Source organism: Vigna radiata, unplaced genomic scaffold (genome assembly GCF_000741045.1).
Source record: "Vigna radiata var. radiata cultivar VC1973A unplaced genomic scaffold, Vradiata_ver6 scaffold_100, whole genome shotgun sequence".
Lineage (NCBI taxonomy): Eukaryota > Viridiplantae > Streptophyta > Magnoliopsida > Fabales > Fabaceae > Vigna > Vigna radiata.
Window position 1 is genome coordinate 647,603 of NW_014544133.1, and position 72,089 is coordinate 719,691.

Sequence of the window (72,089 nt, forward strand, 5' to 3'; positions counted from 1 at the left end):
CGTTGCACTGTGGGATCATTTAAGGCCAATGAGAAGATGCCACGTGGTAAATCCCTTTCCATCCAAAGTTAGGGTTTCATAATTGCAGAATGGGAAAGGGTGTTATCCACGACCGATGGCAGTGATGGAGATTACAGTGGTGGCAGAGAAAGATCCGGAATTGAGGAACTGAATAACAGTGATGGAATATAAACTGCAGGCAAGTGAAGATGTACAAAACTTTCCAAGAAGCTTCCAGAGAAAACCACACACTCTTTAAAATGCACCAACAAAAAAAAAAAAAACGCAGAACTCAAAAACATCCCAAAAAATTCCAAAAGTAGGACGTTGGCAAAACTGATTCTATTTTTATTATTTTTCGAAGGTTAGAAAATGACGTTCAGGAATATGTCGTGAAACTCTTTTCTAAAATTAAAAGAAAGATTAGTCATTTACCTCCTTTGGGAAAAACAAATCTTAAATTCACTTCATGGTTATGAATGCATTTAACTTCTTTCAGTTGCAATTGCAATTCACACAAAATTTATCACTTAAATGTCTCATTTTTTCCGAGCGCATTCAATACTTCCTGGAATAATTAAGCTTTGTTTGAAACCAAATTGTTAAAAGGAGGTTAAGGTTTGTATGTCTCTCTACTCCTTTCGGTTTGGATTGTTAAATAATTGCCCTATACAATGGCTCCATTGCTATAATACTGAATCACAAAACTGATTAAAATTGTTGTATAGTCAGTATTATAGTTATATTTAGTCTTTTCTGACTAAATTATAGTTTGTTTTATCACTATACAAAAAAGAAACTATTAAATTATAATCAATTTTAGAGACATACCATGAAATGGACTGTAATGTAATAGTGAATTAAATTTTTTTAATAGGTTAAAATGTAATGCTATGGATTATGATAAAATGTTTTGTGTCATTCACTTTCTTTCAAATATTTCAGCTATGTTAATCCATTCTTTAATTGGCACTCTAATGTAACTCTTTGTTTATTTCAGGTGTAGTCATTACATTTCATGTATCATATGGCTGTTTGGTAAATTTTAGACCATTTGGTATGTACAATCAAGAATGATCATGACAATCATATGAAAAACGTTAAGTCATAATCTATCAACTATATACAATTAACACCAATTAGATCCTAATTAGGCTATTAGTAATTTAAAATTCATCTCAAATTTATGAGGTAAAGAGATGAATGATTACATTTATTACACATTAATTATTGAATTAGTCAAATCTTTTACTCACTTTGGCATCTATTAAGACAAGATCGTTTAAATAATAGAATATTTAAGCAATTCAGATTTTGAAGTTTAACAAAAACATCAAACAAAATATCATTGTATATGAAAAGTTATTTTTAAAAAATCATCTAAAAGAAAAATATGTTTTTAACATCTATTTTAGACGAAATTAAGGTTATGAACAAAGTTTTCTAGATAGAATTGTTTGATAAACTAAATTTGTGGACAATGTTTAAGAAAAGAAAACATCTCTCTTTAAATAATATCATCTTACTCTCATACATAAATTGATTGGATAGAATTGAAAATCTTGTTTCAATGATTATGTAAGCTGTCTCTAATTTTTAAATAAATAAAATGAGATTATAATCTCTAAAAAACAACTAAAAGGCTTAGAATAAAAAATTTTAAAAATTAATATAATATTAAAGGTTAAAACCACTTAGGCGTCCCTGTTTTCGTAAGGTCTTCTTATTTTGGTTCCGTTCTTATAAAACTTCTCAATTGGGTCCTTAAAAGTGCCAATATCGTTGAAATTAACCCCTACCGTTAAATTTTGTTAACGGAGTTAGAATTGTGCACAGGTGGTGCACTGATGTGTTAAATGATTTTGTAGGAGGTGAAACTTGGTACTCTTAGAGTAAATCCAGACTGACGTGTTAAATAATTATGGTTTGTCAGATACTGCATCTTCTTAAATTCACAACCACCAAACTCTTCCCCATTTAACGATGATACATTCTCCATGATTCTCCAATCAACTCCTGGATTTTATGATAATTGGGTATATACCGATTCAAAACCACAACCACCACAATTGCAATTACATTTTCTCATCTCTTATCCTTCTCTCTCTATCTCCATATATAAACAAAGCACAACCCTGATCCCCTTCCTCATCACCGCCACCAAAACCACCGTCCTCTCTCAACTTCCCTCCAATTCCCTTTTGGGTTTTTCAATTCGGTTCATTAGGTCTTCAAATCTATCAACTTTTCCTCCTATTAACGCGAAACGAGAGAAAGGGGAGAAGGAGTAGAAAGAGAAGACGGATCGATTTTGATTTCGGATTTTGGGGGTGTGTGGGGTTAAAACCTGGGGTTGTAGCTCTGTTTGATGGACTTTGGATTTTGCTCATCTGTGTATTTTTGTGGTGTTTTGGGGACAAGTGCGAGGTTGCCTTCATATGCTTTGAAGAGGGTTGACAAGGTCATTGAAAAGGAGTTGCCTTTTTTCAAGCTCGATGTTTTTTTTTTAATGTTGTTTTTCTTTTCCTTGTTTGTAGTTGTTTCATGATTTTTTTTTAAGTATTTTGAGTTTGGTGGTGTAATGGGAAGAACGCATGCAGAGAGGGCTTTTCTGTTATGATGTCACAGCCTGTGAGACCCTGGTGGAGGAGAAAAGGACCCTGGTGCTGTGATTTCTGGGTTTCCTTTTGCAGGCTTTATTCATAAGGAAAAAGATGAAGTTTACGTTTGAGAATGAAATTTGTGATTAGGGTTTTAGGGTTCTTCCTAATGAGGTTTCACAGTTTATGATGAAGATGAAGACGAAGATAATGACGATGAGGATGGTAGGTTTTGTTTTGGATTTGGTTATTTTTGTTCGGTTGTTGTAGAATGAAAAATATTGTTAATGTTCACATTGAACTCGAAGCGAAAAAATTCAGAGATACATGCGAACNTTTNTGTTTTNGGGTTGGTCTGAGGAAGAAGATGAACTCGCAGCGATGAACTCCCACCCTAATCCCCTTTTTAATTTCAATTTATCAATTAATCACGCCACGTACCACTCAGTTTTTCTGCCACGTTTCCTATGATTTTTAATGGTTGACACGTCCTCCATCCAACTTTGCCTAAATTTAACACCGTTACTTAATTTTAACGGCAGGGGTTAATTTCAACGCAATTGGCACTTTTAAGGACCCAATTGGGAAGTTTTATAAGAACGGGACCAAAATGGGAAGACCTTACGAAAACAGGGACGCCTAAGTGGTTTTAACCAATATTAAATAATAAAACTTGTTTATAAAAGTTTTATTCATACTTTAAATTTTTAATATTAAAATAATTGAATCTTATTATTTAAAATACTCTATTTTATAAAAAAGATGTTAAACTCTCAAAAAAATGTTAAACTCTTACATATACTTTTTTTGAAAAAATATAACATAGACAAATATAATATAAACAAGTAGACATTTTGTAATAGTCAAGTTATAAATAATTATCTAAAACAAAATAATTATAAAAACCATTTACAATAAAATTATAAAAAATTGTAAATAACCTAAATAAATTAAACTTCATTACTAAGAACCACAGAAGAAATATATATATTAGAATATTAAAATTTCATTACAATATTTTAGTCAAACATCAATGACAAAACTAAGAGAAATTAAGACTCAATTACAGGGTCACCACAAAGTAACCCTTCCAAAAAGTGGCGTATGCCGCTGGTAGCGACGAGCCCACGGTATTCTTTAGTAAAAGGCGAAAGAATAATTCGCTCTGTGCTCATCGCACGGCTCCGTGATTGTTAATGTTTAAAACTCACATATTTATATCACAGTTTCTTATATTCCACTCAACACTACTCGATGTGGGCTTAATAAGAACCATAGAAACAAAGTGACTGATTTGGCAGAAACTCAAAGTCCACCTTTTCAGAACCCTTGAACCCTGCTTCGGCAGTTTCAGGAAATCTGTTCTAATTTTAAGTCTCTTAGTTCAATGGTTGTTTGGTCATATCCAGGAAGAGTTACAGAAATACATATAAAGTTGATTTCTTAAAAAATAAATCAATATATGAACATGTTGATGTAATATGTATTGTTAAAATTGTCTAATTAATGATTCACAAACTCGTTCAATATGTATTGTTAAACTCATTTAATCATTATATGATTACAATGATCTAATATGTATTATTAGATTCGTTTAAATAATATATGGACAAATTTATATAGTGTATATTGTCAGATTTATTTAATTATAAAATAAATAAAATCATCTAATGTGTATTAATAGATTTATCTAATATATGTATGAACAAACTCGTCTAAGGTAAAATTTAGATTTTCTTTACGTTACTGATGATTTTAATCCCACCTAAATATATTTTCCATGGTTACGAAAATCACCAACAAAAATAACATCAGTAATTAATTACTAACGATTTTTTGAAAGACTATTGCTATTTTCAAGGTTTCCAAAACCGCTGGTATTTGTAAGGGTTTTCACAGAACCACTGATAGCTACTGGGATTTCTAGAATCGTCAGCACTTGTAGAGTTTTTCACAAAACTGTCGATAGTTACTGGAGTTTCCAAAATCGCTAATAGTTATTAGGAATTTCCAAATAGATTTTCACAAAATCGGTGGAACTGGAAATATATATATTTTTTCTATTACAGAATTTATCTAATTACGATAAAAGAATGCTTTAATAATAAAAGACACCATCAAATAATTTTAAAATAAAATTAAATAGTATTATATAAAATATACTCTAAACATTGTTAATATTGTTAAATATAATTAATTTTGAACATAAAAAATAACTATTTAACAATACAAATCTAAAAAAAATATGTTCAAAAATAATTGCTAAAATTATCTGATCTTTCACGTTAACTTGGCCAATAGGTCCTAATTATTGCACATCAAATATTTTTCAGAGTTGAAAATAAATGCATCAGTTTTTCAAGATTTTCTTTTTATGATAATATTTTTTAGACAATATTTTAACATTATCTACATATCATTTTATGATTGGTCTATATCGGTGTTTATGATTATTATCATTGATTATGCAGTAATTTTGAACCAATCACATAATGATATATAAATGATATTAAAATGTTGTAAAAAAATGTTGTAAATCATTATTTTTTTTTTCTTACAACTCTTTTACTCTCATGAAAAAATAACACAATTGACGGTCTTCAAAATCCAAACAATGAAATGCAAGAAAACAATATTCAAGAACAAATTGAAGTTCTATTCCAATTCCAAAACAAACTATTACTTCAAAATCGGATAGTATAAGAAAGAAGATAGCATAAGCTCTGATGTTTCATTCTTTTACCTTGTCACCTTATTTCCAACAAGAATTTTGATGCGATCATGATTAGTAAAATAAAGCTCAATTTCGTTTGCCCATATATCGACGATATTTGTAAATGTCTTCCACCGTGTCACATTATAGACTAAATGGAAACTAGAAGGAAAAAAAGGAAAAAGACTTGTATAATAAATGTATCAAATATTTTATTTAATATTTTTTTATTATATTCACTTAATTAATATAATAATATTTTTTATTGTGTAATATTAAACATGCTTGACTATTTTTGTTATACTTCAAATTCGTTTAATATATATAGTTTAGACTCGTAATACTTTTTTACTAGTGTGTTATTAGACTCGTGTAATAAATGTACATTATATTTTAAAATAATTAGTATTTTTCGTTTCATTCTTAATAAATTTTAAACTTTACATTTTTAAATTAAAAATAGTGAAAAGTGAATTCAAAAAATATACAAAATTTATATTATTAAAAAACTTGATTTTTTTTATTACAAATATCTAATTTAAACTTTTAAAATGAATTATTAAATAAAATATTTTAGTTTAGTATATTACAAATATAATTATTTAAAATCTTACTCTAATTATATATATATATATATATATATATATATATATATATATAAAATTAAAGCTAGCTTTGTTATTGAATACATATCTGTTTAATTTTTACATACTAAAAATATGAAAAATATTTATGTTTGTTGAATATAATGAAAATTATGTATGAGATTAATCTCTCTTGTTGTATATACACATAGATCTTTTATTTATAATAGAAGAAATATGAGTTAAGTCCAAAATACAAATAAAAAACAATAACAAACTAACTAAAGATAAATATAAAATAAATACAATATATCTAACACTCCCCTTCAAGCTAGTGCATACAAATCATATGTATCAAACTTGTTCGTAATATAATTCATAAAGACTTAGTGAAAATATATGATTCTGTATTCGATTAGAAGACTTCCCTGAACAACAAATCAGGAGTGAAAATGACATAGAAGATGAAATATCAACCAGAAGATGAAAATACCAACTGAGAAGACTTCCCTGAACAACAAATCAGGAGGTTGCTCCATATACATCTCTTACAAATCGCCGTTAGTTAAGGAATCCATTGTTGACATCTAGTGGATAAAGATGTCATTATTGAAGAGTCACAACAGTTATAAATAAAATAACAAAAGTCATCTTTGTCACTGGAGAAAAAACATATATGGATGAGTCAAATGCAATGATGATAAAAAAAAAGGTTAGAAGAGATCGCGACAAAAGAAGTTATAGATGAACAAGAGAGAGAAAGCTTAAAAATCTAAGACTCTCCAATTAAGACACCTAAAAAGGAAAACAATCAATCTCGATGACGAAACTGAATGAGAAAAAAAGAAAAAAATAATTGTAAGAAAAATTTAATATAAAAAAAAAGATAAAAAAGATAAAGGTAATTTTTTTAAGAAAATTATTACGTTGCATTTTTTTTATATTACACTTGTAAGTAATTTGTATTTTTAATAATTACAAATTATTTTTTTAACAATATTGTTATAAGAAATAAAAATAAAATATATTTTTTTAAATTTTATTTTATTAAATGACCAAGTAATTACAAATAAATGATAGAATTAAAAATTAAAAAATAGTATAGAAAAACAAATTAATACTAGAAATATAATTTATTTTTATATATATTTTTATTAAACTCGTTGCTCATATTTTAATTTATTTTAGTCAATATAAAATATATATATATATATATATATATATATATATATATATAGTAGTATATTTTAAAATAATAAGTATGTTAATGTTTTTTTTTTTTTACATTAAAGTCACAAATTCTAACAATTTGAAATTTAAGTAAAAATTGTTGGTACCAGGGGAGTATGGTTTGAAGAGTATAGCGCAGCGGAATTAAACTTAGAGTAAGCGGAAACCGTGTTCGGTCACAAAAATAATTCCTTTATCAGTTTTAAATTTCTTGTAAAACTTTTATCGAACAGTTGGAGTGCTAAAAGATTAAGGAGTGTAGGGAAGAGAAAAATCACACAAATGATTTTTATACTGGTACGAATCAAAAGATTCTACGTCCAGTTGTTAATCACTATAAAAAGTGATTAACGATTTTCACTAAAAATATAGTTGTACAAATTACAAGATAATGAAATGAGTAATGGATAGAAAACACCTTCCTTTGACAAACGAAACGGAAGAGTGCAATGAGTAACTTCCTTCGACAAACAAACTGGAAGTGCTTCCTTCGACACACGAACCGGAAGCAAACACTCTGCCAACTCGAAGAGAACCGCTCCGACTTTCGACACACGAAACGTGAGTTTCTCCTATTCACGAGACCAGGCAAAGCACCTTACCAACTCGAAGAGAACCACTCCAACTATCGACACACGAAACGCGAGCTTCTCCTATTCACGAGACCAGGCAAGGGAACAGAACTAGCTTTTGAGAACTTCCTCAGAAAAACTGTATTCTACAAAAGACCTAAGTTCACAACGTTACTTCTGAACTTCACAGAAACCCAATATATAGGCAGTTGCTCTGAATATCAAAGGTCAAGTCCCAACTGCCACAAATAATCGATTATTGTAAGTGATAATCGATTATTCAAGTCCGTTATAGGTTTTTCAAAAAGTGATAACCGATTATATGAGGTGATAATCGATTATTCCTGAATGACTTGTGATAATCGATTATTGCTTCTTGATAATCGATTATTGCAGGTAAAAATGTAAGTTTTACAAAGTTTATAGGACTTTCCTACTACATTTAATTTCAACAAATTGCTTTTAAATAATTTTAGATTCTTCTTCAACTAAGTCTTCTTGCAGCATCATCAAAACAATTGTCTTCAAGATTTACCAATACTCCTTATTGGTAACAAAAATTAATTCAGTAAAACAAAATTTATAATACTAAAAAGTGTGATGTTTTTATTACTAAACCTTTAAAATGAATTATTAATTATTAAGTTAATTTTTTAATTTTTTTTTACAAATATAACTATTTAAAAACTTATTCGAAGTTATATATATATATATATATATATATATATATATGTGTGTGTGTGTGTGTGTGTGTGTGTGTGTGTGTGTGTGTGTGTGTGTGTGTGCGCGCGCAGTAGGGGTCTGGTATTATGTACAACAAGGACCCAGTAAAAGATAAACGAGAGCTAATGATATCGTGTCCGGCGAAAGGTAACGCGGAATAAGGATTCCGGCGCTACCCCGGCGGGTTCAGACGGTTGTCAGAAGCAGAACCAAAATATCAAGCAGGAAAAGGTAAACGTAGACCGACCGGTCTCGACCGAGATTCGGGCGTCAATAAAGAAACAGGACGATGGAGCCCCCCTAACCGTGAAAGAAGCAAAGAAAATTGTACGTTTCCTCCTGGTCGGGAACGATTTGTACAGGAGAGGATTCTCCTCCCCACTACTTAAATGTCTTGGTAAAGAGGAGGCTCAATACGTAATGGAGGAAATACATAATGGTGTGTGTGGTTTTCATACTGGAGGACGTACGCTTAAGGCCCGTCTCCTGCGGGCCGGCTATTATTGACCGACGATGGAAGCGGATTGCATGACCTTTGCAAAGAAATGCCTCAGTTGTCAAGCCCATGCAAACGACCATCACGCCCCGCCGCATAATTTGCACTCTATGATAGCCCCGTGGCCTTTTGCCCGGTGGGGGATGGATATAGTCGGACCGTTCCCGAGCGGGCCAGCACAAAAGAAGTTCCTCCTCGTAGCTGTGGATTACTTTACCAAATGGGTAGAGGCAGAACCATTAGCAATGATCACGGCCAGCCAGGTGCAGAAATTCTGCTGGAAATTGATCTATAGATTCGGACTTCCAAAGACAATCATAACTGACAACGGACGGTAGTTCGTCGACAAAAAATTTGAACACTTCCTCCAAAATTTGGGGATAAAACATTCCACCAGCTCGGTTGAACATCCCCAAACGAACGGGCAGGCCGAAGCCATGAACAAGACTATAGTCGCGGAGCTAAAGAGAAGATTGGGAGATAAAAAAGGTGCTTGGGTGGAAGAGCTGTCGGAGGTACTGTGGGCCTACCGGTGTACGCCACACGGGACGACGGGAGAGACCCCTTTTAATCTGACATATGGCACAGACGCGATGCTGCCAGTGGAGCTGGGAGAGCCGTCTCTGAGAAGAAACATAGAGGACCTCCATCTCAACGACAAAGAAATGCGGGTCGAGTTGGATACGCTAGAAGAAAGGCGGGACCGAGCGGTCCTACGGGCAGAAGCATGTAGACGGATGATTGAAAGGAGATATAACGCTAAGGTACGCCCTCGAAGTTTCCACGAAGGGGACTTAGTGTGGAGGAAGACGGGAGAAGCCCGGCGAATAGCCTCTCACGGCAAGCTAACAGCTAAATGGGAGGGCCCTTTCAAGGTCGTTGAAGTCCTCGGAAACGGCGCGTATAGACTCACCAAATTGGACGGACGACATCTCACAAACACATGGAATGCATCACATTTAAAATTATATTTTAGCTAAGTGCTTGATTTGTAATGTACGACTTCTATAAGATGAGGAATTTCCAGAACGAGCGTGCTCCTGTCAAATTTCGAAGTGACCACTTCATTAGGGTCTTCATTAGGGTTGGTGAATGGAAATTTCCTGTCAAAATTGGTTGGACGATGAACGGCTTAGCCTGTCGTCCGTAACATCCAAATTGGCGAACTGATACATCCTATCAACCGTCAAGAGGGTAAACGGTATCACCGGCCCCCTAAGTACTATTTCGAGTAGATATCAATAACTCATTTCCAGTGGTAACCGGAAGTGTGAAGTGCGTACCGAATAGTAAAAACGAAATCGAAACAAATTGCGAAGGAACATCAAACAACGAAAATAACATCGTCAATATTAACAAATCGCAAGTAATCGGAAGTGCGTACCGAACGATAGAAACAAAAACATGTATGGTTTCAAAGAAAACACCTAACCGACAGTCATTGACAAAAAACCAAAAACACAAAACGGGCGGGAGCGTAAACAACCTATTGATTGTTTAAAATCCGCCCGTTCTACAACAAAATAAACTTCAAAGATCTAAGGAAATTAAAGCCTTCCTAACTAAATAGCCGCCTCGGAACCCGCCGCCTCTGAACCTGTTGCTTCGTCCGCCTGAGCGCCTAGAGGACCAATGTACGTCAACACCCCGCCATAGACGTCCTTGTCAATGTCGAAACCCATCTCCAAGGGCTTCTCTATCTTGAGGATCACCTTCGCCTGGCGGAGAGCCTTGTAGAAGCCTTCTTCATGTTCGTTGATCACCGTGGCGTTAAGGGTGGCTATTTTGTCACGGGCGTCCTTCAGATCAGCCCGTAAGACCTGCATGTCTTTATGCAGAACAACAGTACTCTCTTGCAGCCTCGTCTCAACTTCTTTCTGTTTCGCGGCAGCGAACTTAAGATCCTCGCACTCAGTAGACAAGAGAGAATTGTCCGACCGGGCCTTCTCCAGCAAATCAGAAGCCGCCTTCAGTTCGGCCGCCATACGAGCCAGTTCCTGTTGCGCCTCACTTAGGCGCTCTTTTTCTTTCTCACGTTCTTCTTTCGACGCGTCCAAATTGGCTTGAAGGATGGCCATCTTTTCCTTTTCCTCCGACAACGCTTTCTTTGCCTCCTCAGATCTCGGAAGGCTCCCGGACTCCCTCAGGTACCCCACCATCGATGTGGTCCGGCTAGACATCTCAAAATTGGCGTCCGGCAAGGCTGGACCGGACATGGATTCCAGAATGGCTTTGTGAGCGGAACCCATGTGGAAATTCACTCGACGGCCCACATTGTACTCGGTACTGAATACGCCGCCCGGGAGAGGAGCACCCTCTCGACGATTCCTCTTGGAAGAAGATTTGTCCCCATCCTTCCTTGATTTTCTCCTCTTGCGAGAAGACGAGGGATCCACTGGAACTGAACGAGAAGCCACATCAGAGGGGGGAACCGTGATCGTTACAGGAGGATTGGAGGGGCCGGCTTTAGGAGGTTGAGACGTCCCGGCAAGAGATGTTTTATCTTGAACAGGAATCCCAAAGGGAATAGACCCCCCTGAAGGTATCCGAGGAGACGCGATCGTAACCCGTCCAGTAGGGGGCGGGCGTCTGGGAGGAGGGGCGGCGCCATCTTTAGGAGCAGCTGACACGCTGGATCCTCCTCTTTTGGCTAACAGGAAGTTGGATTGGCGGGGATTGGGAGCAGCCATAATGTTTGAAAGAATGTAACGAATTTAGTTAAGTAATCACTTTAATAAAATACAGAAAATTGAACCGATACTATACCGAGTGCTCTCCGGCTGCAGTCCTCGAAAGGAAGGCAGTCGACCAGGGCGCGGGCGGAGAGGCGGCGGGGGAGGGTGTCAAGAACGTCAACCACGCAAAGGTCGGCGATGTCTAAAACCTCTTTCGGAAAAGCCTTCATTCTAGTAGGACTCTCCGTCCAGTATAGGGGGAAGAGAGAAGGCCCTTCCTCGTCAAAAAAGTCACGATGGCTACCCTCGGGGATAACCACCTTAAAGAACTGCTCTTTGAAATTCTTGTAAGATTTGGCATACGTTTTGAATAACGTCCGGTCCGACACCGACGATAAGGAAACCCAATCCCCTTTAGGGGGTGGTCGGACGTCAAAGTAGTGTAAGAAGGCCGGAACCGTGGGTATTACACCGGCTGCCATGCACATCACGCCGAAAGCTTGGACGTTGGCCTAGGAATTAGGGTGAAGTTGGGTAGGTGCTACGTTCAAAGCGCGAAGCACACCCATCTGAAAATTAGTGAAAGGGACCCGAACATGAAGATGCTCGAACAGAGTGGTATAAACAAAGAAGAAGTCCTCTGGGCTCGACCCCTTCCCATGGCATACACGCTCATTTTCTTGGCTCGCAGCGGTCCGAATCAAGCGACCGTCTGCCTCATCCCTTACCAAGTAGGATCTCTCTATGAAATCCTGGAGGCCCACGCTGGAAAGGTTCGAAGACTGTGTCTTCGCGTCAAAACCCGCCCAGTCGTATCCTGGAACGGGCGGGAAACCGCCAAAAGGCACCAAAGGAATCGGATCAACCCTTATGCCGCCCCGCGTTAAAAATAGGGGGGTTCCGTGAAATATACGGTCAGCATCGGCTGCGGGCAACTCGGTGCCCGGAGGAATCACCGTCCGGCGAGGTTCTAGACACGCTAGAGGAAGGGCTTCACGAGGAGGAAGCTCCTCAGGGGTCGGAACTTCGTAGCTGGAATCTGAAGAGGATGAACTCCCGGACTGGCTGCCTTCACTATCACTTGCCACTCCACCGCCACCGCCACCGCGACCCGACGACTCCAGAGAAGACTCGATGGTAACAATAAAATCCCTTTTATTACCTGGGGGAAAACGAATTTGAAGGAGAAAAAACTGGAGAAGATGACAAATGGCTGGGGTAAACTCCCCTATTTATAGAAAAAATTTTGCAAACCGTCGCGCATCGCAACCGTCCAAAATCGACAGATCGACGCTCCAGATTAAGTGCCGTTACGATTTTCAAAACGTAACGGTTCACATCCACGCGACACGTGTCCCTTCCCGCCTAAATTCGTTTAGAGCGGCCTCCCCTTTCCCCTCCTTAGAACCACAACCGGTCGGATCACTGATAAACCCTACGGCAATTGCATTGCCTAGGTCTTGGGGGGCCTATGTGCAGTAGGGGTCCGGTATTATGTACAACAAGGACCCGGTAAAAGATAAACGAGAGCTAATGATATCGTGTCCGGCGAAAGGTAACGCGGAATAAGGATTTCGGCGCTACCCCGGCGGGTTCAGACGGCCGTCAGAAGCAGAACCAAAATATCAAGCAGGAAAAGGTAAACGTAGACCGACCGGTCTCGACCGAGAAGGGCTCTTAGCAAGCGGTAATTAAAGTGAGGTAAAACACAATTAGGAAGGTGGGCCTTATATTGGGCCGTGATTAAGGATTAGGTAATTAAGGACCCATGATGAATACTATAAATACAAGTCAAAGGTGAAAGGTAGTTGGTTACATTGAATGCTCATTTATTCTCATCAGAATATAATTTTGACCTTGTCTAATCTAATGACTTGAGCGTCGGAGTGCCTTTGGCAGGTAACCGACCGGTTTGGACAAAGACGCTCGGAGTATTCTAGGAGCGAAGAACAGCTTGGGAGAAGACAGCGTTGGAGGTAAAAGTTCAGCCGAAACAATATATATATATATATATATATATATATATATATATATATATATATATATATATTCATGATAATGTTTTATTAAACAATATCAATTTAATTTATACGAAAATTATTGAACAATAAAAATATTTATATAATAATTTAATAAAATAATTATAATTTTATACCTAATTCACGTTTTAGAGATTAATATGAGAATGTTAAATTTTAAAAAATAATTATTTTATTTAAAAACAAAAATAATAATTTATTGTATATTAAATGATAGAATTGAAATATATGTATATTTCACTGATTGATTAAATGAATAATAGAGTAAAATAATTCATTAGAGAGACAATATTTAATGTGATGGTGTAAACAATTTTTATTGTTAATATTATATATATATATATATATATATATAATATTTAAAATAATATTTTAAGAAATAAAAATAAAATATATCTTTCTAAATTTAATTTTATTAATGATCAAGTAATTTTAAATCATAAAAAGATAAAACAAAAAAAAAATAGTATAGAAAAATTAATATTTTATACATAAGTTATTCTTTAATAATTTATTAAATGATGAATTAATTAGAAGTTATAAAAGAATAAAATTAAAAATATATACAAATTGTTTTTAAAAATGAAATAGATAGATAAAAAACTAAAATGAATTCAATATGTGACAAAAAAAATATAAATAAAAAAACTAAAAGATAAAATAATTCGATAAAAAAAATTGGAATAATTTATGTGAGAATAAAATAAATATAAATATATAAAAATAAAAAATGTCAAATGATTAAAAGAACTAATTTTTAGAACACTTATAAAAAAGAATAAACATTAAAATAAATTTCTTAGTATTTTTTTTCTTATATTGTAATAGATAGAATATAATTGGTAGATTAAGTTGAACTGGCGAAAGGAAAAACTCATTGGAGTATATCACTCTTTTTGTCTTTAAATATGATACATTTTTACATTAGTTGATTGAATCTAAAATAATTAAGTACATTTTAAAAAATTGCTATCATTATCGAAGCGCAATAATTTATTATCATTTTAGTCCTTGATAAGTTATCATATATATTTCGATTAAGGGAATAGCTTTTCAAATAGAAATGTCTTATAATACAAATAAAGCCAATAATTGGTTTCTGATTAAACAATCTTATTAATTTTATCAAACCAATTAAATAAATTAAGAAAATATGTTATTGATTATTATACATGTTGTATTATGATTTAATCTGAGTTTATATAAGCAAATTTCATAAACCTTTTCTTCAAATTTGACACAAACCAACCATGAATGATCATCACTTTCAAAAGTCTTATTGATATAAATTTACTGAACCCACTAAGATCAAGAAAGAAAATTATTGAACTGAAAATAAATTGTTTTCTATCAATTTTTCACAACCAATAAAAAGGAAAATATTCAAGAGCACTTTTATATTAATGTTAGTAATAGATTGCCTTTTTAATCCACAATTAGTTTTTATGACAGACTATTCATTCTAAACCGTTGCGTTATTTTGTATAGATGGTTACTAACTAGGAGCCTATAGGAAACATAATCATTAAGAAAAGTAAATGCAAACAAAATGAAGGAAGGAGTGAGATGCTAATAAGGGTAAATTTAAATTGTTCATTTGCTTCAACTGATCACTTTACTTAAAACAGATAAGACAACAAAAAGAAAAGGTTTGAAGTAAATAAATGAAAGGCACAGATCTTCTGGCTTTGGTAATGGAGAAAATGGCCCTGTTGTCTGGTCCCAATCCATTGCAAGAAAAGCTGAAAAAACGCCCTTGTTGACACCTTAGACATCTGACTACCCAATCATGATCAATGCTGCACAAGTAGAAGAATGTTATAAACAAGGAACCTTAAACTGTGACTAAAGTAAATACAGACATGTTTGATTTCAGAAAAATGATTCTAGCACAAATCTTTGAAACAGCCACCTAGGTTTTATTTTGTAATTATTTGAATTATTTGAAAAAGCCAGAGAAAAATGTCTCAAACTAAACAGACCCTAAGTTGCTCTCATATACAAGGAATTGCTTGTTTTCAACATTATGATTCAACAATAAAATCATGTATGTAGACAACTTATTATGCACACACCTCAGGCTCGGTAGGTTTGACTTCTTCAGTTTTTATGTTGTCCTCACCTGCATAATAGCATTAGCTTTTTAGTAGTAGTTCCAAGTATGTTAGTATCAACCAAATAAAAGGAAACATGATCATGCTGTTAACTAGGAGTGACTCAGTTGAAGACACCACTCTCGAAACAATGACTTATGACCTTCATGATGATCTTACCAAGGGCATGCAGTTTTATTTTTCTTTCTGTTCATCCTAATTTGCTTTTTTTTTTTTTTTTCACAAAGTTTGAGAGGGGAACAGAGTGAGTGGAAGATACTGTTGCAATGATATTGTACAAGTGTACATCAACTACTTTTGTCTCAAAGACATCATTATTGAGCAACATACGGTACAATATTTATTGCTTTCTCTAGGCAAAAGTCAAATGCATCTTATATGAAGTTTTAATCATTTCCATACCTCCATCCTCTGGCAAATCAGAGGTCCAGAGTGTCAGGTTGTCTCTCAACAGCTGCATGATCAAGGTGCTGTCCTTGTATGACTCTTCACTCAGGGTGTCCAATTCCGCAATTGCCTCATCAAAAGCTTGTTTAGCCAAATGGCAGGCCCTGTAAGTTAATGACATTCAGACAAGAGCTAGCAACAAATGCAATTCAATGGATCCATGCAGATAAGAGAACCAATAACTTACCTTTCAGGAGAGTTCATTATCTCATAGTAAAAGACAGAAAAATTGAGGGCAAGTCCAAGACGAATTGGATGTGTTGATGGAAGATCTGTGTTTGCAGTGGCTGAAGCAGCCTAATAATTAAAACATTTTTGAAAATCAAATGAAAGTATAATGTATAATATAAACAATAATTAATTTATGAAGTAGTTCAATGCTGAAATACAGGACATAAAAAATGACCTCATATCCTTTCAGTGACTGCTCAGCTGCATCTTTTCTTTCTTGGTCAGTCTTGAACTCAGCAAGGTACCGGAAATAATCACCTTTCCTGGACCAAAAACAGAATAAGGAAATCAGGAATATCAAAGAAAAATATAAGGTAAACAAATAAATACAATGACTCATTCATAGCATCAGAGTCCCATCATTATCCAACATCTACTCAAGCTAAGGGTTCTCTACCAATTATGGACAAACATTACATCAGGAACAAAATATAGGTCATCAAATCATCATATTTATACAGATTCTACACTTCCCAGACTAGTCCTGATATCCATTTTTAGACTTTAATCAGATAAAACAATTATAAATAATCAAGGGAAGAAAATACAATAAAGAATTGGAGATAAAGATAATGACTCTAACTGGGAAAGGAATTGAATTAATCAAGTGCATACAAAGGAAGTGTAGCAGCATAACTCACATCTTATAGTAGAAAACACTAGCTTCTGCTGATCCAGAAGAAGGAACCAGGTGTTTGTCTATAATAGTCAGAATATCACCACAAATTTTGGAGAGTTCCTCCTCAACTTTTTGGCGGTAGCCCTTGATCAGTTTGACATTGTGCTCATTACCCTTAGCCTCTTCCTTCTGCTCAATTGAGGACATGATACGCCAGGAGGCCCTTCGTGCACCAATGACATTTTTGTATCCCACTGAGAGCAGGTTCCTTTCTTCCACAGTTAGATCAAGATCAAGTTTTGCAACTGTCTTCATACACTCAACCATTTCTGCATAATAAGTATTAAGATTCAGAAGGATATTATTACAGAAACTAGAACAGTGATCAAAATACCATCTCTATGTATTTAGAAAATTCAAAGTACAGATCACTGGCATGCACTATGCCTCTATGCAACAACAATTACGCTCACATATTGTAGGTTCTGAGCATAAATCAGACTTTGTCTATCCGGGCCCAAAATAAGACAATTAATTAAATAAAATTGGAAACAGATTAATCTTAACCTAATCATGCAAGAAGATGACACTCTAAAGGTAAAATAAACAAACTGATCCGTATGTGCCTCTTTTCATCAAAAGGATAGCCATGCAAATAGAGTTTATCATGTTGAGGTGGATAGATTCAAGTACAAATAGAAAAGGACAGCATTCTATTCTGAGATGAAAGGTCTTCTCTTATTGGCCCCATTACAACAGTTTGGTAACCCATTACAGTTTTGAAAATTAGGGCCCATTTGATTCCCTTCCCACCTTTTGATTTTAAAATCTATTTTCCAAAATGATTTCACACACCCATCAATGATTCATACAAAATTTTATTACTTTATGCAAATTATTTTCAAAATAAGTGTTTAAAAAAACAAAACAAATTGGGGAGAAGTTAGCTCTAGTTTTTCTTATGCATTCATCTCATTCAACCTCTCCTTCAATTCTACACTCTTTTGTATGCCTTAGACCACCCTCCACCAACTATCTGAGTAATCTTATTCAGTTGCATGTTGAAAACCAAAGACAATTTCTGAAAACAAAAACCAAGAACCAATGCCAGCCTCAAATCCACAAAAGATAGGTTTCACACAGGGAAAACGATCTAACCGAAAAGCAGGTCGATAAAATAACCGAAAACCCACATCTCAAAATCAAATCTTTCGACTCTCCATCCACATTCCCCACCCAACAGAACCACGAAACCGCTCCCCAAAACACAGATCCACACCAATGGCAGCATCAAATCACAAACCCCATCATGAAACCACAAAAAAATATAACGAATACAAATCAAAGTCAAAATAATAAGGAAAAACAAAATCTCGGATTAAAAGGAAAGGGCGGAAAGACCTTCGTATCTCTCGGCCTGCTCGGCAAGTTTGGCCAAGTAAACCTGTGTGTCTCTCTCTTTCTCGGCAGCCATGGTGGGAGAGAGAGATCAGAAAACTAGGAGAAGAACAAACACAGAAAAAGGGCGTAGAAGATGATGAAGATGAAGAATAAAGAGAAGAAGAAGAGGGAAATGTGGGGTGATGCAAGGAAAAAGAAAAAAGAAGATGAAGTGATTATATAGTGGTTTTGAATGGAGCATGTTGTGGGGGTCAAAGGGAGACCGAAATATCAACCGTTGGATCTCCTTGTTTGAAAGAGGAAGCGCGCAAATCGTGATCGAATCAGAGAATGTGCTTCTCTGTGATTTTTGCTTCTATCTACTTTCACTTTTCACTTCTAATTTTTCATTTTCTTTCGATCAATTTAATATAAATGTAATAAATTTCTTTGTTGTAATAAAATAGAATAACAATTTTTCTTTTTTTCATTTTTCATTCATGCTCAAATTAATTAAATTACTAAATTTTTATAATGACACGAGTATAAAATTAATCATGTGATAAATTTGTTTATTTGATAAATGTTATTAGTTTTTCTCTCTTACACTTTTTTTTTTTCTAACAGTCTTCTTTTAGTATTAATTGTAGCTTTTATTATTTCACTTCTAAATCAGAAAAAAAAAATCATTAAATGAAATAGTGAGATCATAAAAAGTGATGATTTAAATATAAATCTTATGAGAGTGAGGCTAATATTTTTGTTACTAAATTATTACACTAATAATTTCTTAAAAGTCCTGTTAAGTATTGTTTTATGATTATTAATAATGTCCAAGTTATTATATTTATATATAATATATAACTATTAAATTATTTTTCATTTGTTATTATGCTGTCTAAATTTTTTTGTTTTTTTTTTTGTTTTCATTACAAAAGGATCATGATTTTAAGTGACTTTAACATAGGCTTCCTCGTTTCATTTTACTTTTTAAGTTGTTTTTATAGGAGAAACTAAATATACGAAAAAGGAAAGCATCGATATTATATTTTTAAAATGTTAATTACTTAAATTTACTTTAAAATTAAAAGTCACACGGTTTTAAGTTAGATATTAAATATTTTTTATGTTATCATACATAAAATTAAGAAAAAGAGGAAGGGGATTTCATTTCTTTTAAGCATGTTTTGTAGATCATAATAATTGTAAATTGCTACTTAAAGATTAACACACGTTTTCCTATACTTCTGTATGTCAAATTAACATTATTTTCTAATATTAAAATACTTTTATTATTTTAAAATGTGTTATTTTTTATACTTTTTTATTTTTCTAAATTGAAAATAATTATTTTTTGTGTTATCTAATATTTGTTAATTGATTTTGTATTGACTGATGATAGATGAATTCTTAGTATTTATTTCATATTTTTTATAAATATCTTCTACTTGTATTATTTTTTGGAACAAAATGAAATTTTAAGAATTGGTAGAAGTAATTTTTTGACCTAATATTAACCAATTTTAAATTCTACTTAAAAAAAATATAAGAATTTGAAATTCTTTATACTATCTCAAAATTTATGTTTTTTCTTTATATCCTCTTTTTTGTTTTTATATACCTACATAACAAAATGCGGTATCTTAAATTTATATATATATATATATATATATATATATATATATATATATATATATATATATATATATATATATATATATATATATATATTTCTTCATATTCTCCTTTTTGTTTGCATATGCCTAATTAACAAAATGTTGCATTTTATATGCATTGTAACTCATTAGAATAATCATGTATATTCCAAAGGATAATGATATTTAGACAATATTTTTTTGATAACATTTAAACACTGATTACGTGTTAATATGTGATTGGTTAAAAATTACACTACAATAATGTTTATGATTATTCTTATTGATTGTGGATTAATTTTTGACCAATCACATATTAACACGTAATCAATGTTTAAATGTTGTCAAGAAAATATTGTCTAAATATTATTATCCTATTTCAAACTAAGTAAGTTGATCACACACATTTAAATTTAAATTAAATACATAATCAGTGCACAACATAAGTTTAATCTTGTTGGAGAAAATGTCTATTATAAACAATATCATATCCACGACAAATTTCATCTCCTGTTTAAAACTCACAAAAGTTGCATAAAAGTGTATGTTCTTACCATGAAAAGACAGGAAAAAAAAAACTCTATAAACTACTTGTAAATTATTCTTTTATCAATTTTTATTTCACTAAGGTAATCTTAAATTATGTTTTTTTTTGGGTTTGTGAAAACCTAAGCTTTAATAATCATTGTTGTTTTTTTTTTAAATTTGTTTGTAATAAATTAGACTTTGAATTTGATAGTCATTTACAAACATGTTATTAATATCCTTCTCAATACAGATTAAAACTATCATTTCTTACTTTTTACTCTATTATTTTTTTGAAAAAATACAAAAGTTCACAATATTTTATTCTTATATTCTATGTCAAATGAATGTAAAAATGTATCATGATATCATTACTCAAATAAGAATTCCATAATATGTAAATATACTTCCCTTCAGTTAATTAATATATAAATATTTTTATTATATTTATAAATAAGTGTGTTTAAGCTTTACGGATGATAAATGGGTTGATTGAGTTACTTTAAAAATTACAATTTTTTTTCCAACACTTTATATATATTTTTAATATATAATCAAAATTTAAAAAGTTTAAATTTATTTTAAAAATTTGTTTTTTTTTTCATTTTATATAATAAATTCTTATATTATATTACCTCATTACCTAAAGAAAAGAAAATAAATAATGATAGACAAAAACAAAACGAACGGAATATCATGCAAGCCTTTCTCAAAATTTCAAAAAATAAAAATAAGTTTGTTTGTATTTTAGAAAGGACTATTAAATTAAGAATGAAGTAATTTTTTTCTACGTACAGGTTAGGGTTAGTATCAACTCATCATAAGTTCAATTTGAGAGTAAGTTGAGTTCTTAGTGAATTGGATTTATTTTTGTCCTATACTAAAATTTGCAAATATTTTTTTAACTCAATCCAACTTGAACTCATGATAGACCAAGTTGATTCAGGAGTTTTAATTATTTTGACAACTCTATATTTGAATGATATGTAAATCTATTTCTTATTTTACCACCTTTTTTATAAACTTTTTTTTAACAAATATCAATTAATAGTATTTAATATCATGAGGTTCTTGGTAACATTAATAATTAAAGGTGAACTCATTCACATTAGATAAGATTATGCTTCAAAATAAAGTCACAAGTTCTTCAAAATATAACTATGGACTTAATATATTTGTTCAAAAGGATAAACTCACAATTAAAATACTTTTATACTAATTTTTTTTATGAGTTAAATATTAATAAAGTCAGGATAGTTTCACATAATAAATCTCCTTCAATACAATTGAAATCATCTTAGAATTAACTTTTCTTCTTAGTAATAACTAATTTGACAACTAAAACACACTAAAGTTTCCCTAAATGACCTTATGTTATCAAACATATCCAATATAATCACAAATATAATTTGTGGCAAGCAAATATAATTATTTAGTATAATATAAGCCCCTTATAGTAAAAAACAAAACTCTTAGAGTACCACCCAACACTAGGTAATCGTCGCCTAATGCCACAAAGTAAGGGGCTCATGATCACGCTAGCACATGATAGTAGCTAGGTGTCGCCCAACGATGAGACCCTAGATATTCGTTTTTGCCAAAATTTTATGGTAGCACCCAGTGGTGATTACTTGCTGCCTAGAGACTATGCAACGTAAGACTCGAAAATTTATACAATTCTAGATATAAATTAATAATTAAAATATTATGTATTAATAAAATAAGATTTGTTTATAAAAGTACCATGTGGTTTTATTAGTCAGAGCTTAGTATGGTGAGGTAAAGGTCTCGTGTATATGTTCTATGTGGTGTGAAAAATAATTTGTTTGAGTTAAAAATGTGAAATAAGCGAAATAAGATAACTTAAATAGATATTAAATGGTTACTAATTAGCTTATTGAGTTTGACCTAGTGATATGTGTTGTGTGATGCTTGTGTGTGGTGTGCTAGACCTGGTATCAAACCTAGAAAAGTGTTGTTTTACGAGTTCGATAAAAGGTTATGTAGGAGTTGTGAGGGATGAGTGGAAATCACCGAGAGAGATTGTTCTTGGAAGCAAGAGTTGGGAACATGGTATGCGAATTGAGAGTTACTGGGAAAGGGAAATGGAACCAAGTATGGAGAGTTAACTTCTTGATTGATTGTGTAATGGATTCTTTTTGAAAATTTTGGGTTTTCCCTTGGCTTGCAATTAACGAATAGGAATGGTAATGTTCGAGTTTGTTATGTATTTAAAATTTGAGTTTATTCTTATGAAAATTAGCTTATCCTTACATTTTGTATGTTCTCATGTTTTATTTTCTTCTACGATGGTTATATATTTTATGTGTACATAGTAGATGTTGTGACTTTGACAAGTGTACCAAATCGTTCAAGTAATAAAATCGGTAAGAACAGATATCGTTTCCCAAGAGACTCGTTTCATTAGACAATCGTATAATTTCTAACTAACCTAGACTAAATAATGCTTCCATAAAATGAGTTTTGGTGCAATTAAAGTAACTATAAAACATAAATGATAAAAGTGATCTTAAGTTCTCAAAAACTTTGAAATGGAATGATTAGAAATTATATGGAATGATATTGTTGGGGGTATGATTTCACCTACTTCACTCTTAGTATATAAAATCACTTCCTCCTTATTAATATGTCAATGTCAATCTACTAATTTACTCAAATCCCAATCTCCTAGTAGAAAGAGCCTAGACTTCCTCATTAAGCTTCAATCCCTTAGAAAACCTAACAATTATTTTCGCATTAAGAAATGGGATTTTAAGACAACCAAAGGTCCTAGTTCTATCCCTAGATACTATTTCCTTTAGGTCTTTAATCCAAGTCCAAATTTACCCAACATTTCCCAATATCAAGCAAATCATAAAATCATGTCATGAGTAGCAACTTCATAACAAGCATTAAGAGAAGAAATCAAACACTAACAATCAATGAAAGAGACATATATTCATTCAAAACATAGTAGTTTACATAAGAGTTCAATGGCTACATTAATCCCCCAACAACAATGAAACTAGCTCTCCATGAATGGAGAGCTCAAGCTTACAACAATGGTGGAAATGGAAGAAGGAAGAAGACCCAAGGATGAAGAAGGACTGTTCCCACATCTCCTAGCTCTCCTCTAAGAGCTCCAAATGAGAGGAATTGTGTTTGGGCAATAAAAGATCAAGAGCTCTTCGCGTTTTAGGCCTAAAAAGACCTATTTTTGCCACATCAGCGTTGCTACCGCTCAGCTACACTCCAACGACAACCTTCCAGAGAGTAGGGCACTCAATGTCACCCTAGCGGTAGCCTTCCAGAGAGCAGGGCGCTCTGCTGCACCCTAGCTACAACATTCCATAAAAGAATGGGGCTCAGCTGCACCCTAGCGGCAACATTTATCTTTGCTCAATATTTCCTTTTTTACATTCATTCTTGCTTATGTGGTTCTTCCATTCTTCAGATTGGCCAACAAACTTCATGTACATGATCTAACAACCAAAAAGTGGGGATTAATGATGAAATTTAAATCAATTCAACTCAAGATGTAGCTACTTAGAAACTTAACAAATTGAGGCATACAAAAGGTACAAAGCTAAGAAAGAGTTGACATTTTCTCTCAATTCAATACTGAAATTGTGACATCCCAAAAATTTTATGATAATATAATTTTGAATGATTAAACATTATAATATGGCAGGGCAGTTTAAATATGTTTACAGAGTTATAAACCAGATAGGAACTTTTATAATGAAGTGATAGGATGTAAACATAATTATAAGCTTTACAGTCATCTAAAATATACCATAAATTTAAACTTTATTTACATAAGAGTCTTTCAAAATATAGAGTACAACTAAAGAAAGTCCTAAGAACTAGGGGTTGCGTCATCTTCTTCCAGAGCCTGCTCCAGAGGTACCTCTTCGACATCTGCTCACATCCAAGTGGATGGTCATCGCAAAAGAAAGACATACACAGATAACACAAAAAAGCAAGGGTAAGCTAGGTATAAAAAGCATGTTATCAATCGAGTATTTCAAGCATGCGAGGACCATAACACAATACAAACTATGACCAAATGCATTTTGTTGGTACCAATGACCGACCAAGTGATTTGACCATCCAGACTAGTATGAAATGTCAAGTTCCAGGGGTTTGTGCACTTGGGTGGTGTAGTAACTGGAAAACCATCAGTTGCCACCCGAGGTTAGTCCATTATAACTCGCCCAAGAACCTATGGGCTAGGACCTCCTGCTATTCTCACCACATGACTCATCACTCTCTACTTCAGCATGAATGATCATTAGAATGTCAGGATAAACCCCATAAGGACACTTCGACCATTCATACAGTCAATCACAACAAACCATAGGGCACCACCATGTAACCTTCCTTGAGGATCATGGAATTACGTCCATCAACCATACTTTCACTTTAAAACTTAACTCAAGACATGAACAAGCAAATACCATAATATTATCACATTGAATCCTTATGAAACCATATACATATAACCTTTCACTTTTACATTGCATACAAAAACATATGTATAATATTAATTATACTTCAAAAGACCATAAACAACCCAATACCCCTTAAACTCATACTTAGAAAAGGAAAACAACTTTGAAACCATCACCAACAGTTTCGGAAGGGTCAAAAACCCCTAGAACGAACTAAAGAACGTCCAAAAATGATACCTGAAATCCCAAAAACCACCCAAAACTGTCCTAGATGATTTTTCAACGACAAATAATCGATTATTTACTAGAACTTTGAAGAAAATATGACATTCTGACTAGAATAATCGATTATCAAGTGAGATAATCGATTATTCTTATCAGTTTTTGACAACAACCTGATTTTTCTGATTTTAGTGCATCTGAGACACTTTGATGAGTTTCTAAACTCCCAACTTGATCTATATGGTGAATTAAACTTGCCTAATTGATTTGGACACCTCCTAACCTCATTATCTAGTGGTTATGCATTGATTTGTATTAAAAAACTTAACTTTCATTAACTTAAGGACTCAATTCTAGATTTACCTATTAGAAACTGTTTTTACTCATTTTGATAATTCTATCAAGTCCCAATTTACTTACCTAATGTATCTAAACAGACCAAAACCACCAAAAACACCAAAATCAACAACCTAGTGACCCAATTTCAATTCTACCACTTGCAACATGTTTTAGACCAGTTTTAAAGTTCCTAACGAGTCACATTTGATTTGTTTACATCGCCTAAACCGCCCAATTGGACTCAGAACACTCACAGCCCAAAACCCCTACCTTGCTTCCTCTCAAAAGACCTAAAACCCTCTCCATACGCTTACTTTTCAATCAGTTCAACTCTACAACAGATTTCCTACCTCAAACAGCTCCATCATATCCAATCAAAGAAATTAACATATTCAAATACAGTCCATGGCATTACATCACAGTTTCACAGATTTCTCTCTCTAGCACATGCAATTTCAAGTTACCAAAAATAGATCATGTCTCAAGAAGCACATCAATTCAAATTTTAACATATATACACTTCATACAACAAATTCAGAAAAAGGCCTAGCTTTCCTTACTTGGAAATCCTAAAGTGCAGCTCAAAGATTTGCCTCAATAGTTTCCTCACACTTCAAGAACTCATCCAAACCTTGGAGACCACAAAGTAGTGATCAACAATAGGACTTAAGTTGAAATTGATAAGGAATTGATGGAGAAGAACAAGTAACACATGCAATCAACAAATTGCATGTTCTAGAGTTCTAAGACATGAAAAAGAGAGGAGAAAACTACTCACCCCTTCAAACCTAGAAAGTGATCGGTGGAATTTGAAGCTCTCAATCCCAGGAACCTTTATATGCTTCCGGATTGTTGAGTAGATTGCTTAATGGGGATGAATCTAGAGAAAGTGTAGAGGTTTTTGGAAGAACAATATGTTAGAGAGAGATATTCTAAAGAAATGAAGTGGGCACGTTCTCAAAATCTCTAGTGGAGCTGCTAATAGGTTTTAATTTTCTAAACCTTAATTTTATCACTTTAATATTATTAAAAATCTTAAAATTTTAAATTCTAGGTTATTACAGAAATCATGGTAAAATATGTCATTATCAGTGGATATAATAAGTGATAGTAATAGTGGCATTAGAATTGGATTGGAGAAATGAAAGATTAAGATAAGAATATTATAGTGATGATGGATTCTAGTTTTGAAAATTTTTATTAAGTTCCTAAATTTATATTTTGAAGTATTCATGAATTTATTTTAAATGTATTTTTAAGTATCTCATTATTTAATCTAAGAATTGTAAATGTGAATTTATTTTGAAACTAAAGATCATATGATAATTAAGTATTAGTAAATGTTGTGTAAATTTTTTGGGTTGTTACACTTTGGTATCGTAGTAGTATTTGTGTTGATGATTTGATCCTTTTAATGATAATTGTTTAAAAATCCTTATAAGTTCAATATTAGTATTTCGTTATAATTTTTTTTTCTAGTTACAAAGTTTAAATTCCTACCATGTGCATGAAGGCATGACTTTTTAACTGATTTTTTTTTTCTCTTTTTCTTACGCATTATTGCAATAAAATTAAATGTATGTAAAATAAGAAAGAATAAACTTAGTGAAGTTTTAAGTTTCTTTATAAGTTTGGGTCTTTTAAAGTAAATTTTTATTAATTTTTTTATTTTTATTAAGCATTCTAAATTTTTATATTTTAAAATTGAGTTTATATCATTTGTTTTTTTTTTAATTGAGTGATATTAAGAAATATGTGTTTTTGTAATTATTAAAAATAAAAATGACTTTTATTACTTTCATAAAAAATATATTTGATAAAATAGGACTCTTAACCTCATCTATATCAATAATGATGATAATGATAATCTCGTGATACTATACATGGTGATGTAAGAACTATTGATTAACATGACAATTTCGTTATCCAATATGTTTCTAATTAAATTAATAAAAATCACTTTTACAATATCATTTTACATTGATTAAAAATCTTATATTTTTTAAAACGTCAAGACAATTAAACAAAAATAATAATAAGACAATATAAAAGTCACTTCACTTTTTTTAAAAAAAATTAATGAGTAAAGACTCATTTAAGAAATTTAAAAAGTGTTTAATACTCATGAAATATTTTTTTGATAAAAACTAAACTCAAAAATTTCAAAATTTATTATATATTTAAAACTAAGATAAAAACAAATTATTTCTTTTGAAGTGGATCAAACCATTTATGATCCCGCATTCCATAGCAAAATTAAATTAATTTAATTATGTTAATATATTATTTAATTTAAATTCTCTATATATAATAAAAATAATGGTATTATGACGTATTTTTTCTTCATTTGATCGGCTAAATGGTAATAAAAATATAAATTTTTATATTTTTTTAAGAAAAAATAGAGTAAAAAATAAAATAGTTAATATCAAATAAATATAAAAAATTTAGAATAATTACTCTTCTTATTTCTAACTTTCACCTCAGCATTTGCTTAAACCCCACACAGCACAGATCAAATGCTTCTTCTCCGGCGAACCGCCACGCTAACATTCTCAAACCCCCGCTCCCTCCAACCCCTCCGCCGCCATCACCACCACCCCATTTCTCCGGTGAACCCAGAGCACCTACTCCGAGTCTGCACCGTCCTCTACCAGCAACAGAACTCTCCCGAGTCACGACTCACCTCCAGACTCACGTCGTGCGAGTTCCAACTCACCCACGAGTTCTTCCTTCAAGTATGCAACAAATTTCCCTATTCATGGCGTCCCGTTTACAGGTTCTTCCTCTACACAGAGTCCCAGCCTTCCTTCAAGCACAGCACCGTTTCCTTCAACAAGATGCTCGACGTGGTAGGCAAGTCTCGCAACATCGACCTTTTCTGGGATCTTCTCAAAGACATGGCACGTCGTGGTTTCGTCAGCGACAGGACCTTCGTGATCGCGTTGAAGACTCTGGGGGGTGCAAGGGAGCTGAAGAAGTGTGTGGAGTTTTTCCACTTGATGAATTCCAATGGGCGTGAGTACAACTTGGGGACTTTGAACAAGGTGGTTGAGGCAATGTGTAAGTGCAAGCTTGTTGAGGAGGCAAAGTTTGTTGTTTTCAAGTTGAGGGAGTTGGTTAGGCCTGATGGGGTGACTTACAAGTGGTTGGTTGGAGGGTACTGTGATAAGGGTGATTTGGTTGAGGCTTCCAAAGTTTGGAACTTGATGGAGGATGAGGGGTTTGAGCCTGATGTGGATGCTGTTGAGAAAATGATGGAGACCTTTTTTAAGGTTAATCAGTATGGTGAGGCTTTGAGGCTCTTTGATACAATGAGGTTCAAGAGGATGGATGAACTTGGGGTTTCAACTTATGGGCTAGTGATTAGGTGGTTGTGTAAGAAGGGGATGATGGCACAGGCGCACGAGGTGTTTGAGGAAATGCGCGAGAGGGGTGTTCGAGTTGATAACACGATTCTGGGGCATATTGTGTATGGACTTATGACTAGGCGTAGGGTTAGAGAGGCATATCAAGTTTTTGAGGGGATTGAGGCGCCGGATTTGAGCGTGTATCATGGGTTGATAAAGGGGCTTTTGAGGTTGAGAAGGGCGAGTGAGGCGACGCAGGTGTTTAGGGAAATGGTAAGAAGAGCTTGTGAGCCGACTATGCACACATACATAATGCTCCTGCAAGGGCATTTGGGGAGGAGGGGGAGGAAGGGGTCTGATCCGCTTGTTAATTTTGACACTATTTTTGTTGGGGGTATGGTGAAGGCAGGGAAGTCGAAGGAAGCTACTAAGTATGTGGAGAGGGTGATTAACAGAGGAATGGAAGTGCCAAGGTTTGATTATAACAAGTTTTTGTACTACTTTTCAAACGAGGAAGGTGTGTGTATGTTTGAGGATGTGGGGAAGAAGTTGAGAGAGGTGGGACTGTTTGATTTGGCAGACATACTTGAGAGCTATGGGCAGAAGATGGCTACCAGAGACAGGAGAAGAAACAGAAGTCCAATTGCCCCAGATACTCAAGGAGTGATATCAGATACTGATAATCAGGCTGTGTAAATCTATAGACTATGTAAATTTATGTAAAAAGACCAAAGTTTATTGTAAATGAAGCAGGAGAATGATGAAATGACCACATTTTTAAGATTTGCAATAGTGGTGAAGTCTGTCCTGCAAGGAGCACACGATTCAGGTACATGCTGTTAAATATTGTATATCATTGGTTTTCCAGTTTAATTTAATAACTACCCCCCTCATGCATCCCATTATTTGTAGGTTTATATGAATACATAATTTAGAAATAATGGTTTAGGATGAGCATGTGCCATTTACTTGTTAATCAGGATTATTTGCTGTTAAATATGATTTTATTTATTTATGTTTTTTTAAAGAGAATAAGGGTAGAAAGGAATCTAGTTCATTCATGTTTCCAAGATAATCCAAACTCAAAAGATCACTGCAATAATGCAGGTCTATTGTTTTATGATTATGTCAGTCATGCTTTACTAATTCTAAGAAATGGACAACATAGACTTTGCTGGTTTTATAATTTTCTTTTTAAAATGATCAATAACAGGTTCTTTTATTCACCCTATTTCTCTTGGGGTTGACCTATTTTCCACTCAATTATATCTTGCTCTTTCGGTGAACTAATCATAGAATATCATTCTGCTTTGAGTTATGTTGAAGGGAGTGGAAGATTTTAGCAACCCACCCTCTCAAGTTGCAGTTGGTTAATCATTTGAAAGTTATTTAGTTTGGATTGGACAAATCCTAAAAACTTTTGAAAGTTTTTAGGACTTGAGTGGTTGTAAGAAACCATGTTTTCAATTTAATACATCAATATCTTCTTGTTTTCTTTTTCTTTGTAAAATTATAGAAAAGATTCAACAATCAAATTTGAATTCTATAAAAGAGTTTGACATCCAAAATTTTAAAATAATAAATGTTTTAATTTTCTTTTTTATTTATTATTTAACTTTCGTATATTTATTCAATGTAACATTTAAACTTATATTCTTAACATATGAAGCAGCAGGTAATTTTTTAAAGGCACAAAAACTGATTTAGTTGATAATTGATGTTTATATTTTGCAAGAATGAGTACGAATTTCACTCTCGTATAGGTTTTATGGGTAACAATCCACAAATGACTTTGTTAATCTGTTTTATAAGTTTTAGAGGTATGTATTGAGTTCTATAGAGACACAATTCGTCGAAACTTTTTACTGGTGTAAAATCTTTTCATAAGCACTCAATATTATTTAATGTGCAAAAGTGTTTTTGCTGATAAGCAAATTACTACGATAAACATCTAAATTAATCTCTTAATCTTAATTTACGTGAAAAAATTTATTTATTTTAAATTTTCTTAGCTCATTTGTTAACACTAAATATAAAAGTAAATGATTTCTGTAGAGGTAGAAACTGAGTACGAATTTATAGAATTAACAATTATGAATGCAGAAAACAAGAAGTAAAAGTGATTGGTGTTTATAGTTTCCACAAGTGTCAAATGATGATTATAAAATGTTAATTAGCAATTGTCCAACTAACATAGAGAAAGAGAATACGAAATGTAATGGACAGAAAAAAACTAAAATATGTTTAAACATGTAGAACACAACTCTAATAATTTTTGTACTTTACGATAAATACTTAAGAATTGCTCTTGCGTATCCCGTCAAAAGAAGAAGAAAAAAAAATGCTCTGCGTATGCTACAACCTCAAATTAATTTTAAACTTCCTGGCCATTCTTATTCTTACAAAAATCGTTGCGATTGTTTAACAAGAAGGCATTCACGTCCAATGATAAAAAAAAAAAAAATCATTAAGTAAAAAAATGCTAACAAGATATAAATGAATGAATTAATGCAAACACATTTGACAAAAAAAATGAATTGGAGAGTTAACTTCAACTTGAACCTTGACAATCTAGTGCTTCCACAATTCCCCGACCCAATTGCACAAAAATTTAGAAAAACGTCAGGGCTCCAAGCAGTATATACAACATGCACTACAGAACACTTCACTCCCTGAAATTGAAATAGCAAACATAATTGCATTTTAGTGTGCAGACAATGGCAGTTCCAAAAGTACATGTGCTTCTTGCAGAGTACAAGTTATCATGGATGTTTAGATTCCAACTATCCACACAATTAATGAAGCAACAAAATGAAGTTTGACAGATACATTCCACTAGTACTAGTATAAAAATATCCATATTAAGACCTATGTAGATTCCATGTCCTACACGATCAACACTAGAGTTTCACAGCATCCGATGATTTTCAATTTTATGTAGAATTAAATGATCACTAAGTGCAATAGAAGTTAAGAAGAATTACCAGAGCAAAACATCGAGTTCATCCACCAGGGTGAGACATAATTTGGCAAATCCAATCATTTTTTCAGGAATGGTTTCTGGCAAACAAGAAGCCGCTGGTCACTTCCGTTCTGAAGGTTAATTACCCTTGCTTCCCAACGTACTTGTGCAGCGAGTGTGCGAGCCATCTCAATAATTTGCATGTTATCAGAAAGAATGACCCATCCCTACCAAGCCATGTAATATGTCATGTCAATAAAGAATTCAAGATTGTGTTCCTAGTAAAATATTGTGCCTATGGGGTCCTAGTAAATCAAGTTACACATCTTCTGGCACAAAATAGTCATGACAAAAAAAGTAAGGGAGACAGTGATACCTCTGGACGCAGTATTCTGTCCATCTCCAAGAATAGGTTCACCATGCTGCATCTCAGTGAAATGAGATGAGAAAGAAGTCCACTTGCGTGAAGCATATCATACGTCCGGGGGTACGTTGGGAAAGGTTCACACCTAAAGATCAATCACCAGATCACATATTCGAAACCATTTATTTCATAAGACCACTTATTGTCAAACTCAAGTTAACTCAAACTCTTACAAGAAAGTTGAGTACGGAAATCAAGAACAATTTTTATCCCCTCACCTGTAAGAATGTTTTACTTGGACTCAGATGATCTGAAGAAATGAACTTCTATTTAAATGTTTACACTTTAGAACTTACGTGTTATAATTTAAATATGATTTGTTGCAGTTTGATCTTATTTAGTACAAATGTACCATCACACTTTATAGTGCTTGCTTGTTCGCTTTATTATAGAGTTAGAATGTTAAATTGTTGTTGCATTTAGAGTATTAGGTCATGTTTGATTTCATTAATTAATAGTCTTTTTTTTTTTAATATTATTGATTATATTTCAGCCGAGTTTGATTTTAGTGTAGAAATCCCTACTAGTTCATGTTGACTACTGAGTTTGACAACCTTCCTCTCCACAACTTGCCTAGACCAAGAACAAAAAGCAACTTACCAGTCATGCACAACACCAACAAAACCTTTATCCAGTATTAGAGGAAGTGAATTAGAAACTGTAGCAGGAACAACATTCATGACCCAAACTGATTTTTTCTCTTCCAGAAGGGCAGTGTTCAACCCCCCATATTTAGTACTCATATCCATTACATTACGAATCATGTTAAATGGAGGTAATGGATCTTCATCTCCCGGCCTCTTTGGATGATCAGAGAAAATTAGTGGTGTAAGCAAAGACCAATAGTTCTTGAGAGTTGATCTCCAGAATTCTAAGTCTTCAAAATAATCTTCAGATTGAACTCCTGCTACAGTAGAGACATGTCAATGAAAAGGCAAAGCAGTGGTACAGAAGGGTTGCAAGAAAATCATCTGAAAGTATTTACAAACAATACTTTCCATTAATTTTAAGCTCCTCTGAACTCAAATCAGATCCAACGGATCTGTTCTGTATTGCAATCCAGCGCTTGCTAGAGGTCCCACGTATGCATGGTTGAAGAGGCCGATAATATGACTGAACATCATCATATTCTTTGCATAATGGTATAGCATGCTTCTTTCTACAGTGTAAGGGAACATGTCACTAAAAGAATTATGGTAGCAGACTACTTCAAGAAACCCATGGAGCAAGCCTTTAGGAGAGATCATGGTAGTTGATATAAGTAATCATAAATAAACATTCTGCAGACAATATTCTCAACTATCTTTACCTAGATGCATAGCAATTAACGTCATCAGTTTTCTGCCAGATGAATAGCTCATCGTGCTGAGATAGAAGAGTCCAACAGAGTTGCTGGGCCAGTTCTTTCATTGGATTCAACATATTCCTCCTTTTCATTTTTGATGAACTTCCCTCTGACATGCTTGGGGTCGAGGTTAACACAAAGTATCCTCCAGGTTTAAGAACACGGTCAACTTCCATGAGGAAAATTCCAACTGTTGAAACACTTCAATGTTATTAGCTATGGTTTAGGACTAGCAGGCAACTAGGAAAGAAAGGGGCAGTAACTTCATTTTAAAACAAAATTCCACAGAGAAGTCTAATAGTTGTGAAGCAAAGACAACTCACTAATTCACATTAGCAATGACATAATGGAGTTACCTTTTCCATCCCAAATGATGCCACATTGAGCACAGTGAACTATGCCATATGATAATGAAGGAAATGGAAGTTCTCTTGCAACGAAGTTGCCAATCACAGCAGGAAGGCCCCTCTCAAGAACCAGCTGAACCTGGCTACCTGTTGCCTCATATGCAGCAACGCAAACTGTCATTATATTCAGTGATGCCAAATGAGCTGCAAAGCTACCAAATCCACAATTAATGTCTAGTATAGTGCGAACCTGCAATAAAGTGATCAGTACAGAGCAAATCCACAATATTTATCATGCAACAAAAAACATTAAAATTCGTAATGACAATCAAATAGGCTTTACTACACACTAAACCATTTCCCCCCACAACCAGTGATCTCCAAAGGAGAAGAGCTTGTAAGTGATGATAAATGGAAGACTTACACCAGCTTGAGGAAACTCATTGTCACTTCCCAAGCCAATCATCTCTGCAATTTGGCGAGAGTGATCTTTCACACCGTCATCCTCCGAGCGGAAAGCAATTTGGTTCTCTTCTAGAAGCATTAACCTACATAATTTATTGCAAAATTATAGAAACAGAAAAACCTTAATAATAATAATAATAATAATATATTAACAAACTACTTGCAAAAGTTGCAGTGCTTTTCTTTAAGCAGTCCATTGTTATAGCCTAAACACTACTTTAGCCCAAAGAGGTAGTAGTTAGCATAGCGAAAGAAGTACCTTTTGGTCATACTTCCAGATGAAAGAAACTGGTTTCTGCTTATCTTCACATTTCCACTCCATATAACATCCCTGCTAGTTGGCCACTGGAAGGGAATTTTATATTCCGTAGGAGGACGAACCAAACACCTTTCTGCTTCAACTAACAGTTCACAATGCCTATCAAACTCTTCTCCTTCTTTAAAACCTGCTCCCAAGTTGGCTGAAACATTGTAACAAGGCACAAAATTCTCTCTTTCCTTGCCACAGAGGTCAAATTCTCTTTGTCTGGAGTTACCCCTTGCCACAGACCTTAACTCTAAATAATCAACCGCCGCTTGCTCCTTAACCTTCCTATAATTTGTGTATAAAAGAGACACCGGAATATGAGGTGCCAAATCAACAACATTAGAAGAAGATGAACCTAGAACAAAAATCAGCAGAAGCAGGCTGATTAGGCACAAGAGTAACCAGTTCACCGGGGATCTATGGCCAATAATGATGGATAACTTATTGAACCACGAGCTTCTCATGTCCAAATCCTTTACCTTCCTTTGACAAACAGATTCAAAATCCACACCAAATGCCACCAACCCAGAATTTCAAGAGCAGCAAGCGAAGAGAAAAACCACAACCTATCATAACATAACACAGGATTCTATGAAACCCTCACCATCCCTTAACGCATTGAAACAATAGCTCACACTCCTTCCCCAATAACGCAGGAATGCCAATGGATTCATCAAAACCCCAATTATGGTGCAACAGGAGGTGCTCAAATATCTCAATCCAAATTCCCAATTCTGAATCAAACCCAATGCTTACACAACCAATCACATCAGCTGCAACACAAATTCAAACGATCAATGCGCCCAAAGAAAAACACTCTGAGAACAATTCATAAAAGAAAAAGAAAATTGAGAACTAACACCGATCAGATCAAAGCTGATAAATTAAGTGACATATAACAAAGGAAATGGACATTTAGGGTTTGGTTGGCCCCAAAGAATTGAGTTAGTTAAGAGAGTGAGATTCATAAAGCAATTTGAGAGAATTAAGTTGAACTTTGTTCTGAGGTCATGTTGGTCGTTTTAGCATTTATATAAATGGCAACAATCATTATAAAACAGATCGTTAAAATATGAAATAAGCATTCATCAATGTTTTGGGAAAACGAAAGAGAATAAGGAATAATTGCTCTTTAATCATTGTTTCTTCACTACGCACCTTGGGAATATATATATATATATATATATATATATATATATCATACATTTTTATAAAAAATTATATTTCTTTAATGAAAATTTTTATTTCGGTATTTTTAATTTTTGCGAAACTTAGAAATAAAATAAATTTTAGTGTTTTAATAAATATGTAGGACTTTTGTTTTAATTTTACTTTACAATTGTAATACCACGTATCTATTATAAAATATAACTAAATGTGTAAACATACAATCTAAAAGATTCGATTGTTTTTAATTTGATTTTTTTCTGTGATAAAAACAAAAATAATTATATAAGAACATGAAATTAAACATATGTGTAACAAATTGATGAGGTAGGAAAGATTCATTAACAAAAATCACAATCTTTTATAAGAATTGACTTTTATATAACCAAGATAATCTTCTATAAAACCAATTTCATTTAATAATCAAAGATTTTTATATTACTTTTAGTATATGTATATATAAACATCAAATGTTAAGTAATTTAATAAATTTTATAAGAGAACCCAAAAATATGAGACTATAAAAATAATTCAAAAATTTAAAAATATACCGAGAATCATTGTTGTCTAAGGAACTCATTCGTCCAACAAGGTTACAATTCTTGAATTAAACTTTCGTCCAATGAATATATATAAATAAAAAAAATTACAAATATTTTTAAATGTTTAAAATTATTCTATAATTTTGTTCCAAGCCTGATTTTCATGTCCTTTAAGTTTCGATGGATCCTCTTCAAGTCCTTCTTTTATTGGATCATGAGATACTCCTTTATCGTACCTTCTTTCTTGTAGAAAATTTCCATTTGAAGACTCCTTATCCTTAGGTTTGACAATGGTAGGAGTAGTTCTCTCATTCTCAAATTTTTCTTTATCCTTCCATGAGGTGAATGATTTCTTATAGGAGTTCCTTGTCTTGAGTTGTTGTTCCTTTGGACCTGATCAACCTTTCATCACCCTCCCTTTATTAGAGAGAATTCATCTACGAATTTTAGAAGATTCTGCACATAAACACAAACATAAGTCAAAGAACACAAATCTAAAAATAATCTCAAATAAAATTCTAGCTATAATGAGATTTAAATCTTGGAAGAGCTATATCTCCTATTATCAAAGGGTTGGAGGTTTGTCTCTAGGGTCAAATTCCTACCTACAAAAAGCACCACATAATTTTAAAGAAAGATGTTATGCTCAAAGAATATAAGCATGACTATGATTGCCCATGGCTTTGTTAGGAATGGATAAACAAGCTAGGTTATAGTTATATATTTCCAAGCTTGTGTCCTCCTTCTCAGTCATCCTTTTTTCTTTCCATTGTTGATGTCATTGCTCCTTGATGAAGAAGTCTTTTCTAGGAAATAAAATAAGAAGAGATTAGTTAGTATATTTTTCGCCCTCTCTTGTTTCTTTTTCTTCTTTCACTATCTTCTCTTTCTCCTCTCTCTCATTCCTTTCTTCTTCCTCCTTTTCTCTCTCTTTTTTCTCCTCTATCTTTTATTGTTCCTCTTTTTCTCTCTTTTCTTTTAGTGCCTTCTTTTCTTAATCTCTTTTTAGCTTTTGCTCTTGTCTTTCTTTTTTCAACATTTATGGTTTTTTCAATGTTTTTCTTTCCTCCTCTTTCAAGTGTAGAATGTAGTCCTTGAGGTTTTCTTTAGTCATGTAACTTGTAAGATTCATGAAAAATATTTACATGGGATAAAACAAATAATAGATAGTAATATGTATTTAAATTATTATTATTATTATATTAAAATGTTGAGGTAACTTGTTTAGTTAGAAGCTTTGTATTGAAGGGGAGGTCTTGGGTTCAAGTCTACCTATATTGTTTTAATTTATGTTTGTTTCTTTAGTTATGTGTAGAAATGTGGAAAGTAATATTAAACAGGATAAAAATGGTAAGTAGGGCAAAGTGATCTGGTAGCACAGAAAAAAATTCGTAAGAGGGAGAATATGCAAAGCAAGGGTGTTCTTTTGATCAAGTTGACATCTAAGCTTTCATTAAAGAGGGAGGAGGGACTACATTGTGATTGTATAAGGAGGAAGGAAAATATTTTCATGTGGAACTAATTAAATATTTTTCTTTGAATCATAATGGGTATGTAGTAAAGCATATTGTATGCTAGAATATATATATATATATATATATATATATATATATATATATATATATATATATATATATATATATATATAAAGTTTAAGCCTTAGATATTTGTTGTTCTAATTTTTCATCCTAAATGTACTGTATTATAATATATTAGTATGGGGAAAACGAGTAAGGTGTTGTGTTGTTGTGTTTGTGTTGCATAAGTGAAAAGATTATGATAATTTTTTAATTTGATTCCTTCTATAATATAAACATAGAAAATCATATAAGAATGCAAAATTTAGACAAAGATGGGAAGTCACAATCTAGCATATTGATGAGCCAAGAAAGATTTGCCACAAAGATGACAATCTTTAATAAGAACTAACTCCTATGTCAAGAAACAAGATAACCCACCAATTTCATTTAATGACCATCAAAGGTCTTTACATTTGTCTTTGGTGAAAGTATATATATACATCAAATGTTAAGCAACCTAAGAAAGCCTAAAGTCATGGGGCCTAAAACTAACTAAAAAATTAAAAAACAAACTCAAAATCTTCACTTAGCATGTGGAGCTTGCTTAACAACTCATTGCCAAGTGACTTCACTTGCCTAGCGAGAATTACAACTTTGAATTAAACTTTCGCCCAATGATCCAATTCGTCCAACAAATGTATAAAAATAAAAGAAAATTGCAAATAATTTTAAATGTTTAAAACTATTCTATATTTGTCATGATCTTCACGTCCTTTGAGTTGCAATGGATAATCTTTATAAGACCCAAGAAAAAATGTAGAACTTAGAATATGAATTTTATGTTATTTATTGATTTTTTCTTTATAAGTGCAACACATGTTATTATTTGATTATTGAATTTGTGATGTATGTGAGTACTAGTGTGATGTGTTGGCTTTTTAATAGAGATGTTGTCTATAATTGAATGGATCTGGATTCAAATATTAAGGGGAGAAGTTTTAAGGGGAAAACCTTGTGTTGTTAATTACATTTTTGCTTAAGGGCAAGAGGGTTTTTTCCCTTTATTAAGTAGGTGTAGAAATTAGAAAATAGTGGTGTAGGAAATAAGGCTATGTATTTTAAATGATAAAAATCTGAAGATAAAAGAGATAGAATGTGAATCTTAGAGTATCTAGAAGTTTTTGATTTGAAAATTTCTTACTCTAAAGTGAGGAAAGATATGATCATGATCTTAATGGTTTTCAAAGATTGAAAATAGATTTTAAGGATTTTTTATTGCATTGGGAAAATAAAAGAGGAGGGGTAGGAGAGATAGGGTTACATTCTACAAAACTCTACGAATCTACATGAAAGTGAGAGGAAAAGAGAGAGGTCCTGCGTGTGAGAGAGGAAATTAGGGCTTCAAGTGGGAGGGAGGAATCAACTATAGAAATGTGAGGGCAAGGGAGATTTGTTGTAATATTAGGTGTAGATAAAGCCTTAGTATTGGCCAATGTATGGGAAAATTTACCTAAGTATGTATTATATAATGAATGTGGGTATGTTCTTGTTTTCCTTGAATGATATGTGATATGCATGAGAATGTGATTTCTTGGACTATGGTATGATGTATACCATGATTGCGATGGGGTTCCCTTATCATGATAGGGTTCTGTTAAGGGTTATGATATTTACATGAGTGTGATGGCGGTTTTGGATAATGAAAGAACAAGTTTTTCTTGTGTATTATGAGACATGAATTAGGTTTAGGATTGTATGAATCTATGAGTGCATGATAGGGATTATACAGGTTGTGGTTTACAATGTTTTATGGGGAAATCTATTGATGGGATAAGTGAGTTCATATCCGAGGATTGAGTATATGGGAAATATGAAGGTTGAGGGATTGTCATATGTCGATGTGGGTTGTAAAGGGTTGTATATTGGTTATATGCAATATATTTGGTGATGTTGGGGTAAATCTGCATAATAATGGAGTTTGGGTAATTCTCTTGGCATGATGTAATTATCTAGGTATTTTTCTATGTAACTAGGATGCTTGAACATGTGTATTGTAGGTTAATTTGGTTTCCATGTGGTTCGAAGATGATGTATGTGTGTTATAAGCCTTTTGAATATTTCTCTTGTGGTTTGGTTTCAAGAATAATCGAATATCTTAAATGATAATTGATTATCTACGAGTCACTTTAGAGTTGGATTTATGTAATAATCGATTATCATGAATGATAACCAATTATTTACGCGTCGTTGATGAGTCCTGTCCCTAGAATAATTTATTATCTTGAGTGATAATCGATTATCCCCGCGTAGCTTGTAATTTGAAAATTTTAGGTTGTAAAACTTATTGGAATAATTGATTATCATGGGTGATAATCAATTATCCTAGTGTATTTTTTGGGAAGTTGTGTTTTGATGAAGAATGAACGAGGGCCAAGTTGGTTAGGCTACAAGACGTGTTGTTTAGCAAGAAAAGTGAGTTAGATGGTACAATTAGGGTGAATTTGACTCTTGATTGATGTTAGAGCATGGATAAGTGATGAATTATACTTAAGATGTGTGACTATTATAATTCTAGCGAGATATTTCATAATATGTTGCACAAAGTTTCCTTTAGTAAAAAATCTAAACATTGGAGAGAAGAATAAAAATAAAATGGTTCTAAATCAAACATTCTCTAATACAAGAAACGAAGGAGAAAAATTGAAAGCATAAGTAAAAGCAATTCAAAAACTTAAAGAATCAAATTGAAAAAATTATCAAATCATTCCTTATAAAGATGAATTACAAGATGCTTATCAAATTCAAATACCTTAACAACATTCATTCCAATAACTATATAAAGGATGCCATACTGATCGAGTAAAAGAAGAGAACAAAAACAACAACGTTATACGTTAAAAATAGTTATAAAGAAAATTAGAACTGAAAATTCTAAGCTCATAGAGTCAAATTTATAGAGAAAGAGTCTTGTGAGATACAACTAGGTTGTGTGATTAAACCATTGTAATATTCTTCACTTTGCGATGTTTAATCATATGAGTTGAAATTGTACTCTTTTTTCTTTAAGTGTTTTTCTCATTTTGTTTGAGAGTTTTTAATCTTAGAAGAAGGTTAATAAGGATACTTAAAGGTTGATATTTATGTGACCTAAGATGTTAATACTTATATAACTTGGAGAAGTATATATTTATTGAAATCAAGTATGTTGATTAATAAAACCTCTTAATTAATGTGTTTGAAAAAAAAAAAAAAACTAAGCATAGCCTAAAGAGTCAAGGGTGAACCAATTTATTTTATTTTTATCCACTTACTGTAAATAATTTATTCAATCTCCTGTTTTCTAAAGCCACCTACACCAACATTGGCATGTAATAGAGACCAAATGAGCCAAATCACAATTGAATTAATATTTGAATTTTTATATAATTAAATAAAAAGAGTTAAACATTAATGATTGATTAAAATATTTGACGTGAAAAACATACATATATAATCCATGATTCACCATACAAATAATTGTAAGTACTACTACATGCTTACGTACATAGTTGTAAGTGTTGTTGCACTTGTTAAATTGAATTTAGGTTAAATATGTCTTTTGGTCCTCATATTTATACTCAATTCTCAACTGAGTCTTCATATTTTTTTTTGTCCCAATTCAGTCCAAATATTTGTTAAATTGAAACAATTAGACCCTCTCCGTTAATTTTGAACTAACACCGTTTGCAAATGATTACGTGGATATAAACATTAATAAATTATTTATATTCATTCAATTACGTGGCAATTAAACCTTCTTCTTCCTTTCTTTCGTTAATCCGTTAAGGCCTTGAGTACAATAATTTCTGCTTTTAATCCACTCCAAAAACCTTTCCCTCTTTCCCTCTGCTTTCAAGCTCCTCACCAGAGAAACATAACAGAAAAAGGAAAACACCAGAACCACCCCATTACAACCTCCACCCCAACTCACGCATCACACTATCATCATCTTCAACTTGCTCTGCACAAAGCCACATAAACAAAATCCAATCACAAAGAAGAAAGACCAATTTCCAGCACCGAACACACACTTATCATTCCCAATCTCAATCCACAAAACATCAAACAATAGAAGAAACTAGTTAATAAGTCAATAAGTGGCATTCAAAAATGAGAAGAGGGGAAAACGGGTTTAGTTTCCCGACACAACATAGTCATCGTTTTCCAATTCCAGTAGAAGAAACATCAATCAACAGAGCTGCATTTAAAAAAAATGAGGAGAAGAGGACCCAATGCAAGTCGTGATCGAGGAAGAAGATAACCCCTCTGGTGGCCGGCTTTGTTAACGGTGGAGGACATCGATGCGATGTCCAGCGACGAACCTCGCCGCGACCCGTGGCGCTGGTGGTGCCCTGGTTCGAGGCAGCCAAGCTCACTCAAAGCGGCGATTGACGGAGGAGGAAGAGAAGACCCGACGCCAGGGCTGGTAACACTTTCGACGGTGGACGGTGGTGCGGGCAGCGTCTTCGGCGGCGATCGCTGGCGGCTGGTCTCGCCAGTGAAAGGGAGCACGCGTTCCAGTGAGTTCATCTTCCTCTCGCGCGAACAGAGAGAGAGAGGGCGAGGACACCACAGCCGGCGGTGGTTCCGGTGGAATGCGGTGTCGCCGGTGACACCGAGGCTGAAGAAGGTGTGGCGCGACGGTTGGATGCGAGGGAGTGGCGACGGCGAGCAGTTCCGTCGTGGTGGCTTCAGGGGATGACCGGCGATCTGAGAGTGGCGCCGGTGACGCTAGGGCTGGCCGGACGGTCATGGTGGCTGGCTGGGTCAGAGTGGCGGCGTGCGTGCAGTGGAGGTCAGCCCTCCTCCAGGTTTTGTCGAGGGAGAGTCTCTCTTGGGGCTGAGAGAAATGGTAGAAGGAAAAGGAGGGAGGGACTTGGCAGAACCCTGATTTCTGAAATTGGGTGGGATGCTTGGGCTGCCAGACCTGAGCTAGGGATTTAGGTAGTATACGTGTCACTTAAATCATTTTTTTTAAAATAAAAATTCCACATAAAGAAATCACTTAAAATAAATAATTAATATTCATTACAGATCAGCATAATCCTAACGGTGTTAGTGTCAAATTAACGGAAATGACTTTTTTGCTTCAAATTAACAAATATTAGGATGTAATTGAGACAAAAAAAACATGAGAACCTATTTGAGAATTGAGTACAAATATGAGGACAAAAAGACATATTTAACCTTGAATTTATGTCTAAAACTAATACATTATTATCAATTTCTTCTTCTATTACATATATGTTCAAAAGTTTTCCATTTTTGATGCAACAATAATAGTTGAAATTCTCTTATACTAATAAAAGATTTTTCATTTCAAGTTTTCTTAATTAAAAAAAAATATTTTCACAAATATATTAAAACAAATGACAGATTATATTTACACATCTCACACAATACATATTTTAATTTTAAACATATAAATTTACACGATGAACTACTAATGTAACAATATTAAATTTTGCAATTATGCTTTTCATTATTAAAAACCTACTATATCCATTAGTTTTCAAAATATTACAACATAATTTGAAATTTTAAACATTGATTTACCTTATTTTAAAACCTCCTTTAAAAACTAAATCCATGTTTTAAAAAAGTAAACATAACTTTAAAATTTGTTTCCTACTTTGAAATATTAAACTTTGTTACCTTATTGATCTCTACTTTAATAATTAAATTCTTACTTTCAAAATTAAATCATTTCTTAAAATATATATTAAAGAAATTATAATTTTAGTTCCTACTGGAAACTTACTTTAAAATGAATAATTCCTGGTTTTAAAATTTTAAATCCCAATTTTAAATTATAATTTCTACTCCAAAGCTAGACCCTATTTCACATTTTGAATCCACATTTTACAAAATTATAATTTTAATTTAAAATTATAATCCCTATTTTTAAATTTAACTTCGTACTTTACAATATTAAACTCATACTTTCTGGTTGGCCCCCAACAAGAGTAAAAGTAAACTATGAAAATTCTATAGAATACACATTCAAATATTAATAATTTTTTTAATATTTTTTATTTTCAAAATTCAAATTTAAAACTATACCTAAGATATAAGTTTAGTACTACTCCAACTAAAAACTTATGAATATCTTTTAAAATATTCAATATAGTGCGAAATTAGTTTGTAATATAGATTACTTCATTCGACATTAAATATGTATTGTTAACAAAATTATTTAATGAAGAGTGATACCAAATACTCTAATTAGTGCTTAAACAGTTTAAGTTTACAATTACTCTTAAAATAAAACGCTAATCCCTATATTTTTATCATTAATTAAAATATTTATTTAAGATTTGTCCATCTAAACTAATAAAATCATTTTACTTTTCTATTTTAATATAGTTTTAGGTGAATTACTTGTTACATCTTTTCCACTTTATTATTATACATCATTATCCTTTCTTTCTTATTATAAATAATTTTTCCTTTTTATACTAATTAAATTAAAGAAATAACATAAAGATAGTTGTACCACTTGGGCCAGACGGGTACCGGACCATGACGATTTGGACTCGCCACCTAAGGCTAGTTTTTATTGTTTTAAATTTATGGATTTGACGAAGAATCATCTGAAAAAGACATGAGCGGATTACTTAAGGCGGAATTAAGATAATAAGTGATTAGAGCCATTAGATCGAGATTGGATCGTGATTAAGATTACACTAATCTCATACCCATGACAAAAACTATAAATACAGATCAAATGTGTAAGGTAGGTGATTCACATTAATGACACATTTATTATTGTCCTAAATTTACTGTGCAGACTGTACACTGACTTGAGGGTCGAAGAATTTTTGACAGGTATCCGACAACCCTACTTATAAAAATGTTCACAGTGACTCGATTTCGCAACCAAAACAATAGTTATTTTGGAATATAAAAAATAGCAAATAAAAACATTATTAAAGAAATGCAGAATTAAAGAAGAACCTAAGAGAGTAATTAGGGGTATTATAGACAAAGCATGTCGGCACTTGGGTTGGGTGGTTGATTTGAGTGCACATGGTGATCTTATTGTCAGCGAAACGGACGGCTAATAAATGAGTGACTACGTGTTCCTGTTGGCCTATTTGGGGACAATTCACTCTTTTATGCCACACAATTCCACTACTTTTCATCTCTTTCGTTTTCATCTACTACAAAATACGACTCATATATTAAATGATGCTATATTTTTACATATCTATTTTGGGATTTAGATTTGAGATCAGGGTAGAAAAATTTGGAAATAAATAAGTTAAGAGTAGAAGGTGAAATTATTTGATTAAGGAAAAAAATGTAAAAAATATAAAGAAAGTAATTACAAAATTACAAAATTATTTTTATTAGTATAAATTATTTTACTTAATCATTAAATCATAATTTTATTATTAATAATAAAAATATTAATAATAATAATATTATTATTATTATTATTAATTTTTGCTATTAGTTGTTATAATTAATTTTGTTAATATTTAATATGTATTCACTTTTAAATTTAATCCTTTATTTATTTACATAACTGTTGAAACAAATGAGGAAGTGACAATGAGTTAGTATTGTAAAAATGGGTCGTGCAATCTCATCTATCCATTCTGGTTTAACATGGGTTGATTACTCAATGAGTCAATTTAACTCAGCTCATTTATTAACGAGTCGAAAAAACTTGAGTCTGATTTGGTTAAACGGGTTAGTTCACTATTTACCTAAGTACAAGTTTTTTTCTAATTCAAATCTAAATAAATTTCATTCCAAAATGATGTTAAATTTCAAAGACAATTTAAAGCAAAAAAAAATAATATAGTCCAAATACAATAAAAAATAATCTTAAACTCCAAATGTAATAAAAAGTCAAGCATAACAAACAAAATTAGGTAGATTGACGAGTCAACCTGACTCATTAGAGATTCAATCCGTGTAAGTCAGGTTCTTAATGGTCGGACTCAAAATTTCCCGTATTTTCAATTAAAAAGAATAACATTTTTTTTAAATTCAAATCTAAATAAATTTCAATCCAAATTGATGTTAAATTTCAAAGACAATTTATAATAAAAAATATAATACAATAAAAAATTATCTGAAACTCCAAATATAATAAAAAAGAAAGCATAAGAAACAAAATTAAGTGGATGACGAGTTAATCTGACTTCCAACGGGTTCAATTCGAGTAAATCGAGTTCTTATTGGAACCAAAAAAATTTGAAATAAAAACATAAAATAAAAATAAATATAATCAATCTTTCATAAAATAAAATTTATTTACACAAAACGAAATAGCAAAAAATTATATAATTTTTTGTATTATATATATATATATATATGTTCCTGCGGTGGTTGTCTCCGGATCTTCTCACACTGTTCCCTACTACTAGCCGTCCGGTCCTGCACTTCGTGTTCGATTGTCTGTCGTCCCAGGGCACGCCTTCAGTTGAATCCGGCCGGGTACCTGCTAAAGGCACTCCGACGCTCAAGTCAGTGTTCGATGTTTTAATATCAGAGATAGAGATAGAGAGAGAGTGAAATAAATGTGCATTAAATGTGTCTGTCTACCTCTTACCTTTAACTTATATTTATAGTTTTCTTCGTGGGCCGATGATTAGTGAAACCTTAATTACGACCCAATCATAGGCCCACCACGGTTGATTTGGTCTTACCTTAATCTTGCGTGTTTACCATACCTTAATCTACAACCTCTGCCGATCGTCCGCGCCGTCGATCTTAATGGGTGATTCTGGTGAAAAATTGATGCGTCTTGAGCTGATTCTTTCATCTGTTTGGGTTTAAGGTGTCGTTCGTCCCGGGTGCTGTCTTTGGACGTCCGGTACACAAGCCCCGTAAGCCCTCAGCAACTTTGTTGCTGTAGGGCTTTTGGAGGTAAGAAACAAGAAGAGGTTTGACGCCGGTCGTAACTTTCTCCCGGTACCCAGTGTCCATGTGAATTCTTCAAGGTTTTTCTTACAAAGGGAGGTTGCGCCCGATGATGATTATCGGCCTGCGCGCTATGACGAGTAAGTCATGCAGACACGACAGGCCGCTGCTAATTTCCTCCCAGCGTCGTATCGTGTGCGGCAGCTCGAAGGTAACCGATGAGGTCTTCTCGGTTACCGTCCGCTTACCCGGGGTCTGCGGTTCTGCCGAGATGACGACCCTTTGTGGATCCTGATTGTTTGTCCTGTCGGACCTCTACGTATATATATATATATATATATATATATAATGTTTTTCTTCTAAAAATATTTCTACAAAATTTCTTGCATCTCACACCTTATATTAAGTTCGTCTTGATTGTTATAATTTAAATTAAATTTATTTTAAGGATTTTATTTTTTTAAAATGCAACTCACAAATTCATAATCTTTTTATCCCATGATTACTTAAAATTTCAATGGATTTAATTATGAGTGTTGTTAAAATAGAAATTAACTTTTAACAAAGAGTTAAAGATAATTATAATTTTTACTTGAGTCAATTTATAAAAGTTAGTTAAGTCAAAAAAATTAGTTCAATTGTTTGTTCACTGATATACGGGAAAAAGTGGATGTTCAAACAAGGATATCATGACATATCCATGTAACATTCATTTACAAGATGAGTCAAAATGGAAATCAAAATAAATAGAAAACTTATTAAATTTAGACGTATTTGACATCTTATAAAACAAATGCATTAATTGATTGGAAGATTACAATCCAAGAACTCTATTATACCATCTAATTGGATAATAAAGGCTTTGAAAGATCCAAGAAAGCAAAAATTTTAGAAAGATTTTGCCACACAAAAAATAAAGTAAAGTGATATGAACAAATAGTTGGAAACAAAAATGTTACAATGACATAAATGATTTGAAGCAATACATACACCAAACTTTAGTAAGTCCATTTTGGTCTTAGTAAGAAAAAGAGGGGAGATTAAATAATATTTTAAAACCATTTTATAAAACAAAGTTGAATGACTATTGTAAGAGATAGAGGAATGACAATAATTATTAACACGTATATGTTTAATATAGAATAATATATTAAAAAAGTCAATAATAATAATATAACATAGTCGGCTTAAAGTCCAAGCAAGTAAAACTTTGATTTTAGGTTTCTTAGAAAAAAAAAGGTTTTAATTTTTTTTGTCATTAAGTTATAAATTGGTGTTCAGTTTAGTCTTAATTTTTAAAAATGTAAACCTTTGGTCCCTAAGTTTTAAAAAATGTATCAAATCAGTCTCAGTCGTTAACAGTTGGGATTGATTTTTTGGTAGATATATGGGTGATCTGAAATATTTGCATGCTTACATGATACAAAGTTGTCCTTAGATGCTTTTAAACACATACTTCTCAGCAGCTTAGGGACTGATTTGATACATTTTTTATAACTTAGGGACCATTTACATTTTAAAAAACGGGACTAAACTCAACACCAGCTTATAACTTAAAAGGATTTAACCAAAAAAAAGCTATTAAAAAAAAGACTTAAAAAAATTTTGATACTAATATATTTCTATTAAATTAAGTGTAAAATTATGTTTAAGAACAAATTTAATTAAACTATTATGAGGACAGTTAAATTTTATTAGTATTAAAAATAATATTTAATAAGTTAATAACTTTTTTTCAATAAATATTTCTTTTTTACTCTCTATAACTTCTCATATAGTAATTATACTCCTTGACTCTTTTTTTTAAGATTAATTCAATATTTGAATTTGATATATTAGTCTGCAAAAGGAAGGAAAAAGGAAAAAATCTTTCTTATTATTTTTGAATAAAAGATGAGAGATATATACAAGACAAAATCTATAATTATGCTATTTTATTCCTATAACTACTCTAATATGTTACGATAATAATGTAACATTATTCTTGTAAATCAACTATTATGGATAATAATGACAATATATTCTCTCAATAATCTCGGGATATGATTTATTTTCTAACACTCTCCCTCAAGTTGGAGAGTGAATATCAAGAACTCCCAACTTCATGATAGAGAACGCTTCTTTTCCTAGTGGTTTGGTGAACACATCGACAAGTTGTTCAGCTGAAGGTACATATTTAGTTGCGACTAAGCCATCTTGAATCTTATCACGAATGAAGTGACAATCCATCTCTATGTGTCTAGTTCTTTCATGGAAAATCGGGTTAGCTGCAATGTGTAAGGCGGCTTTATTGTCACAATACAACAATGCCGGTTTAGGATGCAATATCTGTAAATCTTTCAACAATGATCGTGACCAAGTCAACTCACAACAAGTATCAGTCAATGCTCTATATTCAGCTTCTGCTGAGGATAAAGAAACCGTCTTCTGCCTCTTTGTTCACCAAGAGATAAGGGAAGATCCCAAAAAAACACAATAACTTGTGGTTGATTTTCGAGATACTTGGCAACCTCCCCAATCTAAATCACAGAAAGCACGCAAAGATAAATCATTTTGTGAAGGGAAAAACTGACCTTGACCTGGGTTATTTTTCAAATATCGTAGCACGTACATTGCAACTTTCATATGAGGCTTGCATGGAGCGTGCATGAATCTGCTCAGTATGCGTACCGCATAGGTGATATCCGGACGGGTAATTGTCAAATAAATTAAGCGACCAACAAATCGCCTGTTTATTGACGAGTCCTTTAATAATTCCCCTTCATCAGAAAGCTTTATATTTTGCTCCATGGGAAAATCCACGGGCTTAGCTCCAAGATACCCACGATCTTTAACAATTTCCAAAGCGTATTTTCTTTGTGATATGAAAATACCTTTCTTAGAACGAGAGACCTCAATAACTAGAAAAAATTTAAGATCACCCAAATCTTTTATCCGAAAACGATTGTGTAGAAATTGTTTAAGATTGGATATTACAATAGGGTCATTACCATTTATGAGAATGTCATCAATATAGATCAACAAAGTTGTAAAAGACTTGCCTTTTGTACATGTAAGCAATGAGGAATCTGCTTTTGATTTAATAAAAACAACACTTTGAATAGTTGTAGAGAATTTGGCAAACCATTGACGATAGGCTTGTTTTAATCCATATAAGGACTTGTTGAGGCGACACACAAGATTCTCCCCCTGTCGTTGAAAACCAGGAGGAAGGGACATATAGATTTCTTCAAAAAGATCACCATGAAGAAAAGCATTATGGACATCAAGCTAATGAAGAGACCAATGTTGAGCAGCAGCCAAAGCTAATAAACAATGTACTGTAACCATTTTACCAGTAGGTGAAAAAGTTTCATGATAATCGATACCTTCTAGTTGGGTATATCCCTTTGCAACTAGACGCACCTTATATCGTTCAAGAGAACCATCAGATCTGCACTTGATTTTGTACACCCAACGACAACCAATAGCCTGCTTTCCAAGAGGAAGAGTGGTGATGGACCAAGTATTATTGGCCTCTAAAGCAACCAACTCAGATTTCATTGCCTCTTGCCAATGAGTGTGAGAAACAACTTGATCATAACATGTAGGTTCAATATCATTAGTAATAACGACAATAAAAGAACGATGTTGAGGTGTGTAACAATCATAAGAGATAAAATTGCAGAGAGGATATCATGTACAATTATTTGGAAAAGATGATGGGGATGACAATGGGTCAGGAGACACTACCTGATTGCAAATATAATTTCGCAAAGCTGCAAGAGGACCATGAGATCTTTGAGAATGACGTAAGGGAACCATAGGTGGGAAAGTAATGGGAGGCACAATTCTGTTTTTTGTAGGTGCTGGTTGAGTGTACGAAGGACTCTCAGACGGAGGATTATCTGGGATAACATTAGGTTTGACAGGGTCTAGGGTGGTTGGAGGAGTGTCAATGGATTCATACGGAAAACTAGCCTCATGGAAGACAACATCACGACTAGTGAAGACTTGGTGAGTCTCAAGATCATATAACTTATAAGCTTTTTGGCCAAGAGGATAACCAAGAAAAACACATCTTTGGGCACGAGGAGCAAACTTAGGAGAAACATGAACATTAGTAGCATAAGCAAGACATCCAAAAACTCTAATGTGTGAATAAGAAGGGATTTTACTATATAGGCGTTCAAAAGGTGTCTTGTGTGAAAGAAGAGGTGTGGGCAACCGATTAATTATATGAACAGCAGTGGAAACACATTCTGCCCAAAACTGTAAAGGAAGATGAGCTTGAAAACAAAGAGCTCTTGCTGACTCAAGGATATGTCTATGTTTGCGCTCAACAACCCTGTTTTGTTGTGGTGTGTAAATGCAAGAATGTTGGTAAGTGGTTTCTTGTTGTGTAAAAAAATCTCACAGAGAAAAAATTCCTTTCCATTGTCAACTCAAATATTGGCTATATTGGTATTAAATTGAGTTTTGACAAAAGAAAAAAAATTGGTAAGAAGATGTTGGGTTTCACTTTTATGGTGCATGAAAAAAACCCAAGTAAAGCGAGAAAAATCATCTACAATGGTCAAAAAATACCTAGCACCAGAAAGAGAAGGAATTTTATATGGTCCCCAAATATCACAATGAAGTAATTGAAAAGGCTTAATTGAAGAAATGGAACTACTTGAAAAAGGAAGTTGTGTCTGTTTTGCAAGAGTACAAACATCACAAGTTTTATTTTACTCTAAAGAGAGACTTAACAAAGTTTTAGCCATGGAGTCTAATCTAGATGGAGATGGATGTCCTAGTCGTCGATGCCATAAGGTAGTATAAGTGTTTGAAGGAGGAGATGACTTGGTGACATGGGTTGCTATGGATTGAACGGGAGTTTGTGGCTTGTTGGATGTCATTGCAACCAAGTAAAAGAGTCCGCCTTGCTGTTTACCCAAACCAATTGTCATCCTCATCATCAAATCCTGCAAAATACACCCAGAAGGAAAAAAGGTTACTGAACAGTTTAAATCTAGTGTGACTCGACTTACCGACATCAAATCTACTTTGCAAGATGGCACCCCAAGCACTTTTTTTAAATAAACAATTGGGCTCAAAGGTAGATTGCCAGTAGAGATAATTGGGGCATGGTCACCATTTGGCATAACAACTAGTGGTAAAGAAGTGTTTTCTTTACTGTTAACAAGCAAGGTTGGTGAAGAAATAATGTGATCGGTAGCCCCACTATCAATTATAAGTTTGGGTGATGACGAACCTGAAGAAACATTGGCGTTGTTGGCCTTAGGATTAGCTGATTGAGATGATTCATTACCCTATATAATAGACAACATTTGTTGGAGTTGCAATTCAGTTAATCCATGCATTGCAGACTGCATATGTTGCATCATTGGAGTCGCTGTGACAATATTAGCTAAAGACTGATTACTCCCATTGTGCTTAGAGTTAGCATTCTTGGTTGCTCCATGCTTTGGGTGTTCAGGAGGATAACCATGTAACTTCCAGCATGTGTCTTTTGTACGATGATCTCTATCATAGTGAGAACAATGCAATGACTTTCGATTAGATGAATTCAGACGAAAAGAAGAGCCTTGTTTGTGTTGAACAGCAAGGGCTACTGATTCATTTTTTTTGAATAGCCATGGCTGAAGCTTCTATTGTGTCACGTACGATGCTCAAATGTTGCTATTTTTCTTCTTGAATGAGGAAAGAATAAACTTGTGTAACATCAAGCCATGGATTCATTAAAAGGAGTTGGCCACGAATAACACTATAAGAGTCATTCAACCCCATAAGAAACTGCATCAATTTGCGCCTTTTACTGTCAGCTCCACAAGTGCAGGTTGCATTACTATAGGAGCCTAACTCATCCCATAATTTTTTAGCTTCGTGTAATAGGTTGTAATTGTCATTTGATCTTGAGCCAAGCAAGCAATTGCATTTTTTTCATGTTGTATATTCTTCTAGTCTGGCCTCAACAGAAGGTGTTGGGAAAGTTCCATCAACAAAACCCAATTTGGACTTTGCATTCAAAGATATGACCATGGCTCTGCGTCAAATCGAATAGTTGTCTCCATCTAGAGGTTTGAAAACAAAAACCATTCCAGGATGGTCAGAATGATGGAAAGAATAAGAACTATTGGAATTTGATTCATTGCTATAGTTAGCCATGAGAATAAGGATAGAAAAAAAAATTGAGCATAGGATTACCATGTAAAAGGAAGGAAAAAGAGAAAAATCTCTTATTATTTTTGAATAAAATATGAGAAATATATACAAGAGAAAGAATCTATAATTCTGCTATTTTATCCCTATAATTACTCTAATCTTTTACAATAATAATGTTACATTATTCTGGTAAATAAACTATTATGGACAATAATAACAATATATTCTCTCAATAATATCGAAATATAATTTATTTTCTAACATAGTCAATACATATTAATTTATTTTCATAATCTCTTAAGTGTTTGTATGTTGCTCATGTCTTTAAATATACATTTTAACAATTTTTTTATTAGTAAATACAAATGTCTTATTCTTAAGTTTGTTTCTCAATAAATGTCATATTCTTAAGTTTGTCTCTCAAATCCTTGAGTGATCCCCGATAACATGATGTATTTATGTAATTAATTTGTTATATTAGATTTATGTAGGATGATGTTTAGGGGTAACGATGCAAATCGACCTAGTTGGTTTAGACTCATCCAGCACTTAGTCCTACAAATTGAGAAACTTTAAACTATTCACATAGTGATAAAATGATAATCCAATATTTTTCATCATATTTATATCCATAATTTAACATGCATAATAAATTCTTGAAATTTTAATGCAGAAATACGTAACACTAGTGTTTTCAATTCATATAAAAATTTGAAACATCCATGCATAAGAAGAAAAGTAACTAACATACAAAAATGCAAGAATATGTTTTATACAAGTCGTCGTTGAATGCTGGCCTATTCAGGCTAATGACCCACCTAACTTTGTCATCCTTAATGATGTCTTTTGAAACTAAGAATATAGAGTAATATCTTCTTTATAAGGTGTAATTGTTATCTTGTCATGGAAAAATTAGTGTGTTGCTAAAAATTTATAGTAAAAGGAAAAATACATTTATTTAAATTTAAAATTGCATGTACTTTATGTAGTAGTTCTTCACTAAGAAATTGGCCTATGATGTCAAACCAATCGTGATTTGGTTGAAACTCAAAATCATTCACCAATTCATTGATCATTGAATGTAGCTTTACACGGCTGCACAATCTCTAAAAGAGTTAATAAGAATATCTTCTTTCAGATTATGGCCTGTCATTCAGAAAGAAGAAAAAATGAGTATGTTAACAAGGTGCTAAAATAAGAAAAGTTCATCAAGTTACCTATAAAGACTATCTTATTTATGCGTTTCTCTTCCTTTTCCCACTTGCGAGATGGAACAATCTCATATAGTTCCCTCACTGCCTGCAACATTTTCATGAACATATGGTTTTAAAATAATACAGAATAAATAAATAGAAAAACCTATCTATCAGGCAATGTAACTCCTCTGCATTCATCTCAATCAAATAGCATGCATATAGGATATTAAATAGATTAATTTATCAAATCTTTCAGAAGCATTTATGAATGATATAAACCCTTTAATCAGGTTAGGATCTGGTGTTTCAAATCCTCATGCTTGCAAGAGTACACAGATAATAAAATCAATCTGAAGAACATGAATAAAGCGACCAAAGTCTAACACATTGTATTAGCACAAGAAAACATGTGGAAAATCTAAATCGTGTTAAGTGTAATTTACCTGCAAAGTATGCAGTTGATCAGAATTTTGAACACTTAACACTCCTTTGCAACGGTATACATCCATATCGTATTTCTTCTCCCAGAGAATCTCCTCAAGCCATATTCGAGTCTATCATGGTTGTAAACAATATATAAATAAAAGACAAGACAGATGGAGGTTTATACAAAACACTAACTTGAAAAACAGTGAGTTCAAGACAAAATTTTGACTTATATGCGTCACAGGAAGCAGGAAACAATGAATGGACTTCGATTAAAGAGTGCAGCAATTTTATGCCTTGAAGAAATAAATGATTTTGCTTCTAGTGGAGCCATAACGGAAACATAATCAACATATTTTGAACAAATAAATGCCCGACTTTCCTATCTTTTTGAGAGAACTTTTAAAAATAAGTGACTATGATAGGTTTGATATAGTTTACAAAAGAAGGTAGTTAGTACAGTTATAATTACATAACTTAACAGACTATTATAAATAGTTCTAATAGTCTTATTAGGAGGTGAGCAGGGAGTTTATTTTGGGGCTTTTGGAGGAAAAAGGGAACTAGGAGAGTTAGGGTTCTCTTGAAAGACCTTTGTTTTCTGCTATACTTTGTTGTTGTGTTCCTACCACATTGGTAGGACAGTTCTGTTCCGAATAAAACATTCAAGAATCTGTCTTGGTATTTTCTGTAATTCTGGGTGTTCTATCAGACTATTTCCTAAATTTAATAACAAACAAGCATATAATTTAAGTGCTAACTATATAACAAACTATGATAATACTAAACTATAAGCTACAGAAAAAGGGAAAACTGTATATGTGTGAGTGGAAGCATCTAATTCAAAAGATAACTTAATGAAAATGAGAGGAACAAATCTTAGCCATACCCAACTATACATTGATGTTTGAGATTAATGTTTAAAGTCACATGATCATCCCAAAAGATCATATTTTAAACTTAATTATTCCGGTTAAGATTTAATGGTCAATAAAGAAGGAAATATTGTTATAATCAGTTATCTACTTTTACCCTATACAGCTTATTCTAAAGAAATAATCACTTAACCTTGCTAGCTTTCAGAGTGAACTTTGAAACCAAACAATTATTTCCTAAATTCAAGCCTAAAGCCTATCACAAACATGCACAGAGCAACCACTAATTCTTGAATAATCTACAATGATAATAGACTAGAAGCTGTGGGAAAAGGGAAAACTATATACATGTGAATTTGTGGCTGCATTTAGTGAAAACAAAAAAACTATTTTTACAAAGGAGGAGCAAATCTTTGTCATACAAACTATACATGAATGATTGAGATTAATAGCTAAATCACATGAGCATCCTAATCTTCTTTACATTTTAAATTTGATCATTCATGATAAGATCTCATGGTCAATATTTGTGCCTCTTACAGAAACAACTTTCTTATGTGATGGGTCTCATTGGATATATACCTTATCAAGATCAATCATCTGTGTCCCAGAAATACATATGGTTCTCACGCCACTATCATGAAGCTTTTTTGTAGACAAAGAACGACTTTCTTCTAACAAAGTCTCTAAATGTGTGGCACGCTAAAAAGAAGAAAAAAAAAAAAAAAAAAAAAAAAAAAAAAAAAAAAAAAAAAAAAAAAAAGAGAAGCAAAAGTAAGTATAGTCACATGGAGTGGAAAGAAAAACCAAGCATGAAGAGCAAAAAACTATGTATTATATTAACTGCAGTATCATAAGCTTGGCGATTCAATATCCTAGACAAATCAACTTGACACCGAACCGAATGTATTATCTCTGCAAGGGAGTTAATGTTATGTATTTCCTCCTCAAGTTTCTCCAGAGCTCCAGAGCTCTCTGCAGATACCAAATCAACCTTGTTAAGAATTATAATGTCCTGAAACAAGTAGCAAAAATGATTAGCTCTTCAATACCCGATTCCACTAAATACTTGAGCTAGATATACCACACCAATACCATACCTAAATCATTAATATAAATAGGGGTACAAGATCAGTATTATACATAACAACTACTTAAGAGTCTCAAATGAAATATATATTTTAGTGTTTCCTCTATATTTCCCCCTTTCATCAAGCTTTGAAATTCTGGAAGGTACTATGGGAAAATGAGAAATATGTTATCAATAAGCACTAATAATCCAATATCCAGTCAATGTTATCAACAATTACCGCAAATGCTATCTGAAAATATGCTTCTGGAAATGAAGATGAGTCACGGTGCTCATCAAGCTGGAAGCGCAAATTTTTAGCATCCACCACCTAGTTGAGAAAAAGAGGCCATGCTTCACAAGCCATGATTTTATATACCAAGGAAATAATAACATCTATCATTATATAAGTGGAAGAGCCACATACACAAAAGAATGACTTTTTCTGGAGGCGACAATAATTAAAAGAATTTTAGTTCATTTGACATGGAATGAAACAGCTATAAGCATGTCTTATTATAGAGGAAATTAGAGCATATTCATGCCAAAGAAGGGAGACAAATTATAATAAAATACATCCAAAAAAGAAACTTACGGTGACTATAGAATCAAGCTTCACTTCTGATTCCAACTGTTCATCCAACCATAGAACAGATGCCAAAGGTGCTGGATTTGCCAATCCAGTGGTCTCCAGCAATATATGGTCAAGCCTAAAGACACACAATACAGAAAACTACTTAATCGAGCCAAAATATGCAGCAGAGTTGGCCCACTTTACCGAACACCAGATCAAATCATGATAAAATGAAAATAAGGTAAAGTGAATGGCAACATTAGGGGCTTGTCTGAAACAAATCTTTTCATAAGCACTCTAGAATTGAAAACTAAGCAAGAAAATGAAACTAACTTATTTATAAGCTCAAATTAACTAATGGAAGAGTTAAAAAAACAGATTCTGGAGAAGCTAATAAGAAATATCTTCAACAAATTAATTCAAACATAAACTAGTTTTAACTTATGGAGGAGGTGATTTCATTTTGCTTTCTTCCTTTTCTCTTTAAAAGTGTTCAAGGAAAAGTTTCTCCAAAACAGACCCAAAGTGATTCAACTGCTGCTTCAATTTTCCATGCCTCAAATGCACCACAAATATAGAAGCATTTCCTTGCTTTACCTTTCCTTTCTCTGAACAAGCTGCTCAAGTGCTTGCACCAAACTATGCTTGACTGTGCAACATATACACCCATTGGCAAGCTCAACCCATTCTTCAACAAGTGCACCCTTATCCCCTTCATTGATCATGGCTCTTTCCACGCCAATTTCCTCACCGAACTCATTCAAAATGACAGCAATCCTCTTCCCATGTTGCGAATTCAAAATATGATTCACTAGCTGAAACCCAATGATTCAGTCACAACATCACAATTCCACACCACAAAACACGAAAAACATCGTCACTATTCCAAAAGAACTAGTGCCAAAAAGCAACAAGAGCAACGCAACCAAAGTGAAAAAGCTCATAACTTTAAACTGCCCTATTGTCCGAAAATTGCAAAATGGATGATTTATTGTGAATCATGAGCAGAGAAAATGATGGGGCGTTTGGAATGATGATAGAAGAAATGAAAAGGGTTTAAAAAACTTACAGTGGACTTGCCTGCACCAAGATAGCCCGTGATGAGAGTGACCCCAACAGAAGATTTCTGATAAATGAATTCATCATTTCCTTGAATCTGAATAGCAAGAGGTGGCTCTTCGTCTTCCTCGTGCTCCATCTTCTTCAACTGGTTTATTCTACTTTCCGTGAAAGGCTTTTTCTTCTCTTTTCTCTTTGTTCTAATTCTTCGTGTATACTCAGTTAGCGTTTATAAACGAAATTCCGAATTTATATTCCTCTTCAACAATCATATATTTGAAAACAATTCATTCAAATCAAATAAAAAGAACAATTAATTGAAATGATTTAATATATTTCTTATTAAAAAAATAGCGTCTTCATTAATTTTAATTTCAGTTATTAAAAATGATCCAATTTATGTAATATTGAGAATAATAAATAAATAAATCATTTTATATTTAGTTACTTAACTTGGAGTATTGTAATACTATTGATTGATAGGGTTAAATATGTTTTTAGTCTTTATACTTTGGGGCGATTTTGGTTTTAGTCCATTTTCAAACTATGGTATAATTTAGTCTTTCAACTTTAGAAAACTCTGGTTTTAGTCTTTTTTACTAATTTTTTTAATAAACAATCCAAATGCTATAATGAAACGTGTTTGAAACAATAAATAAATAAAGTTAAAAAAAATTGGTAAAAAAAGACTAAAACTAGAAATTTCTAAAGTTGAAGGACTAAATTGTACCATAGTTTGAAAATGGACTAAAACCAAAATCGTCCTAAAGTATAGGGATTAAAAACATATTTAACCTTGTTTGTTTGATATGTATAGGAAATAAGTGAATTTAGTTAGTCATTTTAGGTGTATTTATATTTAGTTAAAAAATTAAATTGTGTTATTAAAATAAAAAATAATAATTTCTTATAAACATTCGGAACTGTCAAAATGGCTTAAAGAAAATGCAATGGGAATCTGTGATATTATATGAAATATCAGAGTTGGTAATATTCTTCTTTGGTTATATTTTACATTTTTTTTTAAATTATCTTAAATTCTCCTTCTAAACTTTGCAGTATTTTATATGTTTAAATTTATCTTAAATTCTTCTTTCAGTTTAATCTTTGCAATAATATATATTTTTGGGTGTACAATAGTTTATATTTTATGCAATTAATAAACTCTTACCGAATAAAAAACTTACTATATCTTAAAATATCAGTTAAATTTTTTTATTGCAAGTCAATTAATAATTTGGAAATACAAAAATTAAATTAAAATCATAAAGGTCTATCTTGTTAGCAAAGTATGATATGTTGATGAAGTGTTAATATGATAATGATTGATGATGCTTGTACATATTGTTATTAGATTCTCTTTCCATGACTCATTATTTTAGATGGATTAAAGTGTAAATCATGAGCTATTATCTAAGATTTTCTTAAGTATATTTTGTAGATTTTATGTTGTTTTTAACATAACAATAAATTATATTGAGTTTATAATTATTATCTCAAATTAGATCATACTTAAATTTTAACTAGTTTAGCTTATAATTGATAATGAATCATAAATAATTATTATTTCAAACTGTTTTGGAAATACTTAATCTTTTAAAAATAATCAATTATTTCATATAACAATGGATTATGTTACAGGTTTTTAAGAAAAATGTCACATTCTCTAATAATTTAAATAATTGATTATTTTGCTTCAAAATAATTTATGGATTAATGAAGAATATATTAATTGATTATATTTAAATATAATTGATTATATTTAAACATGATTAATTATATAATCTTAAAACTCTCTAAAAGATAAAGATATCTCTCATTCATTATATGTATTATCATATGTTTTTTTAAAAAGAGAACATTGTTATTTTCTTAGAGATATTATGAAAGTCTTATATTTTGGGAAAGAAGTACTCAAGATTCATCAAGAGAAAAGGTTATGTTATAGGTTTTTCATTATATAATTAGTCACAATATAGTTGATATATTTAGCCTTTTTTCTTGTAATTTGATTTGATTTTCGTGCACTAGTATCTACTTTATGTTTTTATTATTTTTGTAGATATTCGGAGTATTTTAGATGTAAGTGAATTATGATAATACTGACATCAAAACTAGTGATTTAGGTTTTATATTAGTTGACTTAGGAAGGATATATCGAATAGTCATTCATCATGACATCTCAAAAAAAAAAAGTGTTTTATGTCACTGATCCCATAGACATTCAAAGGTAGAACAATGCATGGTATTGTAGTGAGGCCCAAAAGAAAAAATGAGTAAGGCCCAATAGCCTAAACCGAGAAAAACAATGTGCTGAGTAATCCAATCTGAGATAAAAATATCTCTGCCATATGTTTCCAGACTTTATCAAGTCTTCGAGAATGGATAGAGAGAGAAAGGTGTTGAACGTCTTCTTTGAAATAGAGAGAACAAACGGGAGGCACGCCGGAAGTTCTTCACGGTGGATGATGGAAGAAGAAAAGAGATAGATCGAAGCAAGAACAGTCAGGAAAGGTAAGAAAAAAACTATCTTCTCATTTTTGTAAAATGTTGAATGTTCTGTGTATACTGTATGTTCTGAAACTTAAAATACAGAGGGGAAAACCTAACCTTATATAAGGTTAGGAAAGGGAAACGGGAAAAAACACACAAGGGCTAACAATCCATAACAGAAAACTAACTACAATAGCCTCCCCTTAAGCTGGATTGTGTATGTTTACCAATCCAAGCTTGGGAACAATAAATTGGAAACGCACACGGTGAGGAAGCTTCGTGAATATGTTGGCAAGCTGATCGTTGGAGCGAATCGAAAGGAGACGAAGAAGATTCGCTTGAATCTTCTCACATACGAGGTGACAATCGAGTTCGATGTGTTTAGTCCTTTCATGGTAGCTTTGGTTGTGAGCAATATGTCTGGCAGACTTATTGTCACAATAGAGGGCAGCAGTATTAGTGGTCTCAATATTGAGATCTTGTAGGATGTAAGAGATCCATTGGATTTCGCAAGTTGTTGCAGCCAGTGCTCGATACTTTGTTTCGGTGGACGGCCTGGAAACAGTACTTTATTTTTTAGTTTTCCATGAAACAAGAGAGGATCCAAGGAAGACACAAAATCCTGTTGTGGATCTTCTCGTATTAGGACAAGTTGCCCAATCCGAGTCACTGAAAGCTTTGATCTGGATATGAGAGTCAGCAGCAAAGAAAAGGCCTTGTGAAGGGCTAGCTTTAATGTATCTAAGCATGTGCTGCAAAGCCTGACAGTGATAATCAGTAGGTGAATTAACAAATTGACTGAGAAGATTAACAGAAAAGCATAGATCAGGTCTAGTGTTGGTAAGGTAAAGAAGCTTCCCTATTAGCATGCGATAGGAGTTAGGATTTATCAGATGATTTTCATTTTTGTATAATGAACTTGTGTCACTTAGAAAAGGAGTAGTGCAAGGCTTAGAACCCAGCATCCATGTCTCTTCAAGAATATCCAAAGCATATTTCCTTTGGCATAGGTGTATTCCTTTTTTATATCTAGCAACTTCAAAACCTAGAAAATACTTTAGTTCTCTTAGGTTTTTGATTCGAAAAGCATGATGGAGAAGAGCCTTTATGTGTTCAATTTCTTTAATAGAATTTCCTGCCAAGATGATATCATCTACATACACAAGGAGGGCTGTAAAGGTTGTAGAAGTTTTCTTAATAAAAAGAGAGTGATCAGATTTAGATTGAGTGTAATTATTAGACAGTAAAAAAGAAGAAAGCTTCTCAAACCATTGTCTACTAGCTTGCTTGAGCCCATATAGAGACTTGGTTAACCTGCAAACTTTTCCTTTTTCCTGAATATCCAGCCCTGGTGGCATTTCCATGTACACCTCTTCATTTAAATCTCCATGAAGGAAGGCATTATCTACATCAATTGATGTAGATGCCAATTCTTTGCGACAACAATGGCCAGGATTATTCTGACAGTGGTTAACTTAGCAACTGGTGAAAAAGTGTCTAAAAAATCTATACCTTCTTGTTGAGTATATCCTTTGGCAACTAGACGAGCTTTACACCTTTCTATGGTTCCATCAGCTTTATGCTTTATTTTGTAAACCCACTGCATCCAGTGGAGTTTTTTCCAGGAGGGAGTTAAGTTAAGATCCAAGTTCCATTATCCTGCAAAGCTTTAAGTTCCTTCTGCATAGTTGTAACCCACTCATGATGTTCCTTGGCTTCATTATAAGATTTAGGTTCTTTGTCGGTAGAAACAGCTAGGGTGTACTTTAAGTGTTTTTCAAACAAGGAATCATAACACAAAACACTGGATATGGGATAAGGGGTTTTGTAACTATTTTTGGTACATAGAGAATTAGATAAAGAGTGATTAACCTGATGAATGTAATCATTAAGATATCCAGGGATTCTTTTAGTTCTAGTGGGTCTTCTAGAATTGTCACCAGTATCAATATGATCATTACCAACATTTGTGCTATTGTTTCCTCTGCTACCAGGTTCCTGTTCAGTATTCACATTCTCAAGGAAATCTGGTTCCTGTTCAGTGTCTATATTCTCAAGAAAATCTTGATTTCCATTACAGTTGGCACCATACCAGAAATCATTAGGAAAAACAATTTCAATTTCTTTGTCAATGCAATTATGCTCATTATTCTGTTGATCTTTATAGGAAAAAACATTCTCATAGAATATAACATTTCTGCTTAGGAAAATTTCTCTAGTATTTATATCAAGAACAACATATCCTTTAATCCCATTTTTGTATCCTAAGAAAACACCTTTCCTAGCTCTAGAATCAAGCTTGTGTCTATTATGTTCCAAAGTAGAAGCAAAGCAAAGACAGCCAAAAGTTTTTAAATTCAAATAAGTGGGAGAAGTGTTATGCATCAATTCATAAGGAGTTTTACCATTAAGAACAGAAGTAGGAAGCCTATTTATCAAATAGATAGCATGAGAAACAGCATAGCACCAATAAGCAGTAGGAATTCCAGATTGAAAAATGAGACTTTGAGTTTTATTTAGTATATCTTGATGTTTACGTTCAACAATAGAATTTTGTTGAGGTGTTTCCACACAACTTCTTTGATGTTCAATACCATAGGAATTATACATGCTAGTACAATTAAATTCAGGACCATTATCAGATCTAAGAATCTTAATAATTTTTCCAAACTGATTTTTGATTTTTAGGATAAAATTCTGCAAAAGTTCTCTAGTTTGTCCTTTATTTTGCATCAAAAAAATCCAGGTATGTCTACTATAGTCACCTACTATGGTAAGAAAGTATTTATGTCCATGAATAGAGGATATGGAAATGGGTCCCCATATATCACAATGTACAAGATCAAAACAATTAGCAGAAACAGTAATGCTCTGAGAAAAGGGCAGTTTATGCTGTTTAGCATAATGACAAATATCACAGACAATTTTAGATGGCATTTGAACATAGGGAAAACTTTTACAAACTTTTTCTATGATTTTGTGTCCTGGATGTCCTAGTCTATAGTGCCATAGGTCATCACTAACATGTTTACAAGAAAGAACAGTTTTAGGAACATAATGCTATGTAAAAACAGGAAATGACTGAAGAGAGTAAAGGCCCTTGAAAACTTTAGCATGCCTAATCATCTTCAAGGTGGAACTGTCCTGAATCTGGCAAGTCTTAGAAGAAAAGGTTAGGATACAATTTAAGTCCCTTGTCAAGCTTTGAACAGATATAAGATTAAAAGAAAATTCAGGAATGTAAAGAACATTAAAAATGATAAAATTTTCAGAAAATTGGATAGTTCCAACGTGTTGGGCTGTAACCACAGAGTTATTTGGAAGTTTGACAGTTATGGGTCTAATTTTTTGAAAAGTAATGAAATATTTTCTTTCATGGGTCACATGATCAGTGGCCCCAGTATCAATAATCCAGGAGAAATTACCTTGATTATCTTCAGGAATGTTTCTTTGTACTTGACTAATGTTGTAAGTATTTTGTGTCTAGGTACTCTATGATTTTAAACAGTTTTTGCATCTGTTCAGGAGTAAAAACCTGCATAGGATTACTGTGATTTTCTTGCTGAATGGTTTGATTCTGGGTAGATGTAGAGTCTTCTTTACAAGCATTAGCATATCTCCGTTCATTTTGGCCTCCCCTGTCCTGATTGTGTTGACTGTTTTGATGATCATTCTTCTTGTACCATGGTGGAAAGCCATGTTTGGAGTAACATTCGTCAATTGTGTGGTTCATCTTGTGGCAATGGGAACATTGCTTCCCATAATTGGGATTTCTCCCCCTTCCTCTTCCTTGGCCATGGGATGGAGTGCCACGACCTTGACCTTTCCAATTAGGCTTGTCAGAAGTGTTGGCAAGAATTCTGAAAGAATCATTTTGGCCTCCCCTGTCCTGATGCTGCCTTTCTTGCTGCATTAGGAGAGAAAAAACCTTGTTGATGTTGGGAAGGGGCTCCATTAGAAGTATTTGAGTCCGGATAGTTTGATAGGTGTCATTAAGACCTTTGAGGAAGCAGATAACGTCTTCAACTTCTCTGTATTGAAGGGAAACTTTAGATAGATCACAAGTGCACGGGTTTCAGCAGGTGCAGTAGGGTATAGGCCTCAAAGATTCTAATTCCTCCCAGAGGATTTTTAAGTTAGTGAAGTATTGACTGATGTTTCGTTCTCCTTGCTTGATAAAGTGTAAATCTTGGAGTAAATCAGAGATCTTAAAATAATCTCCCTTAGAAAACCTGTCTTTAAGGTCGTCCCAAAGATCCTTGGCAGTGTCAACATAAAGAACGCTGTCAGCAATCTGGGTTGAAAGGGTCTTGATGATCCAAGATAGAACCATAGTATCACATCGTTCCCATGCTTCAAATAATTTGTCAGTTCTGGCAGGCTTAGTGATGCTGCCATCAATGAATTTTACCTTGTTTTTTGAGAGTAAAGCCCTTTTCAAATTTCTGCTCCATGATGAGTAGTTGGTTTCGGTTAGAACCTGGGAAATGAGAGCAATGCCTGGGTTTTCACCAGGATGGAGATAGTAGGGGCTGGAGGGATTGGTGGTGGGATCAGTTGGAGTTACCGTCATGGCAAGAAAGGATCAAGATGCCAAGAACAACTTCAAGAAAATGATCACACTTCTGATACCATATTGTAGTGAGGCCCAAAAGAAAAAACGAGTAAGGCCCAATAGCCTAAACCGAGAAAAACAATGTGCTAAGTAATCCAATCTAAGATAAAAATATCTCTGCCATATGTTTCCAGACTTTATCAAGTCTTCGAGAATGGGTAGAGAGAGAAAGGTGTTGAACGTCTTCTTCGAGATAGAGAGAGAACGAACGGGAGGCACGCCGGAAGTTCTTCACGGTGGATGATGGAAGAAGAAAAGAGATAGATCGAAGCAAGAGCAGTCAGGAAAGGTAAGAAAAAAACTATCTTCTCATTTATGTAAAATATTGAATGTTCTGTGTATACTGTATGTTCTGAAACTTAAAATACAGAGGGGAAAACCTAACCTTTTATAAGGTTAGGAAAGGGAAACGGGAAAAAACACACAAGGGCTAACAATCCATAACAGAAAACTAACTACAATACATGGTATTGATGACGATGATGAAATTATTCTTGATATTAGTGAAATACTATCTTTCTCATCAAATATGACAATCTTGAATGTGAATAATAAAGTAGATGACGTTCATGTCATATGTGATGATCACCACAAAGGGTTGTGATAGAATATTCTAACTTGACAATGTATAAATTCAAATTTCAGATCTATTTCAATTTTTATTTGTTATTTTATCTACTAATTCTTACTAACACAATAGGGATATATTTGGGGACAAATTATTTCATGACCTCCCACCTTCACAAGGTGGGGACGAGATTCATACACCTACCAAAAAAAATGGTAGGCATGGCACTAGGTTGAGAGAGTGGATAGCTACCTGCAATATTGATCATAGACTGTCCATCTATTTTGATATACAAATCTATAAACCTTTAGAAGAGAATAACACAAAATTCGTCAACTATATGGCAGAGTATCCTGCTATGAAGTCGTAACTTATCACTAGTTCAAAAACAACGTACAATGTCGAATATTTTAGGCCTTTCACTTCGAGTTCGAGGCTGACGTCATATCGGGAGATGTTAAATAGACGTCGAATTTAAAAATTTTGACCTTAAATTAACATCGAATTTTGTCAATATTCGACGTTAAATTAACATTGAATTTTGTCAATATTCGATGTTAATCAATTCTTTTTTGTTTTTTTTAATTAATTGTGATCCTTTTTTACAATTCTACGAGACCTGAAAACCAGAAAAACAACAAATTTCAATTTTTGGTATTTTATAAAGCATGAATTATGAACGTGTAGCGTGGTATCAACAACGAATAACAATAACCAACAACAAACAAGTTCAACCAAAGAACAACAATAAACCAGTTCAACAAAAAAAAACAACAAACAAGTTCAACAATCGAGTTCTTTAAAACGAAAACGAAAACTAACCTTCAAAAGGTGGGTTTGTCGGAATAAAGTGTCGTCACCAGTGAGAGAGAAAGCAGAATACGCCTATGAAGGACAAGAACACAAAAATAATCGGTGAAAACAAACGAAAATCACACATAAAATAGTTAATTAACATGCATTTGTATCAAATGAAAGAAATATTACATGTGATGATCATCAAACTTCGTTCGAGAAATGTTTGACAAGAGAAGAGAGTCTCGCACGCTAACATAAAGTGAATGGATTTTCAATCTCCCGCTCAAATTTTTATTAAATTCACTAACCTTTTGATATCAAACGCTAAGGCATTCGACATTTTATATCCTATTACGTCAAATTACAATTTTAAATGACGTTTAATAATTGCATTTATTTACAAAACTTCCACCAGTCATTTTTAACCTTGTTTATTCAGTGGTTGGACATTATACGCTGCTTTTGCACTATTGTATATAATTTTTCGTGAACATATATAACTAATATTTAACATATGTCGTTGATTCTTATTGTACAGGTCACAAATGACATCCCAAACACCAATCTGTTGAGGATGAAATGAATTTCATATGCTTGGGAATGATGGAAGAATTGTAAGATTGTGCTTACAACTCATTATATATATGGTTCCAAAAGTGATAAAAAAAAGCATGTGAAAAGTATCAATTTTTTTATAAGGACACATGGCAGACTTTTAAGGAGAATCAATTAGATCCTACCTTTCTCTATTCATATTATGTATTAGGTTAAACTATTTATACTAACATATTTCTAACATAATTCATTATTTATACTTTGATGTCATAAGCTAAGAGGAGAGTTGCACAGGAGATCGCAAAAAAAATCTCCACCCTCATATTGTCTCATAAGGATTATGAGAAATTGGATCAAAAGATTATGAAATAGGCAACTTCCTCTAATCTTAATGGGGTCTTAGATATGAGTATGATGACTCGTCCTCCTTGCCCTGATACATGGAAGAGAGCTCGCCAAAGACCATCAAGGCAGTACACACTTAAGGAAGCAATGGGCGTAATTATGCGCATTATAAGTACCTGAATGTTAATATATTATTAACATATTTGGTTAACTTAATTTCAAAATTTTGGATTGTAGGATGAGTTGGTGGAGAAAAGCACATAGGGTACTTCCACTTCACACGGGCATGATGGCATATTGGCAATTGCCATTGGTCGTCGAGAGCATCCTGGACATGTTCGTGGTGTTGGAAAATTTGTTGGCGTTCGTCAATTCTTTGGTCCTTTATCAATCCATCGTAGAAAAACTCATGTCATTGAGGAATTCCTCAAGTTTATCAAAGAAGAAATCAAACAGAGATGAAGGAGGAGATAGGGAAGGAGATGATCGAGATTAAGAAGGAGTATTCTGATATGCTGGCACAATTGAAGAAGGGGTACTTTGATATGCGAGCATGGTTGTTAGCAGACGTTCAAGCATAATTAACCTCTCCCTTAGGCCAACTTAGGAATCCCTTTCAATAGCCTTCTCCTATTTGTATAATCACAAAGGGGAGTTGTGATGATTTCTCTCAAGAGGCTTCTCTCATTATTGATGCAAACTATGAGTTGTTCAATGATGATGCCCTTGAGTGCTTGATGGCTTTAGGTAATTTGTCTAATTATATTGTTAGGCATGTACTTCTTTGTTGAATTATATTCTTTGATCTATTGTACAAATATTATTTGGTTACCTTAGGTAAAATGTATACATTGGGGTCAAACATACACCATGAAACCATTACAACTGATATGATGAGGGTCGTGGTTGTAGATGTCCAAGATGCTACTACTTGAGGCCCTAGGAAATTTTATCCTTTGGTCAGTTAGATTAGAAAAAACAATTGTAAAGGAGATAATTGTCCTTAGTTTTTTTAATGATGCATTTTATTTTTTTATTGATATATACTAATCTTATTTAAGTTTTTAAATATGTATATAAGGTTGGAGCACAAGGGGAGGAACATGTGAATGAATCGCGGTCACAACCATCATTGTCTCCACAGTTTCCACAACAACAAAAATTTTTAGAACAACTTGGTGGATCGGAAATGAAGATCTCCCTAACACATATAGAGTTAGAAATGCCTCTTGAAATTACAAACAAGACATCCCACCCTTTTTTTACATGTCAGAAGGATTTTTGAAGTTCTCTCTAACATTGATATGTTATGTATATCAATATTAAAACTTTGGTTGTTGTAAGTAATTTTTTACTTTTATCAAGTTTGAATATATTCAATGTGTTATTATAACATTATTCATTTTATGGTATTTACATCGTATATGCATTGAGAAGAAGAATTACGATATATATATATATATATATATATATATATATATATATATATATATATATATATATATATATATATATATATATATATATATATATATATATTGACCCTACTGTCATTCAAAGGAATTAGGAATAAAGGTGAAGAGGTACAAAAGTACCTAGAGACCTTTGAAAAGGGAAAAAAAAATTTCTACTTAATATCTTATTTGGTCGTACGTATTATTTTATAAATTAAATTATATTTATGTAAAACTTATTTGACACTAATATTAAATTATGTTTATGTAAAACTTATTTGACACTAATATTGTTTGAATTTGCAAGGGTACGGGTCACTGGCAGTTGCTAGTAATTCTTCTTCAACCGTCTTTTATGGTTCTCTTGTGTTCATTAAACAATAACCTTAACACTTTAACAATTAAAAGTACACCAATAGCGTAAGTTTTTTAATAATTTATTTATTGTGTACACATAATCTAATTTACTAAGTTTCATAGTGGATACAAATTTCAATGTACATTTAATTTTTATATAATAGATGAGGCTCATTCGAGGTTGTAGGAACACATATTGTCTCTAAAAGGAAGTTGTAGTTCATTGTATCAATTATACGTCGTTAATCTTTCATATTATTGAAATATAATTATAATGTTTATGATATTTTAAGAATTTAATTTATAGTGCTCATGTCAACCGGAGAGTTTTGAGTATGGATATTATGTTATGAGATACGTGCAAAAAATCATATTCATAAATATTATTGACACATGTAATTTGGTAATGTAAACATTTTATAACTAACATCTTAAATATTTATCTCTATAAGTTGATTCATACTATTTAGTGTAGATTTTGAGTAACAAGTCTCAATAGAGAAAAAGTACTAAAGGAATATCATGAACAATAAATTTTATTCCTCTTAAGTGTTTATAAAAAATAAGGTTAAGTATTTTATAAGTTTCTATAAAAATATTATATATATAGTCAAGATTAGAAAGTATATGTAGTAAAGATGCTCACCAAAACTTAAACCACAATTTCGTGAGACGTGTAGATCACTGTTCTTAAGTACTTATGTGCAGAACTCTGATAGAGTTTATACTCAAGATAATTTTCAGAAGGGGGAAAGAGAACGAAAAATGAAACTCAGAAGAGAGGAGAATGAGAAAGACTCAACTTGATGTATTTTGGAATGGGGAAGAGTTGTCTATTTATAGAACTAAGAAAGAATAAAATAAATAAAATACATTAATACCAATCAATAATTTTAACGTTGCAAAACTAATTGATATTGAAAAATTTTAATGTTAGCATACTACCATTGAACAACGTTTCTTTTGCAATAATCTAACATTATTACAACAGTATATCCATTGGATAACTGTATAAAAAAAATCTTTTTTATAAGTGGTGTAATAAGGTTTTTCTTCGTGAGTGTTTGGCTGTTGGTGCATTTCTGCCATCCTATTACAGTTTGCCTCCGCCTTGGGCACGTTGCATCAATGAAAGCACTATGAATGGTTAAAATGCTCTTTTCGAGTAATAGCCAACTCCACTAAGAAAGAAAAGATTTTCTGTTTCGATACAAATAACAAGCTAAAGGGTTTACTGTGGTACACGGATTAATTGCCACGTATAAAACTGAAAGTAACAACATAATGGAATAAAAGAAATCAAATCAGCTGATAATTTCTAAGCCACACTCACATTGTAGTTATAAACTAATAAAATATTTTGCCGAGATGATGATATTCTATAACTTTTAATTTAGTGTGACATTTAGTAGCAAGATGCTCATTTATTCTTTAAATATTTTAATATCATTCACGTCTATTGATCTAAAATTATTTTATAAATAATAATAATAATAATAATAATCATAAATACCATTATAAATTAATCATTGAATGAATATAATAATATTAAAATATTGTAAAAAAATGTTGTTAAAGTATTATTATTATTGATTTATTTTTTAGTGTTTGATATTCTAAGGTATTCATATTCATCTCCGCCAACAAGAGAGACCTCGAAAGCACAAACCTGAACAACCTTCGTAGAAACCACCGAACGATGCGTAGGTTTATGTGTGAAAAATGTCTTGCTACTGCTTATTAAATTGTGTTACTTTTGTTAGTTGTTCCATTGAGCAAAATCCATGGCGTTGAGAAGAAGCAATGTGGTTGCAATGGCAGTGATTGTGAGTGTAATTTTTCAGATTGAAAAATGCATCTCAGATATCAATAGGCAAAGCTTTCCAGAAGGTTTTGTTTTTGGCACTGCTGCTTCAGCTTTTCAGGTTTTCTTTCCACATTATCTATCACCATTCATCAATATTTAAATATATCAGGTAAAATACTTATAATTATGAGTTTCTCGTTTTACAATAAAAAAAATAATTCTATAATTACTTTAATATACTTTTTAATTGTAAATGTTTACATATATGTTGAATTAATAATGTTGATATTTTTATAGTACGAAGGGGCAGTAAAAGAAGATGGAAGGGGGCCATCTGTGTGGGATACTTTTTCTCATTCACCTGGTAAGTTATTAAAATTACTATAAATATTAAACAAAATGGAAATTTTTCTTATGTGTGCTTAAATTAATCATTCGAATATAAATTTGTCAAAAAAAAGAACTTTTTTATGTTTTGAATAATATCATTATTTATTTTATTGAAGAAATATAACAATATTCTAAATTCAACTTATTATGATTGTGTTGTTATGTGTGATTATGTTGTTACTGCGATTTCTCTTGCATTTGTAACAGGAAAAATAGTGGATAATACCAATGCTGATGTTGCAGTGGATCAATACCATCGTTACGAAGTAAGATGAGTTTACTTGGTGGCACCATGCAATTTTGAGTTTAATCCATAAATTAATTATAACTTTTTTTATTAATAATAAGACTATTTTATATATGAATAATTTTTTATTTATGAAATGATATATAATCTT

At 32.8% G+C, this 72,089-nt stretch overlaps 5 protein-coding genes across 6 annotated transcripts in view; 2 read left to right on the forward strand and 3 right to left on the reverse strand.

The window, feature by feature from the left end:
* Positions 1-15,182: 15,182 nt before the first annotated feature.
* LOC106755323 (14-3-3-like protein GF14 iota) lies at positions 15,183-18,647 on the reverse strand. The gene is made up of 7 exons (XM_014637461.2): positions 18,445-18,647; positions 17,066-17,372; positions 16,600-16,687; positions 16,381-16,490; positions 16,149-16,297; positions 15,708-15,754; positions 15,183-15,431 (listed from the first exon to the last, which is right to left on the reverse strand). The coding sequence occupies exons 1-7, from the start codon at positions 18,515-18,517 to the stop codon at positions 15,426-15,428; spliced, it is 780 nt and encodes a 259-aa protein (XP_014492947.1). The 5' UTR covers positions 18,518-18,647; the 3' UTR covers positions 15,183-15,425.
* Positions 18,648-28,087: 9,440 nt separating this feature from the next.
* LOC106755296 (putative pentatricopeptide repeat-containing protein At1g26500) lies at positions 28,088-29,841 on the forward strand. Its single transcript, XM_014637414.2, has one exon. The coding sequence runs from the start codon at positions 28,138-28,140 to the stop codon at positions 29,662-29,664; it is 1,527 nt and encodes a 508-aa protein (XP_014492900.1). The 5' UTR covers positions 28,088-28,137; the 3' UTR covers positions 29,665-29,841.
* Positions 29,842-31,336: 1,495 nt separating this feature from the next.
* LOC106755325 (probable methyltransferase PMT5) lies at positions 31,337-35,954 on the reverse strand. Its single transcript, XM_014637464.2, has 10 exons — positions 35,679-35,954; positions 34,771-35,591; positions 34,471-34,594; positions 34,056-34,296; positions 33,664-33,889; positions 33,353-33,513; positions 32,955-33,258; positions 32,307-32,439; positions 31,953-32,157; positions 31,337-31,640 (listed from the first exon to the last, which is right to left on the reverse strand). The coding sequence occupies exons 2-9, from the start codon at positions 35,280-35,282 to the stop codon at positions 32,008-32,010; spliced, it is 1,851 nt and encodes a 616-aa protein (XP_014492950.1). The 5' UTR covers positions 35,283-35,591; positions 35,679-35,954; the 3' UTR covers positions 31,337-31,640; positions 31,953-32,007.
* Positions 35,955-53,839: 17,885 nt separating this feature from the next.
* On the reverse strand, positions 53,840-58,544 carry LOC106755269 (COBW domain-containing protein 1). 2 transcript variants are annotated; one of them, XM_014637382.2, is made up of 9 exons: positions 58,320-58,544; positions 57,848-58,065; positions 57,272-57,386; positions 56,918-57,007; positions 56,452-56,622; positions 56,190-56,309; positions 54,750-54,860; positions 54,328-54,409; positions 53,840-54,256 (listed from the first exon to the last, which is right to left on the reverse strand). In XM_014637382.2, the coding sequence occupies exons 1-9, from the start codon at positions 58,446-58,448 to the stop codon at positions 54,198-54,200; spliced, it is 1,095 nt and encodes a 364-aa protein (XP_014492868.1). In that variant the 5' UTR covers positions 58,449-58,544; the 3' UTR covers positions 53,840-54,197. The 2 variants fall into 2 exon arrangements, with proteins under 2 accessions (XP_014492868.1, XP_014492869.1); XM_014637383.2 differs by lacking the exon at positions 56,918-57,007.
* A 12,734-nt stretch (positions 58,545-71,278) lies between these two features.
* LOC106755284 (beta-glucosidase 40) overlaps positions 71,279-72,089 on the forward strand; it is an 18,467-nt gene continuing 17,656 nt past the window's right edge. Inside the window, exons 1-3 of the mRNA XM_014637398.2 lie at positions 71,279-71,419; positions 71,599-71,665; positions 71,899-71,957. Of these exons, the coding sequence (XP_014492884.1) occupies positions 71,279-71,419; positions 71,599-71,665; positions 71,899-71,957 (267 nt within the window). The remainder of the gene's footprint in view (positions 71,420-71,598; positions 71,666-71,898; positions 71,958-72,089) is intronic.

Bases quoted from the DNA above. Each gene is read 5' to 3' on its own strand.
- LOC106755325 (XM_014637464.2), bottom strand. From the start codon at position 35,282: ATGAGAAGCTCGTGGTTCAATAAGTTATCCATCATTATTGGCCATAGA. The intron at 34,595-34,770 runs GTACTTCTTTCG...TAAATTATGTAG, and splicing joins TCTGGAAGTATGACCAAAAG to GTTAATGCTTCTAGAAGAGA. The intron at 33,259-33,352 runs GAAAGTATTGTT...CTACTGTAGCAG, and splicing joins AGAGGAGCTTAAAATTAATG to GAGTTCAATCTGAAGATTAT.
- LOC106755323 (XM_014637461.2), bottom strand. From the start codon at position 18,517: ATGGCTGCCGAGAAAGAGAGAGACACACAGGTTTACTTGGCCAAACTT. The intron at 17,373-18,444 runs GTCTTTCCGCCC...CTTATTATGCAG, and splicing joins GCAGGCCGAGAGATACGAAG to AAATGGTTGAGTGTATGAAG. The intron at 15,755-16,148 runs GTATGGAAATGA...GCTATTATGCAG, and splicing joins TGATTTGCCAGAGGATGGAG to GTGAGGACAACATAAAAACT.
- LOC106755296 (XM_014637414.2), top strand. From the start codon at position 28,138: ATGCTTCTTCTCCGGCGAACCGCCACGCTAACATTCTCAAACCCCCGC.
- LOC106755269 (XM_014637382.2), bottom strand. From the start codon at position 58,448: ATGGAGCACGAGGAAGACGAAGAGCCACCTCTTGCTATTCAGATTCAA. The intron at 57,387-57,847 runs GTAAAGCAAGGA...GTGTGTCTTTAG, and splicing joins CTTGTTCAGAGAAAGGAAAG to GCTTGACCATATATTGCTGG. The intron at 54,257-54,327 runs GTAACTTGATGA...TCTGAATGACAG, and splicing joins AAATAAGATAGTCTTTATAG to GCCATAATCTGAAAGAAGAT.